The sequence below is a fragment of the Bubalus kerabau genome, chromosome 4 (genome assembly GCF_029407905.1).
Source record: "Bubalus kerabau isolate K-KA32 ecotype Philippines breed swamp buffalo chromosome 4, PCC_UOA_SB_1v2, whole genome shotgun sequence".
Lineage (NCBI taxonomy): Eukaryota > Metazoa > Chordata > Mammalia > Artiodactyla > Bovidae > Bubalus > Bubalus kerabau.
The window spans coordinates 113,796,342-113,868,430 of record NC_073627.1 but is presented as its reverse complement, the minus strand read 5'-3'; the positions used below and the strand labels follow the sequence as shown (position 1 = coordinate 113,868,430).

The window sequence follows — 72,089 nt, the reverse complement described above, 5'->3', positions numbered from 1 at the left end:
TTCCCTGCCTGCTGGAGATGATGGCAGAGGAGCAGCAGTGGAGAAGGTGCTCCTGGCTCCAGGCTTCGCAGAGAAGCTGGGAAGGTCCCCATAGGTGCCGGACCACCCCCCGGACAGGGTGGGTGGCTCCTGCACTCAGCTTTGCACAGGCCTCTGAGACCCAGGCAGGGAAGGGCTGACCGATACAAACGCAGGCACCAAGGTGACTGCATGATGAGGTGCTAGACAGGATGAGCTCTGGAGGAGGAGGCCCCCACAGTCCTGAACAGTCTCTGCATGGTGGCCCATCTGGTGCCAAACACCTGGCACCCACAGTGGGAAGCCTCGGCTGCTAGAGAGTTCAGGAGGGGTCATGTGCTGGGGCCCCGCCCCTTGCCCCGCCCCTTGCCACGTGTGGGCTTGCAGCCCAGTTTCTCTGTGATGCATATACCATGGACATGTCACAAGTGGCAGGCTGAGAAATCCTGCCTCCAGTGCGTATTTGACCACGAGAGGAGTCAGAAGCTGGGTAGAAGCTCTCCCAGTTTCGCACTCTATTCTCAGGGCGTTTGGCGCACAATCTGTCCTATATGGGCAATTTACTGTGTAAATTTTTTTCCGCGCTCCGCCGCCTCCGCCGCCGCCGGAACCCGCCGGTCCGTCGCTCGCTGGTTTTACCCTCTCGGGATGCCATCACATCTGGCCGAGGCCACCCCGCTGCTCCAGCTCCTGCTTTACACCCTGGTCACAGGCTGCTCAACCAGGATCGAGTACCTTTATCATCCAGCTTTTACATTGCGCCGAAAAGGTGGTACCCCATCCAGCAGGCGGGGAACTCCCGTGTGGGAGTCCTACCCGTGACGAACTTGAGGAACTCGCCGAAGAAGCAGCCCGTCTTGTCAACTCGTAATTCCATGATGTTCGGACCTTCGAGAACCGTCAGAATTCCTCCACCGGGGCGCAAAATTACTCTCCTACCTTCACTAACTGAGCTACCTGCCCAGGTAGTCAAGGTTGGGAACCCGGTACCAACCAGGCACCTCCCACTTCGTTGCAGAAAGGAGAGTGAGGCGATAGTCCAAGAAGAGCCCAGGGAAGGCATAACAAAGGAGGAAGGTCACACAGAGGCCAAAGGAGAGGACAATGGAAAGATACGTCTGTACTCCGACGGGGATATAACAATGACACCCAGGCCGCAGGAGCCCAGCGGGGTCCTCACGTCCGTCCAGTGCAGTCCTGAGCCTCCAAACCTCCTTCCGGTGCACCCAGAAAGCAACTTCAATGAGCAAGCTCAGGTGTCTTGGAAGAACACTTCCTCCGAGAGCCTCGCCCCCTGCTTAGATGACACTGTTGGAGACGACCAGCCTCCCTCGCAGCCCGGGCCCCTGGCCACGGTGCTCTCTGCCCCAAGTCCGGGCTGCAACCTGCTGCCCGAGAGGCCAATAGAAGAAGTGCTGGGTGAAGACCACCGACCCAATTCTCCAAAGTCACTGATGTCAGGGAAGGCGCTGCAGCGTGAACAACCTTCAGACACCCCAGGGAGCAGCTCTTCTGACATGGGACCTGCCTGCAGTAGGCACCCCCTCAAGCGGAAGGCACCCTTGCCGGTGTTTCTGCCCCTGCCGCCACTGCTGCCACCACCGCCACCACCGCTGCCTCTGCAGTGGGATCGCAGTGACCTTCCGCTGCCTCCGAAGCTTCCAGGCATGACTCTCGCCAAAACCCGGGGCACCCTGAAACAACGCATGGAGCGTCAGCGAAACAAAATCCTGAAGGATGCAAGGAAGGCCATGCGACGCTGCAGTGCCCCTCTGCCTGCCCTAGGGACCACAGGCTCCCTGGCTCCGGTCAGTTACATTTTGGAGGCCCCTCCTACCACCACCCACTTGGCCGACCTGTCCTCCGGATTCCCCAGTCTGGCTGGCCTTCCACCTTATACGGATCAGGAGGCAAGATACACAGCCCCTGCGTCCTCTCATTCTGCGATTCCGGCAGATTATCTTTTTCCTCCAGTTTTGAATCCCATTGTGGGAACTACACTTAAGGAGGATGAAGGCACTCGGTGTTCAGTCAGACCAATACCACCTTTTACTTCTGACCTCTCCACACCTCTGAGCACCCCAACCCTCTCCTTCCAGCCACCCTCCTACAAAAATGAATCCCCAACACCCATGTGGGTAGATTCTCCCCCTCCCTTATACTTACTCACCCCTCTTCCAGACTCTCCCGTCGCTCCCCCTATTCTAACTGAGCAGCCGATTACTTCTAATGCCGTCCCTTCTACCACCACAGTCATGGCATCTAGAAGTGTGCCCTCTATTTCAAATTCAGACATCCCTGATATGGACACTACTCCGCCTTCTCAAGCTGTGATTTTTCAGTCTCCCCCAGGTATTGGGGTGCAGCAGACACACACTGCAGAGAGACCAGGCACCACCAACCAAGTTGTGCCCATGGTCTCCAGCCACGCTTCAATTTTTAACTATCCCTTTGACTCGCGAAACAACCCTCAGCCCACATTTGCGACCACGGATGAGCAGAAGAGAGCCTCTGTCTTGCCCAGCCCCCCATCTGGGGCTCCCGCTGCCCTCTTCCCCAGGCCCCCGTTTGGGACTCCAGCTGCCGTCATGCCCGGGCCTCCATCTGGGAATCAGCCTGCCGTCTTCCCCGGGCGCCGACGTGGGACTCCGGCTGCCGTCTTGCCCGGGCCCCCATCTGGGAATCAGCCTGCCGTCTTCCCCGGGTTCCGACCTGGGACTCCGGCTGCCGTCTTCCCCGGGCCCCCATATGGGACTCCAGCTGCCGTCTTGCCCGGGCCCCGACCTGGGAATCAGCCTGCCGTCTTCCCCGGGCTCCGACGTGGGACTCCGGCTGCCGTCTTGCCCGGGCCCCCACCTGGGAATCAGCCTGCCGTCTTCCCCAGGCTCCGACGTGGGACTCCGGCTGCCGTCTTGCCCGGGCCCCCACCTGGGAATCAGCCTGCCGTCTTCCCCGGGCTCCGACGTGGGACTCTGGCTGCGGTCTTCCCCGGGCCCCCACCTGGGACTCCGGCTGCCGTCTTGCCTGGGCCCCCACCTGGGAATCAGCCTGCCGTCTTCCCCAGGCTCCGACCTGGGACTCCGGCTGCCGTCTTGCCCGGGCCCCAACCTGGGAATCAGCCTGCCGTCTTCCCCAGGCTCCGACCTGGGACTCCGGCTGCCGTCTTGCCCGGGCCCCCACCTGGGAATCAGCCTGCCGTCTTCCCCGGGCTCCGACCTGGGACTCCGGCTGCCGTCTTGCCCGGGCCCCCACCTGGTACTCCAGCTGCCGTCTTGCCCGGGCCCCCACCTGGGAACCAGCCTGCCCACTTACTCACCCCTCTTCCAAACTCTCCCCTCGCTCCCCCTATTCTAACTGAGCAGCCCATTACTTCTAATGCCGTCCCTTCTACCACCACAGTCATGGCATCTAGAAGTGTGCCCTCTACTTCAAATTCAGACATCCCTGATATGGACACTACTCCGCCTTCTCAAGCTGTGATTTTTCAGTCTCCCCCAGGTATTGGGGTGCAGCAGACACACACTGCAGAGAGACCAGGCACCACCAACCAAGTTGTGCCCATGGTCTCCAGCCACGCTTCAATTTTTAACTATCCCTTTGACTCGCGAAACAAACCTCAGCCCACATTTGCGACCACGGATGAGCAGAAGAGAGCCTCTGTCTTGCCCAGCCCCCCATCTGGGGCTCCCGCTGCCCTCTTCCCCAGGCCCCCGTTTGGGACTCCAGCTGCCGTCATGCCCGGGCCTCCATCTGGGACTCCGGCTGCCGTCTTGCCCGGGCCCCCACCTGGGAATCAGCCTGCCGTCTTCCCCGGGCTCCGACGTGGGACTCCGGCTGCCGTCTTCCCCGGGCGCCGACGTGGGACTCCGGCTGCCGTCTTGCCCGGGCCCCCATCTGGGAATCAGCCTGCCGTCTTCCCCGGGCTCCGACCTGGGACTCTGGCTGCCGTCTTCCGCGGGCCCCCATCTGGGACTCCAGCTGCCGTCTTGCCCGGGCCCCAACCTGGGAATCAGCCTGCCGTCTTCCCCGGGCTCCGACCTGGGACTCCGGCTGCCGTCTTGCCCGGGCCCCCACCTGGTACTCCAGCTGCCGTCTTGCCCGGGCCCCCACCTGGGAACCAGCCTGCCCACTTACTCACCCCTCTTCCAAACTCTCCCCTCGCTCCCCCTATTCTAACTGAGCAGCCCATTACTTCTAATGCCGTCCCTTCTACCACCACAGTCATGGCATCTAGAAGTGTGCCCTCTACTTCAAATTCAGACATCCCTGATATGGACACTACTCCGCCTTCTCAAGCTGTGATTTTTCAGTCTCCCCCAGGTATTGGGGTGCAGCAGACACACACTGCAGAGAGACCAGGCACCACCAACCAAGTTGTGCCCATGGTCTCCAGCCACGCTTCAATTTTTAACTATCCCTTTGACTCGCGAAACAAACCTCAGCCCACATTTGCGACCACGGATGAGCAGAAGAGAGCCTCTGTCTTGCCCAGCCCCCCATCTGGGGCTCCCGCTGCCCTCTTCCCCAGGCCCCCGTTTGGGACTCCAGCTGCCGTCATGCCCGGGCCTCCATCTGGGACTCCGGCTGCCGTCTTGCCCGGGCCCCCACCTGGGAATCAGCCTGCCGTCTTCCCCGGGCTCCGACGTGGGACTCCGGCTGCCGTCTTCCCCGGGCGCCGACGTGGGACTCCGGCTGCCGTCTTGCCCGGGCCCCCATCTGGGAATCAGCCTGCCGTCTTCCCCGGGCTCCGACCTGGGACTCTGGCTGCCGTCTTCCGCGGGCCCCCATCTGGGACTCCAGCTGCCGTCTTGCCCGGGCCCCAACCTGGGAATCAGCCTGCCGTCTTCCCCGGGCTCCGACCTGGGACTCCGGCTGCCGTCTTGCCCGGGCCCCCACCTGGTACTCCAGCTGCCGTCTTGCCCGGGCCCCCACCTGGGAACCAGCCTGCCCACTTACTCACCCCTCTTCCAAACTCTCCCCTCGCTCCCCCTATTCTAACTGAGCAGCCCATTACTTCTAATGCCGTCCCTTCTACCACCACAGTCATGGCATCTAGAAGTGTGCCCTCTACTTCAAATTCAGACATCCCTGATATGGACACTACTCCGCCTTCTCAAGCTGTGATTTTTCAGTCTCCCCCAGGTATTGGGGTGCAGCAGAAACACACTGCAGAGAGACCAGGCACCACCAACCAAGTTGTGCCCATGGTCTCCAGCCACGCTTCAATTTTTAACTATCCCTTTGACTCGCGAAACAACCCTCAGCCCACATTTGCGACCACGGATGAGCAGAAGAGAGCCTCTGTCTTGCCCAGCCCCCCATCTGGGGCTCCCGCTGCCCTCTTCCCCAGGCCCCCGTTTGGGACTCCAGCTGCCGTCATGCCCGGGCCCCCACCTGGGACTCCGGCTGCCGTCTTGCCCGGGCCCCCACCTGGGAATCAGCCTGCCGTCTTCCCCGGGCTCCGACGTGGGACTCCGGCTGCCGTCTTGCCCGGGCCCCCGTTTGGGACTCCAGCTGCCGTCATGCCCGGGCCCCCATCTGGGAATCAGCCTGCCGTCTTCCCCGGGCTCCGACCTGGGACTCTGGCTGCCGTCTTCCCCAGGCCCCCATCTGGGACTCCAGCTGCCGTCTTGCCCGGGCCCCAACCTGGGAATCAGCCTGCCGTCTTCCCCGGGCTCCGACCTGGGACTCCGGCTGCCGTCTTGCCCGGGCCCCCACCTGGTACTCCAGCTGCCGTCTTGCCCGGGCCCCCACCTGGGAACCAGCCTGCCCACTTACTCACCCCTCTTCCAAACTCTCCCCTCGCTCCCCCTATTCTAACTGAGCAGCCCATTACTTCTAATGCCGTCCCTTCTACCACCACAGTCATGGCATCTAGAAGTGTGCCCTCTACTTCAAATTCAGACATCCCTGATATGGACACTACTCCGCCTTCTCAAGCTGTGATTTTTCAGTCTCCCCCAGGTATTGGGGTGCAGCAGACACACACTGCAGAGAGACCAGGCACCACCAACCAAGTTGTGCCCATGGTCTCCAGCCACGCTTCAATTTTTAACTATCCCTTTGACTCGCGAAACAACCCTCAGCCCACATTTGCGACCACGGATGAGCAGAAGAGAGCCTCTGTCTTGCCCAGCCCCCCATCTGGGGCTCCCGCTGCCCTCTTCCCCAGGCCCCCGTTTGGGACTCCAGCTGCCGTCATGCCCGGGCCCCCATCTGGGAATCAGCCTGCCGTCTTCCCCCGGCTCCGACCTGGGACTCCGGCTGCCGTCTTGCCCGGGCCCCCACCTGGGAATCAGCCTGCCGTCTTCCCCGGGCGCCGACCTGGGACTCCGGCTGCCGTCTTCCCCGGGCCCCCGTTTGGGACTCCAGCTACCGTCATGCCCGGGCCCCCATCTGGGAATCAGCCTGCCGTCTTCCCCGGGCTCCGACCTGGGACTCCGGCTGCCGTCTTGCCCGGGCCCCCACCTGGGAATCAGCCTGCCGTCTTCCCCGGGCTCGGACCTGGGACTCCGGCTGCCGTCTTGCCCGGGCCCCCACCTGGGACTCCGGCTGCCGTCTTGCCCGGGCCCCCACCTGGGACTTCAGCTGCAGTCTTGCCCGGGCCCCAACCTGGGGATCAGGCTGCCGTCTTCCCCAGGCCCCCACCTGGGAATTAGGCTGCCGTCTTGCCTGGGCCCCCACCTGGGAATCAGCATGCTGTCTTCCCCGGGCTATTAAAGTTTAGTAGATTTTTTTAAAACCACTGAAACTTTGGAGTGTGTTTTGATATTGGATATGCACATTTCTCTCCTCATTCCAACTTTACCTTCCCTTTAAAAAATCTGTTTTATGGTGATAAATGCCTCTTGATCATTATAACTTTTTAAAAAAATGTGTTGCTGGAATCTATCCGCTAATATTCATTACAACCTAATATCGTAAAAGAAATGTACTTCTGATTAATTTTAGGGTAAATTGCTAAATCTGATTTTTGTCTTGGGACTCTTTGCTTTTTTAATAAATTGGAAAACAACTGATATCTTTCTAAAGTGTAGATCTTTGATTATATTTTCTAACCTTATAAAGCTACTTATATTTTCTACTCAAAATATGAGTCAATATTGGATGCATATAACTTATTCATTATCATCTAGTTTGTCCAGATTTTCAAGTGTATTGGTATAAAGTTAGTATAGTATTCTTTGGTAATTAAAAAAATACTGCTGTATAGCTAGTCCCATCTCTATTGTATTTACCAAATATTGCTTAATTTACTAGTCTTTCTAAAGAACAAGCTTTCGGTATTGTCAAATTTACCACTTTTCTTCTCTATTTTTGTCTTTGTTCTTTATTAATTTTGTCCTTCCACTCTTTTGAATTTACCTTATTCTTTTTCTGTGTCTACTGTCCAACTCCTGTAGCTTCAAGAGCCATTTTCAACAACTCAACCAGCTCTGCCAGCTGTGTCATGGCCACTTCATCATATGCCATTAAAACTTAATCTCATACACTGGGTGCAGACTCAGCAGCCTTATTTTGCTTTCAGAATTGTTCCTTAGCCTTGGATCCTTCTTCTCCTAAATTAGCACTATCGTCAGAGAAAATTCTAGCAGGCCACATCCACATGCTGCTTATAAGGCTTGCCTTTCCTCCAGTGCCATAGTAAAAGACAAAGTATTTCCATCCTTTTTATTTATTTATTCTTTTGATATTGATCAAAAATTTTGCAACACTTCTTTGCAGTGTATTCAAATTCAGAAAAAAAAGCAAGTCTTCATGCACACAGGCTCAGTGAAATGTCATGATTTTAAACTATGTATGACCTTGAAAATGACCTTTCCTCCAACATCTTTAACACATGGTCAACTTGTCATAAGCTCTTCCTCACTACCACTTCCAAAGGAAACACCATCATTATTTGAAGAGATATCTGCACTCCCATATTTGTTACAACATTATTCACAAGAGCCAAGATATGGAAACAGCCTAGGTGTCCATCAATACATTGATGAATAAAGAAAATATGATGTATATATAAAATGGAATATTACTCAACCTTAAAAAAGAAAATCCAACTGTTTAAGACAACATGGATAAAACTGGAAGACACTATGCCCAGTGAAATAACACAAAGACAAATAATGCATGATGTCACTTACATGTGGACTCTAAAAAGTAACTAAAAATACTCTACCGCCACAGCGTATTTTCCTCAGCAGAATCTAGCGGCCCCAACTATGAGCTGCATCCTTTTCTTATTGTCTGTACCAGATTAAAACCAAAGGGAAATATGTATCTACTGATGTATCTAGATTATATTTTACCATTTTTTTTCTTTTTAAATCATTCCTTCCACTTCTGGCATCAGAATCTCATTTTTTTCCTTCAGAGAAGTCCTAGCGATTCAGGTAGACTGTGTCTTCTCTCTAGGCTGTGTGACTTGGGCCTGGCTAGACACAGTACTGTTACTGTTAAGTCACTTCAGTCGTGTCCGACTCTGTGCAACCCCATAGACAGAAGCCCACCAGGCTCCCCTGTCCCTGGGATTCTCCAGGCAAGAACACTGGAGTGGGTTGCCATTTCCTTCTCCAATGCATGAAAGTGAAAAGTGAAAGGGAAGTTGCTCAGTAGTGTCCGGCTCCGAGCGACCCCATGGACTGCAGCCTACCAGGCTCCTCTGTCCATGGGATTTGCCAGGCAAGAGTACTGGAGTGGGTTGCCATTGCCTTCTCCAGACACAGTAGTTTATATATATATTCCATATGTCTTTTGTACTCATTTCTCTTTTTTTTTAAATAATATTTTATTGAAACACTTTCTCAATTAACAATGGAACAAAGTAAATTTGACTCAAACCTGTCCAATCAGCCTCAACTACTAGTGAAACACCTCAAATATATAGGACAGGATAGGACCCTTAGGTCATATTTCTGCCATTATGGCAAAAAAAAAAAAAAAAAGAGAGACAGACTCAACCAGGCTGTCTCTTGCCCTGGGAGATGGGGTGGTAGCCCTGGCTTCTGCTATTTAAGGCATCTTGGAGGGCAGGCTCCCTAACATTTTGCATGGTGGGTAAAAGGCCCCCCTCCCAGCAAATGAACTAAAGGCAGGCCAGCCTGTTCCCTCTTTGTCCCAAGAGAGCCAGGTGGCATTTTTACATTCATGCCATGGTCTTTCCTGCCCCCAGGGTCTTGGGATAGATTCTCTGTTTTCCATCATTTTCCCTCCAAATTTTAGTCATTATTTTTTAATTGACATTAGTAATCCTTTATTTTGTTTGACTATGACACCGTCAAACCGTGCTTCTGAGTGCTTAATTTCAGCTACTGCTTTTTTAAGTCTAGACTTTCTTTTTTTTTTAATATTATTTTATTTTTTACCTTTACAATATTGTATTGGTTTTGCCATATATCAAAATGAATCTGCCACAGGTATACATGTGTTCCCCATCCTGAACCCTCCTCCCTCCTCCCTCCCCATACCAACCCTCTGGGTTGTCCCAGTGCACCAGCCCCAAGCATCCAGTATCCTGCATCAAACCTGGACTGGCGACTCATTTCATATATGATATTATACATGTTTCAATGCCATTCTCCCAAATCATCCCACCGTCTCCCTCTCCCTCTCCCACAGAGTCCAAAAGACTGTTCTATACATCAGTGTCTCTTTTGCTGTCTTGTATACAGGGTTATTGTTACCATCTTTCTAAATTCCATATATATGCGTTAGTATACTGTATTGGTGTTTTGATTGCATTTCACAGTGTTTGCTTAAATTGTGTATGTTGCCCTTTATTTTTAATAATTAATCATAATTTTAAATAATACCTTCAATGAGATATAATTTACTTTCCATATAATTTCAAATGTACAATTTAATGTGCTGTGCATTTACCACCACAATTTTAAAGTTTTTGTCCACCTCTCTCCAAAAAAGAAAACAAATCTATTATAAGTCACTTACTCCCCATTTTTCCAAACCCTAGGCAGCCACTAATATATTTTGTCTTTATGCTGCTGCTGCTGCTGTTGCTATAGATTTGCCTATTCTGGACATTTCATAAAATTGAATCATAGTTACTTAGCATGGTTTGAAGGTCCATTCATGTTGTAGGTCCATTCAAGAAATCATGTATCAGTACATGATTTCTTTATATGGCTGAACCACATTTCATGGTATGGTTATTATTGTGATTTATTTATCCATTCATCAGTTAATGGACCTTTGGGTTATTTCCACTTTGGGATTACTTAAATAATGCTGCTGTGGCTGGATTTATCTGCAAGTTTTGTATGCAGGTCTAGATTTGTTTTTAAATTAATAGATTATTTTTGAGTAATTTCTGATTTAGATAACAATGAAGCAGAAAGTATAGAAGTTCCAGTAGTCATGGATGGATGTGAGAATTGGCCCATAAAGAAGGCTGAGCACCAAAGAATTGATGCATTTTGATTGTGGTACTAGAGAAGACTCTTAAGAGTACCTTGGACAGCAATGAGATCAAACCAGTCAATTTTAAAGTAAATCAATCTGAATATTCATTGGAAGGACTGTTGCTGAAGCTGAAGCTCCAACATGTGCCCACCTGATGCGAAGAGCCAACTCATGGGAAAAGACCCTGATGCTGGGAAAGAGTGAAGGCAAAATAAGAGGGTGGCAGAGGATGAGATGGTTAGACAGCATCACTGACTCACTAGACATAAATTCAAGCAAACTCCGGGAGATAGTGAAGGCCATGGGGTCGCAAAAAATTGGACATGACTTAGCGACTGAACAACACATAGAGAGTTCTCATACCTCCTGACCTTTATCCAGTTTCCCTTATTATTAACATCTTATGGTAGTATAACTTATTTGATATAGTTACTAAACTAATACTGACACATTATTACTAACTAAAGCCCATGGTTTACTTTGGACTTCACTCTTTGTTTTGTACATTATGTGATTTTTGACAATGTATAATAACCTGTATCCATCATCACAGAACCACACATGGAAGTTTCACTGCCTTTAAATTTCCATGGTTCACCTACCCTTTTCTCCCTCTTACAACCTCTAGTGACAACAGATCTTTTCATTGTGGCCACAGTTTTGCCTTTTTCTAAATTTCATATAGTTGGAATCATGCAATATGTACACAGCCTTTGCACACTGGCTTTTTTTCACTTAGCTATATGCATTTAAATTTCTTCCATGTCTGTTTATGGCTTCATAGACTTTCCTTCTTATTGCTGAATGCTACTGCTTTGTATGGAGCCAAGGAGTTCAAAAGACTATAAGCAGAGAAGCCAAATGGCTCATCTATTGGAAAACATCTTAGTTGATTCCAAGTTTTGGCAATTAAGAAAGAAACTGTTATAAAAACCCACATTCAGGCTTTTAATATAGATATAACTTTTCAGTTGCTATGGGCAGATACCAAGTAGCATGATGACAAGATCACTGTATCATAAAAGTATGTTTACTTTTATAAGAAACTGTCAAGTATCTCACTAGCAACAAATGAGAATTCCTATTGTTCTATATCCTCACCAGCTTTGGTGTTTCATTTTTTGGATTTTAGCCATTTGAATAGGTATGTATTGGTATCTCATCATTTTAATTTAAAATTCCCTAATGTTATGTAACATGTAGCACTTTTTCATAAACTTATTTGCCATGTGTATATTTTCTTTGTTAAATCATAGTTGTTTTAACTAATGACTGAAAACTCCAATATCTTGTCCTCCTGTGTTGACTTATATTGTCTTTTTCTTTTGGAGCTCTTGACCATTTAGTCTTTTTCCTGGTATGTCAAATTATGTTTTATATTAAAACCGGGCTTATTTTAATGGCAACCCACTCCAGTACTCTTGCCTGGAAACTCCCATGGACAGAGGAGCCTGGTAGGCTGCAATCCATGGCGTCGCTAAGAGTCGGACATGACTGAGCGACTTCACTTTCACTTTAGGAAACTATCAAGATACCTCTACTCTGGATGTTGTTATCTTTCTTTTTTCTTTTTTTTTTTTAAATTTTATTTTATTTTTAAACTTTACAAAATTGTATTAGTTTTGCCAAATTCTTTTTGCTCATAACAGACAGTTATGATGGGGACTGGTAACCTTAGTCCATTCTCAGTTTGAGCTCATTCAAAGGGGTTCTCAGTCTTTGTGAAGGTTGGTCTATTTCTGGCTTGTCCTTCCTCCATGGGTGCTGCCCTTTGAAATTACCATGTAAACATTCCCAAGTACTTGTACTGGTCAGACTTTATATGCAATGGTTCCCTTAGCCCTGTTGAGACTTAGCTTGTCATTCTCTTAGTTGTTGCTTTTTGCTTGAGCTTTCGCCACTTGGCTTCTCTGCTTGCAGTCTTTTTTTTTTTTTTTTAATTTTATTTTTAAACTTTACATAATTGTATTAGTTTTGCCAAATATCAAAATGAATCCGCCACAGGTATACATGTGTTCCCCATCCTGAACCCTCCTCCCTTCTCCCTCCCCATTCCATCCCTCTGGGTCGTCCCAGTGCACCAGCCCCAAGCATCCAGTATCATGCATCGAACCTGGACTGCTTGCAGTCTTTTGAACTCCTTGGCTTCTCAGCCCCTAGACTGTAAGATTTGAATCAGCAAATGCCCCAAGGAGAAAAGCTGGGCCAAATGTCATTCCTGTGTCTATTTCCCTTCTCTCTAGAACTTGGCCCACACGTCTTTGTGTCTCTAACATTCTGATGCCTTCAAACAGATGTTTTTCTACTTTATCCAGGTTTTCTAACATTTCTTCAGACTTCATCTGATCTTATTTTATTACTGAACTATCACCACAATTATCCCTAGAAAGAAAATTTTATGTTTTAAGTTACTTTATTTTCGATATTTACTCTGTTTCTACATATACCTTTTACCTGATCCTTCCACCTTGTTCCTGTATTACCAGTAAGATGGAGGTAAGGTGGAGGCTAAGAATATTGGGAGGAAATCACTGATGAATTATATGTCTTGTTCTTCTATTTCTCCTCTCCTTGTCTATTCTGGCAGCCTATATTGGCCTTTCTTGATTTGACCCAGTTGCCCAAATAAGGAACCCACTCTGGCAAAGAAAGATCTGATTTCACTCTCAGAAATGTTTGCATGTTAGGATTAGCTAGATGATGAACACCATGCCAGATTTCTTTGGGTGAGACATTTGCAGAATTGTGCAAGCTCTTTAATGTGCCTTCTGCCAACATTGCTCAGACTATTCAGATTTTCTAAGGTGCTAGAGGTCTAACCTTTCTACTTGCATATCAGATGAGCCCTTCTCTCTTTCCTGAGCTTATTTGTAGGAGGTCAGCCCTTGGTTTTTCTCTTTGCCCATCCAATCATATTTGTTCATGAATTTCAAAAAGTCTTCAAGATCTCTCTCTTCCCTCCCTTTCTGTCTTTTCTCTTTTTTTAACCAATGCGGTTAAATATTAACTATATGTTTGCATATCTATTAATTACAAAGGAATATTAGAAGGCTAAATCATTAAATATGAACCCTACCAACCTATGACTCGCACAGCACTCTCCCCTAGGCCTAAGGTTGTGATACCAATTGGCTTTCTTATAATATCTTATATGTTTCTAAATTTGTAATGATTTAGTTAATTCCTGAGTTATGTGACAATAAGAAATCAATCAAATTAGCATTATAGTACTGTGGCTTAGACCCAAGGACCAGAACCAAGGACTACAAAAACGTGTAAACCAGTAAGTTCCAAGTATCCTTTATGTTTAACAAGTGCTGAGGGTGAATGGGAAGTGGGGGAAACGGATGTTAACTTCACATCACAGATCCTTGTATGAAAATGAAAAAGAAAATGCCATAGCTCCTAGTTAAAGTCATTAAAATGTTTTTATATAAAGAAGAATAACACATAAGAAAAACAACATACCCTATATGATGGGGTCAATGGATAATTAATTACCAGGTCAGGGAGGACAAATTAGACTTGCTATGGGATTTCATTTAAAGAAGGGTTTCAAAAAGCGCTGCCTTCTTCTGTGAGGACCTCTTAGATGAGGTAGGATTGAGTCTTGAATAAGTATATAAGAAGGACAGCAAAGAGCCTTCAGGGAAGGGACAATACACAACATCAGGAGTGAGCACAGAGGGCTTATGGAATAGGGAACAAACCTGGCTGAACATATGAGTACCACATGTTGTGGGACCTGAGGGAAAGGCTGGATGAGGTTAAATGAAATAGAATTAGATTGAAGAGAAATAGAGGGAAAGACAGATGGGAGACTGTGAAAAGCTCCTGAAAATGTAGGTCCATCTAGTCAAAGCTATAGTTTTTTCAGTAGTCATGTATGGATGTGAGAGTTGGAACATAAAGAAAGCTAAGCACTGAAAAATTGATTCTTCTTAATTGTGGTGCTGGAAAAGACTCTTAAGAGTCCTTTGGACAGCAAGGAGATCAAACCAATCAATCCAAAAGGAAATCAGTCCTGAATATTCATTGGAAGGACTGATGCTGAAGCTCCAATACTTTGGCCACCTGATGCAAAGAAGCAACTTATTGGAAAAGACTCTGATGCTGGAAAAGATTGAGGGTAGGAGGAGAAGGGGGTGACAGAGGATGAGATGGTTGGATAGCATCATCAACTCAATGGACATGAGTTTAAGCAAACTCCAGGAGACAGTGAAGGACAGAGAAGCCTGGGTGCTACAGTCCATGAGGTCACAAAGAGTCAGACACAAACTGAGCGACTAGACAATAAGAACAACAAAAGGAAAAAATAAAAACAAACAAAAAAGAGGTTGATAATTCATTAAAAATAGAGAAGAAAGAGAAGAAAAATAAAAATAAAGGAAAGCAGAGAGATACACTGAAATTTGGGCTTCTGATTAATGCTAGCTGGAAGAATGTACCAGCATCATGGTTAAATCAGAGGTGCAGGACTCCTAATCCATATTCTCTCTTATACATGGCAAATTCAAATGTGGAAAGGTTCTGAGGGACAAAGTTTCTTGGGACTTAACCCTGCTTCATTCTGAATCTCCTTCCTCTTATCCCCAAGCAAAATTATGGTTCAGTTCAGTCAGTTCAGTCGCTCAGTCATGTCAGACTCTTTGTGAGTCCATAGACTGCAGCATGCCAGTCTTCCCTGTCCATCCCAACTCCCAGAGTTTGCTCAGACTCATGTCCATCGAGTTGGTGATGCCATCCAACCATTTCATCCTCTGTCGTCCTCTTGTTCTCCAGCCTTCAATCTTTCCCAGCATCAAGGTCTTTTCCAGTGAGTCAGTTCTTCACATCAGATGGCCAAAGTTTTGGAATTTCAGCTTCAGCCTCAGTCCTTCCAATGAATATTCAGAAATGAATATCCTATTCCTTTAGGATTGACTGGTTGGATCTCCTTGCAGTCCAAGGGACTCTCAAGAGTCTCCTCCAACACCACCAAGATTTGAACAGCTGAGAACTGATCCTTTGTTATCTGAGACCTCACTATCTCACAGAGGTGTCAATTCAATTGTTGATACGCTTTTAAGAATATATTCACTAAAGGATAAAGGATGGAGGGGCTTCCCTATTAGCTCAAGGGTAAAGAATCCACCTGCAATGCAGAAGACCTGGGTTCAGTACCTGAGTTGGGAAGATCTGGAGGAGGGCATAGTATAACCCACTCCAGTATTCTTGGCTGGAGAATCCCCATGGATAGAGAGGCCTGGTGGGCTACAGTCCATGGGGTCACAAAGAGTCAGACATGACTGAGTGACTAAGCACAAAGGATGGAGATAAAGTCGTTTGTAGTACTAAATGCTTATCATAGTCACTGTACACACAACACACCTCAGCTATACTGTGTATACTATTATGTATAAAATATTACATATATTGGAGCTAACTTTATTGACAAGGAAGCTAAAGCTTAGAGAAGTTTCACAATTTGCTCAAGATCACTCAGCTGATAAATGAGAGAGTAGCTCTAATTACCCAGAAACCCAAGGTGTCCAGTTGTTCAATACTTCAGAGTTCTGAGAGCTGAAGGTCCACCAATAAAATACATGAGTCACATTTTCAGAGAGCTATAACTCCAAGTTTAAATTACAATTATTTTGAAATGTTCCCAGTAAGAGAGGTTGATAGGGTCAAGGAGTTTTGGAATAAATGGAAACAATTGGAAAGTTTTGTAGGAGTTAGATCTTGACCTCTGGTTTAGAGGAAAGACCAGCAAATGTTTTGCCAAATGAAGTAAGAAAAGTTATCTCAGACAACTGACAGAAAAACCATAAATCATTAAAGAGTCATCCTCACTACTCAGAAACAAAAGGTCTTCTTAGGGCAACCATCCATCCAAATTTCCAAGGTTCTTTTGAAACACATGCATCTGGGATTCAGAAATTAAAGTTTCAAATCATAACTGACAACTGCAGTAGCTATTGCCCTTTGCCCTTAGAAACCACCACCCAAACTTTCAGGAGAATTGTCCTTACTGCTTACTCTGGAGAGTCTTAGCCCCTCGGTTTCAGAGATTTCACTTTGTTTGTTTTTTTTTTTGTAAATTTCATCGAGGTGTAAAATACACACAGAAAAGTTCATGAATCCCAATTGCTTTTGACATCCAGATCGCTCAAACTCAAGTCAGAGTACACTTCAAAGAGATAAAGAGTACTGTGATTTCTTTACTTTTTTTTGCTTATCATTACATGAACAACTTGCCATTCTGTTATTACACACTATTTCTGTTTGCTGGTTTAATGTGAGTCCTCCCGTGGGAAAAGAGATTGTATTTAGAATTCTAAAAATTTCATGTTTCCAAAACTTAGAACTGTGGGAATGCCTCTGGGCTTTGGCAAATTCATCCAGGTGAAAGATTTCAGCTTCAGACGTGAAAAACCTTTTTCTGTCCAGATGTTCCTACCCAATTCATCTTGCTTGACTTATCTTGAACTTCAAAAGACCAAGTATTAATCACAACTAATATAGGACAACTCTGTAATAAACATATATTTCATACATATTAAATATATTACACATATAATTCACAGAAAAGTATAACTATTAGAGCTGCATTTCTCTTCTATCTGAAAACTATCTTTTTTAAAAATTTTGAGAGTGATGGGTAGGTAGCAGGGAAGGTCAAGAGAGAGGAGATACATGTATCAGTTCAGTTCAGTTCAGTTCAGTCAGTCAGTCGTGTCCAACTCTTTGCGACCCCATGAACCGCAGCATGCCAGGACTCCCTGTCCATCACCAACTCCCAGAGTCCACCCAAACCCATGTCCATTGAGTCGGTGATACCATCGAACCATCTCATCCTCTGTCGTCTCCTTCTCCTCCTGCCCTCAATCTTTCCCATGTATACATATAGCTGATTCACTTTTGCTGTACAGAAATAACATAACATTGTAAAGCAATTGTACTCCAATAAAAATAATTTAAAATTAATATTGTAATTTTTTTTGAGAACATAAAACAGGTATCACTATTCATGAAAATTTTCATTCACATGAACAGTCAGTATCTTTCATATCCCACCTCCTTTATCCTCTGGTTCTTATAATATTCATTGATGGTTATTTTTACAGCTTTAACAAATGAGAGGGTAGCTTCATTATGGAAACTAAAAAAATAACTCCATGCTGTTTTTGTTTTTTTTTTTTTTTGATTCGTAGATTTTTTCCCCTCATTCATAGAAATCAGAGTTGATGCACTGGTAGTAATGAATTACATAAAGCAGAAATAAAAACAAAAAGCTGAATAAATATGGTATTTCTTAGATTGTAATGAGGGAGATAGTTTTTCAGAACCTTAAGATATTATACATCATAAGAGACACCTAAAGTGAGTTGAAGTCAAACCAGTCTTTCATCCATAGATAATTAAAATGACCCCATGTTTCAAGACATAAGTCAAGGATTTTCAGGAGTATAGTAATCTTTGATGGCTAACCTTCAGGAAATTTTCTTTGCAACCTGGGAAAGGTACTGAAAAGAAGCTTATGGACCAAGAAGAGAATTTAATGGGCTCTTAACCCCTTTCAATTGAGGTACAAGATGTGGGATTAGGAAACGGAGCAACTATTTAAGTCTCTTCATTCTATTTTTCACTCAGCTCAGAAAGAGTCCAGTTCGCAAAGCACAGTCTCTTGAAATTGTATGTGCATCTTCATTCCTTTGAGTACTGAACTCTCACATTTATGAGAGTCTTCTATAGATATCTCTAGAAACTAAAACCTCCATTTCTTACCCATAAATTACTGTATTATAGTGACATGAAAAAGAGAGATTTTTGATGTTGCAACAGTATCACAGAATATTACATTGAAATAAACGAACATTTCTGCTGGGCTGAGAGTACTATAAAATTAAAATGCCAACTGTAAATGGTAAAAGGGTTAATTTCCTGACCTTGGCTATATTTAATCGTTACTAATGGGTATTATATTAATTAAACATGCCTCCTCAATAATTATACGAAGAAGCTGCAAAGCTTTTAAGACTCCTGCTAATCCAGCACCCTCTGGTTACTTGTTTTCTAATTTGTTCATTTTAACTAATTATGCGAATTAGAGCAAATAAACATGTGAAAAATCTCTCTGAGACTCTGACCTCCAAATGTTTTGAATCAGATGGAACAATCCCTGTTCTAGCTCAATTATTCAATTTCTAGAGTAAAGGATTAAAAAGAATGATTTATTTACTTGTGAATAAGCAGATATATCTTGAGCTTTCATACTTTTCATGGTGACAGAATTCTCAAGCACCAAGTATTGTCATCCTGATCAAGCCCAAAGAGGATTAAAATAAGATAAATGCATAATGAATGACTATACCATTTTTTACCAAAAGTTCCATATAGGATCATATTATGATAATGCCAGAGAAGAAAGAATAAGACAGTTTTGCATGTACTGTTTTTGGCAAACATTAATGACTTCATAAATATTATAGTACACATGAGAGGAACATCCTGCATTTTATCTTTTTTAGAGTAATGAACTTAAAATATAGGTCTTATATTTTTTGTTGTTTATGTTGTGTACTTCTGTTTAACCCTTTCTTCTGTTTAACCCTTTTTCAGGGCCATATTTTACACTAAGGATATGAGGGCAGATTTCTTTTAATGCTTCCATGGTAGAATATAGAGAGAGTTACTGGATACCCACCCTCTCCAGGTCACCTAGCAGATAATGATCATTATCCCAACTTATAATGGTGCACCATCCTGCCCAGTGCACCAACATGCCCCAAAATGCTGGCATGTTTTTTTCTCCTGTGGAGTAATGCACAGTGGGAAAACGAAACCGTCCCAGGTAGTAAAACTTCCTTTAGCCCAACAACTGAATCAATATTTGTGGGAAGCTGATCCAATGCTTTTTATTGTTTTGCTTTTTTTCCCCCTTTGATTATAAAAACATAGTATGCCCACTGGCAAATTTGGAAATTTTAAAAAATAGTCACTCATAACTCCATCACTGAAAAGATCTACTATACATATTTTAATATAGTTTCTGCTCCTTTTATTTTCTAATATGTTTGAAATTATAATATTTACAATTTGGAGCCTAGTTACCTTGCTTCCATTAATATTACAATGAGCATTTTCTGATGTAATGAATAGCACCTGAATAATATAATAACATTAATGATTTTTAGGGCTATTCAACAGCGCACTATATTTAATGATGTATAAATCTGTTAGTTCCTCTAATGTTGTACCCTGATATTGCTTTCAGTTTTTTGTGGTTACATATAACATTGCTCTACATATAAACTTTGCTAGGGAACAGTGTATTTTGGTATTGTTGAATAGGGAATGTCTTTATATATATAGTGCAGATCCTGGCCATATGATAATTTTCAGTATTTGGCCACCCTGGACAATTTGAGCAATTAAATACATATAGAAACAAATTATAACCATTGAATAAAATAGAAAGTCATGAATACATGCCAATATAAACAAACAGATGAATAAAATAATGTGGAATAGGATACTCTTATAGTTACAAATTACCTCCCGATATAATACTTATTACAAAAATGGAAAAATAGTAAGTTTAGAATGGTCAGTAGCATTTTAGTCAACTTATCGAAGGTAAACACTACGAGTAATAGAACAAAGGAAAAACATGTGCATCTGATAGAATGAGCATATAATGAGAACACAACACTATTTCTGAAATACTTCAGCCAATGACGCATTAACTTGAAACGAACAGGAACACCCCAAATTAACAGATGTTCCATGAAATAACTGATTTATAGTTTCCTGTAACTGTCAAGGTATGAAATACAAAGAAAAAATGAGGAGCTGTTCCTAATTGAAGGAAAATGCAAAGATATAACAAATAAATGTTACATGTCAAGCTCACTGGAATCCCTTTGCCAACTGAAGAAGCTTGAATGAGGTCTACTATCAGATCTATTAATTTCCAGACTTTGTTTTCAGGAAATATAATCATAATATAATATGAAAATAATAATTTAATGTTTTCCTCTTTTCAAATCTTTAACGTCTTATGCACTAGTTGAAACTTTCATAAGTTTTTTTTCCTTAAATATTCATGAAAATAGAAGATATCCTTATACCATTTATGACTTTAAAAGACTATCTCTGACGTTTAACTGTGAGAAACATCAGAGTATGTATGCTGTTTGTGGCATACTAAGAATATACTTTTACGTTTCTAGATTAATATTTTTCTATCATAAAAAGAGACCAACTGTTTTTCTGTATCTATTAAGATTAATGTATGATTTCTCTGCTTTGGGCTATGTGATGTGATTAGGTATATTAGCATATTTACTTATAGTAAATAATTTATATACCCTGGAATAAATTTTCACTTGGCTGCAGGTAATTAATAGTTAATCATCCTGCTGAATTAGATTTAATATTATTTACTTTCAATACTTCACCTGTATGTGAGAAACGTATCTATATTTTTTTATTATGCTTTTCATTCAGTGTTTTAGTATGAGATGATGCTAACAAAATAGGATAACATTACATGGTTTTCTATGCATGTTAGAACATGCTAAAACAACGGACATATCTCAGATTAATTTTCAAATCACTCATTTGTAATTTTATTTTTAATAATCCTTTTCTTTACATGCCCTAGATTAAGGTTACAGTAAAGGGCTGTATGACTTTGTGGCCTAATAGTCCCTGTCACAATGAGTTAACACTACCCTTGTAGCACAAAAGCAGCCATTGACAATTTAAAAGTCAATGAGCATAGCTATGTTTCAATAAAATATTATTCACCAAAACAGGTGGTGGGCTAAAAGTGACCTATGGACTAGAGTTTGCCAATCTGTGCTTTACTTTAGCTATTCTTTTTTAAAAATCTTCAATGAAATTTTAAATTAAAAAAATTCCTCTTTTATTCTTTAGTATTTAAAGCATACAGAGACATTTATTTTCTTCTGAGTGCAACCTTAAAAATCTCTCATGTTGATATGTAATATTCTTACCATTGACCTTTTTATATATTATATAACTTACATTTATATTTCCTTTTGGTCTAAGAACCAGTTAGGAAGATTATCAGTTTAATTTTTACCTGTCAAAAAATGAAAAGGGCTTTGAAAATAGGGATATGTATAAGAATAAAGGAACAAAATTAAGTGGCATTTTAGTGCTGACAATGGCACACTGTATTCAATGCAAGTGTGAAAGGCTCAGATTTTAACCCATTGTCTTGTGTTACCAGAACTAGAGCTATTAGGAAAGAATTACAGTACATAGATTATTAACCACAAGACAAAAGTACTAAATGATGTCACTGTGATGGCCATAGAAAGTCTTTAGATTAAGAAATTCTCTGAAAACAATACCAAAAAAAAAAAAAAAATATATATATATATATATATATATATATACACACACACACACACACACTTCTACAGAAAGAAAGTCATAACACAGTCCTGCAAAACTTGGGAGATGGTCAAGTTATTGAGTATGATTCATTTTGTTTTATTATTTCCCTCTGTATTATGGTCAGACAATATTTTCTCTTAAATGGCTGCATTTTGTAGTATATTGATGCTTCCATTATAGCTCAAAATAAAACCAAATTTTTCTAGTGTTTTATAAGAGATGAGGGAAAGAATCCTACTCTGAAGGGTATTGGCTTACTTACTAGCTTATTTGTAGATTACTGATATCCCCAGGCCTGTAAAAATACTCATCTATTAGTATTGTGATCTTTTCACTTTTCTTGTGTGTGTGTGTGTGTGTGTGTGTGCGCGCGCGCTTAGTCACTCAATAGTATCTGACACTTTACAACCCCATGGCCTATAGCCCACTGGGCTTCCCTGTCCATGGGATTCTCCAGGCAAGAGTACTGGAGTTGGTAGCCATTCACTTCTCCAGGGGATCTTCCTGACCCAGGGATTGAAACTGGGTCTTCTGCAGACAGATTTCTTTACCATCTGAGCCACCAGGGAAGCTCTTTCAACTTCTTTTAGATTTACACAGATTGTGTATTTTGATTATTTTATGTATTTTTATGTTGGTTATTTTAATGCAAAGAATAATGGTATTTATATTTTCTTGGAAGATTGTGTCCTTCATCAATAATGCAGTAGTATTGGTACATTTAATATGTTGGGCATTTATTTCTACCTGTTTGGCATTAATATAATGACTCCTTTATTTAAATGAGTTTGTATCTCTTTGTTCATTCTTTGCTTTCAACTTCTGTGAATACTTTTTTGCAACAGTGTATACTTTTTCTTTTCTATGGTGTAGTCATATAATCTTTTCTGTTAGTAAGAAGCACGGATGTGAGTTTTTCCCTATTATTAAATGTATTTGGTTATTCTAATCAGGATCTGAGAGGGAGAGAGAGAGACACTAGCATTCATATAACCACGTTACTTTGAAGTTAATTGATAATCTCTTTTATGCCATAAAATCACTCAGGTTTTATGGACTTAATTTTTTAATGTCTGAACAGAATTTTTAGTCTGAATGGCTAATTGTTGAGTCAAATTTATATTTTGTGTTATTTTTAGCATCTTCTCTAGGTAGATAATCAGTAACAGGGCTGAAGGTGGCCTAAAAGCACTGGATATGACTAAGCCCAAAAGCTTCAATGTTCTGGACTCCTGTAGACTCCATCAAATATGCTTCTACTATCAAGAACATGCAAATGGCTGAGAGAGTTAATCAGATCTGTGACAGAAAGTGAATGCTTTCTTGATGACATACTTTAAAAACACAAATTGTCAAGACCCCAGGAGACACTAGGATTAAACAAACAAACAAAAAAAGAAATCTTTTTTTTACCCTCATTCGAATAAAACTAAAAGGAAGCTACTGGCTTCTTCTCATGCTACATATTTTTACTTACTCAATCACTTTCCATAACAATGATCCAGACTCAGCCACCCTTTGGAGACTGTCCTTCTGGTTGAAAATTCACAAAGTAGTCCTCAAGAAGGTTAGCTGTTACGAGTTTTATGGATAAGAACTTAGACAGTCTCTGGTTGTAAACGCTATGGCCATATCATCAATTTAGTGGCTCTATTCTCAAATTCTGTAGTAGCTGAATTATGGGGACTGAAGTTGTTCCGCATCTGTCAGACCATATACCTCTAATGTTTCTGAACATGAAGATGTCTAACTCCCATATTACAATCTCAAGAGACTGTGTTTTTTTCCCTAAGTGTGTACCTAATTCTTATAGGAGCTCAAAAGATAAGAAATATATATATACATATGTGCTTCCCTTGTGGCTTAGCTGGTAAAGAATCCGCCTGCAATGCAGGAGACCTGGGTTTGATCCCTGGGTTGGGAAGATCCCCTGGAGAAGAGAAAGGCTACCCACTCCAGTATTCTGGCCTGGAGAATTCCACGGACAGTCCATGGGGTCGCAAAGAGTCAGACACAATATGAACAGAAAGACAGTAATTCATACTTACAGCCACAACTCAAAATAGAGAAAATCGGAAGATTGTAGATTTACTATATTCTTTTATGACTTTCCGCTATCAGGCTATTTCTATCAAAAACAAAAACAAAAACCCAGATGCATAAGCTGAATGTCACTAAGGCACACTCTCACAAGGTACTGTAGCACTGAAGAGCTACGGAATTTTTGAAGAGAGAGGCTTTCAATAAAGGAATTACACTGAAGGAGGCAACAAGCTATACAGTCCTGTTTTCCCTTTTGGAAAGATCATTGCAGTGAACTCTTCCTCCTTTGTGTTAGGAAGAGGAAATCAAAAAGAAGATTCCTAGACACTAACACTACAATCCTACTGCCTTCATTAGCTTTCCCAGTCAGTCTGGGGGTGGGGGTGGGGGGTGATGATCCACAAGTCCAAGATATGTTATATATAATAAACAGTAATGCAACAGCAGTATCAAATCTTTCGTCAGGCAATTAAACTTTATGCCAAGCTAATTCAATTTTGTTGCTGTTTTACTAAGTCCTATGGAAAAAAATCTGTTCTCTCTGGTAAATCACAAGTTTCACAACACATTTCTTAATACAAGCTCCTTGTTCTGCTATTTTGATATATTAAATACCCACCAACGAATTTCTAGGGTCATAAATCTACAGTGATAAAATTAATCCTATTGCTGAAGACAAATAAATATTTTATTGCAGTTTTATGAGCTTTTGTTCCCTCTTCACTTGCAAGTAGATGTTGTTTAGTGGTCTGAAGATATTTTGCTCCTGTGAAATGTATTGGAAACAATACAGTAGTAGTAGAATTCTGATCTATAAAACTGTGTGAACCCTAAGACTGAGAACTCAAGCACATCTCAACCCCCAAAATTATAAAGACTAATTTGTCAACAGAAAATACCCAATCACTATATATTCAACTCAATTTATATCCCAAGGTCTTTTGCATTTCCAGTTGTAGACATCAATTCTATTTGTGACACTGTGTGTGTGTGAGCAAAAAAATTGATTTGCAGGAGGGAAGAAAGAGCAACAAACCAAATTCCTAAATGTAGTTCTTTGAATTCTCCAGAGGGCACAAACCTTGGAGGTTACCAGGAATTGCAAAAGTTTGGACAGGGGAAAGAAAGCTCAGGTATAAAGAGGCTCTGTGATGTATATAGAAAGTTTAATTTAGTCCACTTAAAACAGAAAACCTTTCATAAAAAATAGAAATTTAGTACGTAAAGATCAAGTAACAGGATGGATGTAAGTTTGAGCAAACTCCGGGAGATAGGGAAGGACAGGGAAGCCTGGCGTGCTGTAGTCCATGGGGTCACAAAGATTCAGACACAACTCAAGTGACTGGACAACAACAAAAAAGATCAAGTAGTATATTCCCTTCCCTACCATATGCAAGAAAAGGAAACTGAAGTTTAGAGATGGGAGATTACCTACCCTGAAAACAATCTATGCTAGAAAATGAAGTCATTTTCTAAAACCAGACCTGAATTATCTCTCAGTCCCTTAAATTCAGTGTCATCCCTATCATGACACATTAACTGCTAAACATTATACATACACACATACACACAAATTGCAAATTTGAATCAGGCTAAAGTCCACAGGAGTGTCATCGAATAAGTATTCCAACTTAAAATCTGTTCGTCATGCACCCTGGCCTTCAGTCATTTCTACAAAAGTCTGTTCAGGGTGTTGCTTACTGCTTTCTGGGTCCACACCATTTCACTCCAAACACATTCTCTTCTTGAACTAATTCCCATCCCCCCAGGCTCTTGGGGTGATGTTTCCCAGGCATGCTGGAGTCCTACTTTAGACATCGCTTATATTCAGATTGTCATCTGTGCTATTATCTGTGATATTATAGATACAGTAAAGTACATGGCTAGGTCTTGGCATTTTGGGCAAATGATCTTTTGTAAAAGAAATATGAAAGTTAACTTTTCCGATGTACATTTGTAAGAGTCAATTTACATTACATTTCAAATCCTTTCATGAGTACCCAATATATTGATATAACAGATACAAAGGTATATTTTCTGTAGCATAATAGACTGCAACTTGGTCAAGACATTCTGTTCACCACTGCATTCACTTATATATAGAACAGTGCCTGGCACATTGCTGGATGACTAGCAGTGAGTATTTAAATATTTATATGACATATAATAAATTCACATGCAGAACATGATGTTCAAATTCTATAACATAAAATATGTTTATGTTTCCTGTAAAATAAAATGGTATGTAATGTATATAAAATGCATATTATGAATATGTCTTATACAAATAATATTGAGTATGTATTATATGCCAGGAACAGTGTTGGTGGTTTGGCTTCATTTTATTTATTCTTTGTGACAAACAAGTTGGTTTTAGTATTTTTATTCCCATTTTAGATATGAAACTACTAATGTTTAACCTACGCCTTGCATTTTTAGAGGATATATGTTTTAGAGAATTTCCTGGACTTTACTCCAAAATTATACTTTCTGTATTGGATAAAGAGTGATAGGATATGCTATGAGAAGTCAGAGGATGAATGCCCCAACAATAATTAGATCACCAATTTTACTTGAAGAATGTTTATAAAAAATTTAAAAATATGGCATTTTATATTATAATAAAATATTTTGTATTATAAAGCATAAACTTTATCTTTAGCGTCTCTCCTAGTGACAGCACTAGGAGTCCAACTCCTTCCATCACTGAGCTCAAACATCCCATCGTGTGCTTGTGAACTTATAGTCACATGATACTTCTTATTCTGCATCATCATTCAATCTGTATTCGAAAAATAAAGGAGACTGGAAAAGTAAAAAAGCTTAGGGACATACCAGCCAAGTCTGTCCCATTTTAGGGGATTTCTTGGAAGCACTAACAGAAACTTTCAAATTCATTGGTTAGAACTGTTTCACACAGGCAACTTCAGCTGCAAAAAACATTAGAAAAAGATTTTTGGCTGGGCAACTAACACACCCAATACAATTGGGATTGTGATAGTAAGGGAGTAAATAAGAACTAGATATTGGGCGGGGAGCAGTTAGCCACCCGAACAATCTGAATATAAGTGATGGCCAGAGTAGGGCTCCGCCATGCCTTAGAAACATGTCCATCGGTCATCACAGAATGGCCACCCTAAGAACTGGGCCTCTTGGAAATGAAATGAGTTTTAGTTTAAAGGTTTAATAAGGACTGATTTACAATATATGCTATCTGGATGGCCCTTTCCTTGCAGAATCTACTGACAGTTGCTTGAACTTGCAAGCAGCTCACTGATTTAACCCTCCATAATGAGTCGAGGCTACATATGTCTGAAAATCACTACAGATATCCAAGTTTAAGAGTTCTCCATTTTTCTGCTGACCCTATGAATGTACTCTGCCTTTAGTTGGAGCATTTACAGTGAAGGTTGTTTCCTTAGTTTCTGAGAACTTGGACTAAAGAATTTAACAGTAGAGTGAATTTACCTGGGCCATGAAAACATCTACTGCAGTTTAGTTAAAAGAACTCTACTGTTGACTAATGGCTCAGAAGGCCAAACTGGCTCCCTGACAGTGCTCTGAGGTAAAAGCAGCACTGCCTTGGGGATGACTATAGTATTCATTCCCCTCAGAAAATTAAAATCTCTGAACCAAGATTGATAGGACTGTTCCGTCTTCAGGTGCTTTTTGATACTCTTATGATTTAATCACGTTATGGTGATAGGTGAAACAGGCCCTGCTGATGACAAGGAAAAGCGCATTCATTTTCAGAAATCTTTCAGGCTGACTTCAAAATACAAGGAATGCTTCTCAGTATACAACGCCTAAGATTTGGATGCTCAACAACAAACTCAGGGATGTGCTCAGGCCTGGCTATTTTAGGGGAAACAAAACTCACTTTTCCTAGCGGAGGCTGGATTCAGCTATTTCCTAGATCAACACCCCACTATAACCTAGGGTTTTTAGTTCAACCAAATCCCACCAGAAAACACAGAATTTGAAGGGTACAGGGAAAGTAGTTAGGTAAAAACCATAATAAAAACTCTGTAATTAACAATATAATACTTCAGCTTCCACAGAAACAGGTAACTAAAATGGACAAACCACGAAAAACTCAAAGCGACAAGACAAAAACGGCCCTGCAGTGCCCCCTAGCAAACACTGCAAAATTCCTCTTACTAACATGGCTTCCTTGTTAATGCAAACCTGGCGCAAGCTATTTTGAAGCCACAACCCAGACAAGTCTTGTTCCTAATCACCAATGAAACAATTTGCCAAACTATTGAAAAATATGCCAATATCCATTTAATATTAGGCAAGCAAACCAGAACAATATTCTTTGATTGCGATCTGTAACCAGACACTCATTGAGCTGACTTCTTTCCTACTTCCATCTTCTGTCCTTTTTAAAACATTGCGCTGAGCCTGTGATCTTGAACCTAAAGCACACTAAAAGTAAAACAAAGCTGCTAAGATTTCAAAACTGTCTTTTTCTCTTCTGGAAATTCACATGTGTTAGTTTAGCTTATCATTCAATCCTCCTAAGCTGACATTTTATATAGGACTAGCTGAATTTTACAGTCTATTTCTCTTATACCTCTTAATTAAATGGCCTCTACCTGGTTCCTAGTCCCTGTTCCACTGTTTTATGGAATGGATCTGTTCACATTTTCCTTCTGATTAAGAATAAGATGCGGCTACAGGGAATGAAGGGGAAACGTGAAAAATCACAAGGCACAGCAATTTCATTTTTCAACCTGGATGGATCCTGGGCTTTTCATTAAGGTCAGCTGAACTTCTAAATACTGTGAGTGATTACTAATCCCACTTGGTTTTCCCAGTGAAACTAAAGATGATGAAGGAGGGAGAACTTGGGGGGATAATTAAAAGATGGATAGAAACATAAAACAATAGTGTTCTATTTCAAGAAAGTCAACAGAAATGTTAAAAAATAGCTAATTCTTCTGGGTGTCATGGAAAATTGTAGAGTGGAAATAACAGGTAGATGACATTTGATTAAATATTTAATTAAGCTAAATACACACAAGCCTCTTAATTCTAAATCTGTTCTGTGCGATGGTATTCCACCAAAGCGAAGTAGGGAAACGTTCTTAAACAATTCTTTCTTACATTTAACACTTGACTTGGTCAGCCAAGCATGTCATCCAACATTACTCTCAAACAAAGTCATACTTCATAGCATTATTCCACCTATTAGACCCAGTTTTACCAATGGGATGATGCTCAGGAATCAAATTTCCCCTGCTTATTTACAGTACTGACTTATTAACATTTTGCCTTCTCAATTAATTTAAATGACTTTGGAAAGGTTTATCCTTTGACACTCAGGGATCAATGTAATCTCATGATAGGCAACTGTTACCACTGCTGATGTTCAACAAGAAAACAAAAAAATTATGATGATTATCTGGATAATGTTGAACAGGTGATCAGTAAGAACCAGGGAAGTATCCTGGATTAGATACTGAAGCTCAGTGCTTTTTGGTTAAAGGAAGCTCTGAAGTGGAGATCTAGCATCTTGTCCCACCAAATTCTACTCCAGAAAATATATTCACACAAATGAATTAATATTCTCATTTCCCTTTCCCATTCCCATTCCATATGAGATTAAAAAGAAGAATCCAAAATCACTAGAAAATGGTGAAAATAGATGCATGAGTACAAGGCATTTTTAAATGTTTTAATGTAAAAATTTAAACTTTTACATATATATTCTCATGTACGTTATCCTCAGGTATAAAAACTTGGCCATGTGATCAGTTCACTTCAGTTGCTCAGTAGTGTCTGACTCTGCAGCACACTAGGCTTCCCTGTCCATCATCATCTGCCGGAGCCTACTCAAACTAATGTCAATCACATCAGTGACAACATCCAACCATCTCATCCTCTGTCGTCCCGTTCTCCTCCTTCCCTCAATCATTTGCAGCATCAAGGTCTTTTCCAATGAGTCAGTTCTTCGCATTAGGTGGCCAAATGATTGGAGTTTTAACTTCAGCATCATTCCCTCCAATGAATATTAAGGACTGATTATCTTTAGGATGGACTGGTTGGATCTCCTTGAGTACAGTGCAGTTCAGTCCAGTTCAGTCATTCAGTCGTGTCCAACTCTTTGTGACCCCATGAATCGCAGCATGCCAGGCCTCCTTGTCCATCATCAACTCCTGGAGTTCACCCAGACTCACATCCATCCAGTCAGTGATGCCATCCAGCAATCTCATCCTCTGGCATCCCCTTCTCCTCCTGCCCCCAATCCCTCCCAGCATCAGAGTCTTTGCCAATGAGTCAACTCATCGCATGAGGTGGCCAAAGTACTGGAGTTTCAGCTTTAGCATCATTCCTTCCAAAGAAATCCCAGGGCTGATCTCCTTCAGAATGGACTGGTTGGATCTCCTTGCAGTCCAAGGGACTCTCACGAGTCTTCTCCAACACCACAGTTCAAAAGCATCAATTCTTCAGCGCTCAGCCTTCTTCACAGTCCAACTCTCACATCCATACATGACCACTGGAAAAACCATAGCCTTGACTAGACGAACCTTTGTTGGCAAAGTAATGTCTCTGCTTTTCAATATGCTATCTAGGTTGGTCATAACTTTCCTTCCAAGGAGTAAGCATCTTTTAATTTCATGGCTGCAATCACCATCTGCAGTGATTCTGGAACCCCAAAAAATAAAGTCTGACACTGTTTCCACTGTTTTCAGATCTATTGCCCATGAAGTGATGGGACCGGATGCCATGATCTTCGTTTTCTGAATGTTGAGCTTTAAGCCAACTTTTTCACTCTCCACTTTCATTTTCATCAAGAGGCTTTTTAGTTCCTCTTCACTTTCTGCCATAAGGCTGGTGTCATCTGCATATCTGAGGTTATTGATATTTCTCCCGGCAATCTTGATTCCAGCTTGTGCTTCTTCCAGCCCAGCATTTCTCATGATGTACTCTGCATATAAGTTAAATAAGCAGGGTGACAATATACAGCCTTGACGAACTCCTTTTCCTATTTGGAACCAGTCTGTTGTTCCATGTCCAGTTCTAACTGTTGCTTCCTGACCTGCAGACAAATTTCTCAAGAGGCAGATCAGGTGGTCTGGTATTCCCATCTCTTTCAGGGGACTCTCAAATGTCTTCTCCAACACCACAGTTCAAAAGCATCAATTCTTCAGTGCTCAGCTTTCTTTACAGTCCAACTCTCACATCCATGCATGACTACTGGAAAAACCATAGCTTGAATTGGACAGACCTTTGTTGGTAATGTCTCTGCTTTTTAATATGCTGTCTAGGTTGATCAAGGAAAAACAGACTGGTTCCAAATACAGAAAGGAGTACGTCAAGGCTGTATATTGTTACCCTGATTATTTAACTTATATGCACAGTACATCATGAGAAATGCTGGGCCAGAAATGAAGAAATGAAGCACAAGCTGGAATCAAGACTGCCAGCAGAAATATTAATAAGCTCAGATATGCAGATGACACCACACTTACTGCAGAAAACAAAGAATAACTAAAGAGCCTCTTGATGAAAGTGAAACAGGAGAGTGAAAATAATGGCTTAAAACTCAACATTCAGAAAACTAAAATCATGACATCTGGTCCCATCACTTAATGGCAAATAGATGGAGAAATAGTGGAAACGATGGCAGACTTTATTTTGTTGGGCTCCAAAATCACTGCAGATGGTGACTGCAGCCATGAAATTAAAAGATGCTTGCTCCTTGGAAGAAAAGTTATGACCATCCTAGAGAGCATATTAAAAGGCAGAGACATTACTTTGTCAACAAAGGTCCATCTGGTTGAAGCTATGGTTTTTCCTGTGGTCATGTATGGATGTGAGAGTTGGACTATAAAGAAAGCTGAGCACAGAAGAATTGATACTTTTGAACTGTGGTGTTGGACAAGACTCTTGAGAGTCCTGTTGAAAGCAAGGAGATCCAACCATTCCATCCTAAAGATAATCAGTCCTGAATATTCATTGGAAGGATTGATGCTGAAGCTGAAACTCCAATACTTTGGCCAATTGATGCGAAGAACTGACTCACTGGAAAAGACCCTGATGCTGGGAAACATTGAAGGTTGGAAAAGAAGGGGACAACAAAGGATGAGATGGTTGGAGGGCATCACCAACTCAATGGACATGAGTCTGAGTAAACTCCGGGAGTTGGTGATGGACAGGGAGGACTAGCATGCTGTAGTCCATGGGGTCACGATAAATCGGACATGATTGAGTGACTGAACTGAACTGATGTTGGTCATAGCTTTTCTTTCAAGGAGCAAGTGTCTTTAAATTCCATGGCTGCAGTCACCATCTACAGTGATTTTGGAGCCCCCAAAAATAAAGTCTCTCACTGTTTCCGCACCTATTTGCCATGAAGTGATGGGCCCAGATGCCATGATCTTCCTTTTCTGAATGTTGAGCTAAGCCAACTTTTTCACTCTCCTCTTTCACTTTCATCAATCTTTAGTTCTTCTTCACTTTCTGCCATAAGGGTGGTGTCACCTGTGTATCTGAAGTTATTGATATTTCTCCCCTAATTCTTGATTTCAGCTTGTGCTTCATCCAGCCCAGCATTTAGTATGATGTACTCTGCATTTAAGTTAAATAAGCAGGGTGACAATATACAGCTTTGATGTATTCCTTTCCCAATTTGGAACCAGTCTGTTGTTCCATGGCTGCTTCTAACTGTTGCTTCTTGACCTGCATACAGATTTCTCAGAAGGCAGGTCAGGTGGTCTGGATTTCCCATATCTTTCAGAATTTTCCACAGTTATGTTGTGATCCACACAGTCAAAGGCTTGAACATCTTGAAGTTCACGATTCATATACTGTTGAAGCCTGGGTGGAGAATCTTGAACATTACTTTGCTAGCATGTGAGATGAGTGCAACTGTGTGGTAGTTTGAGCATTCTTTGGCATTGCCTTTCTTTGGGATTGGAATGAAAACTGACCTTTTCCCCTACTGTGGCCACTGCTGAGATTTCCAGATTTGCTGGCATACTGAGTGCAGCACTTTCACAGCATCATCTTTTAGGATTTGAAATAGCTCCTCTGGAATTCCACCACCTCCACTAGCTTTGTTCGGAATGATGCTTCCTAAGGCCCACTTGACTTTGCATTCCAGGATGTCTGGCTCTAGGTGAGTGAGCACACCATCGTGATTAACTAGGTCATGAAGATCTTTTTTGTATTGTTCTTCTGTGTATTCTTGCCACCTCCTCTGAATATCTTCTGCTCCTGTTAGGTCCATACCATTTCTGTCCTTTATTGTGCCCATCTTTGCATGAAATGTTCCCTTGGTATCTCTAATTTTCTTGAAAAGATCTCTAGTCTTTCCCATTCTATTTTTTCCCTCTACTTCTTTGTACTGATCTCTGAGGAAGGCTTTATTATCTCTCCTTGCTATTCTTTGGAATTCTGCATTGAAATGGGTTTATCTTTTCTTTTCTCCTTTGCCTGTTGCTTCTTTTCTTTTCTCAGATATTTATAAGGTCTCCTCAGACATTTTGCCTTTTTGCATTTCTTTTTCTTGTGATGGTCTTGATCACTGCCTCTTGTACAATGTCACAAACCTTCATTCATAGTTGTTCAGGCACTGTCTATCAGATCTAATCCCTTAAATCTATTTGTCACTTCCACAGTATAATCTTAAGGGATTTGAATTAGGTCATACCTGAATGGTGTAGCGGTTTTCCCTACTTTCTTCAGTTTAAGTCTGCTTTTGGCAATAACGAGTTCAAGATCTGAGCCACAGCCAGCTCCCGATCTTCTTTTTGGTGACTGTATAGAGCTTCTCCATTTTTGGCTGCAAAGAATATAATCAAAATAATTTCAGTATTAACCATCTAGTGATGTCATTGTGTAGAGTTGTCTCCTGTGTTGCTAGAAGAGGTTTTTCTATGACCAGTGCTTTCTCGTCACAAAACTCTGTTAGCCTTTGACTGTTTCATTTTGTACTCCAAGGCCAAATTTGTCTGTTACTCCAGGGTAGCTCTTGGCTTCCTACTTTTGCATTCCAGTCCCCTATAATGAAAAGGACATCTTTTTGGAGTGTTAGTTCTAGAAAGTCTTGTAGGTCTTCATAGAACTGTTCAACTTTAACTTCTTCAGCATTACTGATTGGGGCATCGTCTTGGATTACTGTGATATTGAATGGTTTGCCTTGGAAATAAACAGAGATCATTCTGTCATTTTTGAGATTGCATCCAAGTACTGCTCTCTGGACTCTTTGTTGACTATTAAGGCTACTCCATTTCTTCTAAGGGATTCTTGCCCACAGTAGTAGATATAACGGTCATCTGAGTTAAATTCCCCCATTCCAGTCCATTTTAGTTCACTGATTCCTAAAATGTCAATGTTCACTCTTGCCATCTCCTGTTTGATCACCTCCAATTTGCCTTGATGCATGGATCTAACATTCCAGGTTCCTATGCAATATTTACAGCATCAGACTTTACTTCCATCACTTGTCACATCCACAACTGGGTATTGTTTTTGCTTTGGCTCCATCTTCATTCTTTCTGGAGTTATTTCTCCACTGAACTCCAGTAGCATATTGGGCACCTACCGACCTGGGGAGTTCATCTTTCAGTGTCCTATCTTTTTGCTTTTTCATACTGTTCATGGGGTTCTCAAGGCAAAAATACTGAAGTGGTTTGCCATTCCCTTCTCCAGTGGACCACAAATTGTCAGAACTCTCCACCATGACCCATCCATCTTGGGCGGCCCTACATGGCATGGCTCATAGTTTCATACAGCCAGACAAGGCTGTGGTCCATGTGATCAGATTGGTTAGTTTTCTGTGATTGTGGTTTTCATTCTGTTGGCCCTATGATGGATAGGAATAAGAGGCTTATGGAAGCTTCCTGATGGGAGAGACTGACTGAGGGTGAAACAGGGTCTTGTTTTGATGGGTGGTCCATATTCAGTAAATCTTAAATTTTCTGTTGCTGGGTGGGGCTGTGTTCCCTCCCTGTTGCTTGACCTGGGGCCAAACTCTCATGGAGGTAATGAAGATAATGATAGCCTAGTGTAAGTAGAAGACAGGTCAAAATGTCTCATGCACACACTGCTAGACTCAGTGCCTCCAACCCTGAAGCAGGCCACTGCCAACCCCCACCTCTGCCACAGACTCCTGGACACTCATGGGCATGTCTGCCCCTGTGACAGTCATAGTGTTTTCTTTTCCATATCAGTCATGACTGATATGCTTAAGTAGTCATATGTTTATTCCTACTAGACTATGAGTCCTTCAGGACAGGATCTGAGTTGTAGTCAAATTGTATGGCAAGTTGTGCACAATGCACAATGTAATTGGTACACGGCTATTGATTGAATTAGATTAAACTGAATTAAGTTAATACTGGTAAGTGTCACAGCAAGGAGATCCAACCAGCACATCCTAAAAGAAATCAGTCCTGAATATTCACTGGAAGGACTGATGCTGAAGCTGAAACTCCAATACTTTGGCCACCTGATGCAAAAAACTGACTCATTTGAAAAGCCCCTGATGCTGGAAAAGACTGAAGGTGGGAGGAGAAGGGGATGACAGAGGATGAGATGGTTGCAGGGCATCACTGACTCAATGGACATGAGTTTGAATAAACTCCAGGAATTGGTGATGGACAGGGAGACCTGGCGTGCTGCAGTCCATGGCGTCGCAAAGAGTCAGACACGACTAGCAACTGAGCCAAACTGAACCAGTCAGCAAGGACTGGAGGCTTGTATAAGGCAAAACATACTGGCTGGTCCTATGACTAGATATTCTGTTTAAAAAACAAAAAGAAGAAGAAGAAGAAGGTAGGTTATGTAGTTTTGATTAAAAACTGATACTTGATTTTCCTGAGCATATTAATGAACAGTTAATTGATTCCACAATTCCCCTCAACCTGAAAGGGAACTGGGTATCTATCATGTAGTCATCTTCAACATTCCAGTACTCTGTCCTACAGCATAGAATATCCTAGCCCTACAGAGACCATTTATGAATGTACTTTGTGGACAAAGCACATCTATCTTGCAAATCAATGTTACAGGTGCTGTAGTTAGAGAGTCATTGACCTCCAAGTATCCCCAGATTGCTTGACACTCAGCAACACTTTTCTTAGTGTCATAGCCTGTGGTGCACTAAAAGAAAATAAAAATCATAATTGCAAGTCTAAAGCACAATCAGACAAACAAGAAGGCTTAGCTAACAATCAACATAACTAAATAAAGACTCTTAAGAGAAGAATTAAGAAGAAATCTTGTGAGGCACATGAAGTGGTCTGTGTCATGATTAAGAGGTGTTCAACACTGGATCCCTGTATCAGGAAAGAGGGTTTAAATTAGGCTCTTTGTGTACTGATGTTGGGGGCCTCACCAATGTGGTTGGTGTTGTGAGCAATGTGCTAGAAATAGTCTGGAGGGGCCTGAGCATACTAGGTGCAATGTAGATGAGAATAAAGATAAAGAAACTAGAAATGATGCAGAAATGCTGTCAAATGTAATGGGTAAAACCTCAAAAGACAGGAGCCACTAGACCTATCTAAAGACACAAAGAGATACTTTCCTCTGGCATGTATTTCCCCAAAGAAAATAATGCTATGGAGTAGAACACAATTCATCCACAAGCCCTAGGGATCAGAAGCATCAATATACTAATCCTTGGGTCATAGGAAAGTTATGCGATTCTTGTCACTCTGCTTTTCCTTATTCCTCCAACACACACACAGACACACACAGTTTGTCTCAGGGTTAGTTTCATGTTACAAATTAAGATACATCAATATTTGAATCGTAATCCCCTTGGTTAAGATTATTCACCAATTCAACTAATATCTATAGCAAATTCTTCAAAATCTGAACAATCTACCATCCACTGGGTAGATGTCATACATTCAGATCTTATAAACTCTTTCCCAATTCCTTAGGATAGAACGAAGTTCTTCCTTTTGTAAAAATGTCACTTATAAGAAATAAAGGTATGACTCAGGATCATTTTCTTAAGCATATATAGCACAGTTTGTCTCAAAATCATGGGTAGTATTGACAGCATCAAATGATCTACATTTCTATTAGTAAATGAAAACATTATTTTCATAATGGGAGTGGCTATGTTTCTTTCTTTTTAAAATCATTTTTAAATTTTTAGATTCCAATAATGAATGCACATAATTTTAAATCACCTATTTCCTAACAGTTCATTACATATATAGTTGAGCCCTTCACTTTTTCTGTACTCAACTTCTTCCCCAGAGGTCCAAATTCTTTGGGCTGTTTCTTACATTTATCACAATATTATAAAATAATTGATTGGCATTACTACTTTTTCAGTTATCAATTTCAGATATCATCAGTTTAATTTTGTTACAGGAGTTAAGCTCACCCTGTCCCCAAATATACATATTAGCATGTAGATATATAGACATACACAGTTACACAAATACCCTTCTCAGTCTCCCAATGTCATTTAATATATTTCATGGCGGATCAGGGTTGCATTGTTTAATATGCCGTTGTAGTATATATTATGATTGAATTTTTTCTCCTATATTTTGCATGGAATTAATAATTGCCTCTTTCTTCATATTTTCTCAGCTTCATTTAGAGTCATTATTACAGTTTACAAATATTTCAACTGACCTTTCAAATGCCTATTAGTAAATTTTTAAGGTAACTAAGCCAGATTCTTTTTTATTTTAATTAAGCATGATTGTTTTTTTGGAAGGCCTTGGCTCTGCAGCAATCCAGCCCACTGCTCCAGTCCACACCGGGTGCTGACTGGTGCTCCTGTATAACAGTCAAGAGTGAAACTCCATAGCTCTATTGCTATGGATTCACCCTTTGCCAGATTTCAAGTCCTTCCTGTATTTGTTTACTTCCTTGTTTTGCAGAAACATATCCGATAGTAGCTTCCTAGGAGGAGAATCAAGAATGATTAATTTTAAGAACCTATATACTTTAACAAGAATTTATTTTCACTTCACATTCAACGGATAGTTTGCCTGAGTGTGAATCCTGGTTTGAAAATACTTTCCCTCAGAATTTAAAGACATCATTTCTTTATTTTATAACAGCCAACATTTCCATTAAGAAATCTACAGCCGCTGAATTCTATTTTATTCTATTTGATTATTTTTTGATAATTATTGTTTCTTCCCATCAGAAGCTTCTAGTATTTTTTTTTTCTGTCCTTAGATTTTCTGATAGACATAAGTATTTTTTAAAAACCTGATGCATTTGTCTGGCAAATGTATTTCTAACATAAGCTTTTCCAGTATGAAGATGTATGCTCTTAAACTCTGGAAATATTATTTCTTTGATAAATTTTTTCCCTTTTGTATTTTCTGTAGACCTTTTTCTATCTCCTTGTGGTATAACTCCTGGAATAATCTTTTATTTTCGCATGTATATTATTCTTTTTATCTTTTTATTTAATTTTCAAGGTTTTTATGCTTTATCTTTTAATCCTTCTATTGAAAATTTTACTTATCATATTTAAAAAATTCCCCAATCTCTTCCTGTGTTCTGAATATTCTTTCATTGTAGTTTGGTCTTGTATTATAGATGTAGCTTATCTCATGTTTTGGAAGAAACTAAATATACATGTTTTAGAAATTTAGTTCTATTGCCTGCACTGTGTCTGCTTATCATAGGTTTTAAAAATTCAGTTTGTTTCTTTTCTCCTTGATGTTGCTTTTCCTCTTAGAGGACCTGTACCACAGATCTCTCTTAGATATAAATTTAGTACTTATCTCACCTTCATGTTAGATGATATAAATGTCTTAGATGATGGAAGGAAGAAAAAAATATAAAGCATTAGGAAGGAGCAATTTAGAGAAAAGTTTGTGTTGTTGACTTGTGTGTTTGCAAGAGTTTTTAAACTTTCCTCTTTTGTTTAGCTATTATTTCTTCACATTCATAAACATGAAATTCACTTAGGGTTTAAAAGTCAAATATATATTTTTATCGAAATTCAGTTGAAATGAGAACAAATTTAAAAATCTAACTCTAAAACTAATTCCAAGACTAACCAATGCTAAAACAAATCAAAACAAAAAGAAATTCACAATGGCTGTGTGATCTTCCACTTTCTTTGGGGGGATTTTAATTTAAAACATTTTATACCCCTTGCCATTTTAGTTCAATTCCAAGTCATTATAGTATTCAGTCAACACACATAATTAGAATGAGAATGAGAAGGTATAACAAAGGAACATCATCAAACTTAAAATGAGAATTGAATTGATGGAGTGTGGTAGTATCTTTCCACATGTGTTGGTCTCAAGGTTAATAGGAAAAAGGTTGCCCAATGTGTTGACTCCACCTCATATTTGAGAAGCCACCTAGCAATAAATGGGAGGATTCTATCGTACCACAATTTTATTTGCTTCAAACTTAGACCCTTGCAGCAAATTCTGTTTGCAAAAGAGAAGTTGCCATGACACCAGGCAGTATAGAGCTGAGAACTCGACCATTTCTGACAGCCTGACACAGTGATCCTACTCAGAGTGGGGCCTCAGCAATGCTCCTGGTAAAGAGCAGTTAAAGAACTGTGCTCAGTAATTACTTTTCAAAACACAGAGATAGCAATTTAAACTACTCTAAAGTGCATAACCACATTGAAATTAAGGTGAGGACAGAAAAAAAAGTCCATTCCTCTAGTAATTCCCCTGTCTCTCATTTTTATGTGTACTCAATCTGTTTCTTTTCTTCTATTATTTTATAGCTCCATCTCTTCTTCCTCTCTTTTCCGCCTTCTTGTGAAGTGTTTCCTGTTTATATATCTCCTGTCATCTTTTTCCCTTTTATCTTAATTGATCTCCCTTTCACTTTCACTCTGTAACTGTCGTAACATTAGTACCTTGAGTGAAATGTATTTGTGGGTTGCATCTTTGCAAGCATTATACTCATTGAATACAGGCTAATACTTTACTAAAAATTTTGTAATTTAAATTTCTTCCCTCATCTCTTTAAAATAAAGTCTAACTCATTTAATTATTGATATTTTAAAACATCCACACGATACTTAATTGATTTGCTTAATATATTAGCAGTTAAACAGAATAACTACTTTTCACTTCTGATTTATAGTAATAAAGAGCGATAAGAAATAGAGAGTTCCCAAGATGGCAGAGTAGGAAGACTCTGAGCTCACCTCCTCTTACCGGCATGCCAAAATTAAAACTATTTACAGAAAATTATTTATGAAAAATACCAGGATCTACCAGAAAAGATCTTTACAACTAAAAGTATAAAGAAGGAATCACAATGAGGTAGGCAGGAAGAGAGGAGTAGTGGTATAGTCAAGACCCATACCCCCAGGTGGGTGACCCATAAACAGATTACAATTGCAGAGCTTCTCCCCACAAGGAGCGAGTTGTCTTGAGGCCCTCTGTGCTGAGCAAATTCTTATAAATGTACATTCTCCCAAGTCTGAGTCAGGAAGAAATACAAAATATGAACAGGCCAATTGCCAGTAATGAAACTGAATAGATAATTTTAAAACTCCCCCCAAAACAAAACTCCAGGACTAGATAGCTTTACAGGTGATTTGTACCAAACAGAGAAAAATTGCCATCTATCCTTTTCAAGTATACTCAAATACTGTTAGCCCACAGGCCATACTTTGAGAACAAGTGTGTAGGAACTACAGCAATAGGTATCTATAAACCAGTGTTAGTTCCCAAGGAATTTAGATAGCAATCAGCGGGAAATGATTGAGCAGGTCTGCAAATCATTTTGGATTTTTCCTACAGAGGTCTTGATCTTCATCTGGAAAATGTAGATGCCCCGAGTCTCTGTCCTGGTTTAAGTAAGATGGATGAGAGAAAACAGGCTTTATGTAGTATATCCTCAACCACCATAAATGTTGTTGATAAGATCAGCAAGAGTCAGAATCGGTTTTTTTGTTTGTTTTCTTTATTATTCATCTATATATGCACAGTCTCTGAAACAGAACCTTCCTTTAATAAGAGTTCAATAAGTGTTTGTTGAATTAGATTGAAAGTAAATGAAATCTTTCTGGTCTTATTTTCTAGTTCACCTTAAATTATTAAGAATTCTAGTGACATATGGGCTGATTCTCAAAGAGTGTATTTGCTGGAATCATGCTTTCAGATTCTTGCTGTTCATACAGATAAGAAATGTCTCAATATTTTTACTAACTTGAATTCAGCAGCTTACTCTTACTGGTTTTCTGACATCAGAAATACCTAACTTTACTACTTTTCCAAACCATAACATGGATAAATCTAAAGAGCTTTTCTATTTAGTATCTCATGATCATAAAATTCATGTTGGAAAGATTATTTATTAACAATCCAACAGCAGTCGGTAAACACATTAAAACTTCTTAATAAAAGGTATAATTAAATAATATTTTAATGATGCTAGTATCTCCTTAGAATTTTTAATGTGATAGAAAACTCAGTGCCCTGAGTTTATCGTGGAAGCCTAGATAAAAGCCTGTCTCATTCTTCAGCAGTGTAGACCCTCTGTAAAATACGAAACAAATATTATATATATGTATATATATTGGTCAGGCCCCCAGTGCCTGACACAGAACTCTTGAACTTGTAGATAGAGATACTATCATTACTCTTTGACCCAAGTTCCTGACACAAAGCTCTTGAGACTTTTGTTAATTTACTGAGTGATGGGACCATCTGACACAGAGCTCCTAAGTCCTTTGTGATTTCCTAGGTGATAGGAATATCTTTCTTTTCTAATGAGATTACTCTTGGTGGGCTTTTGGATGGAGGATGGTCACCAGAAAGATCAAGCTATGAGCAGAACCCTGAGACTTTTGGTCCCATCTCCTATTCTCCAGGAGGGGGAAAAGTTTGAAAGTGCAGTTTGTGATCATGCTAACATAATGAAGCCTCCATAAAAACCCTAAAAGTACTGGGTTCAGAGTATTTCCTCATTAGTGAACACATCTACATGCCTGGAGGAGAGTGCATTTCAATTATAAAAGGTAGACTCTTGCACTCAAGATCTTTCCAGACCTCATCCTATGTATCTCTTCATCCAGCTTTTCATTTGTATCCTTTATAAAATATAAAATAAGTGAACTGTTTTCCTGAGCTCTATGAGCTGCTCTATCAAATTACTGAAACCAGAGAGGGTACTATGGGAACCTCCAATTTGCAGCCAAGTTGGTCAGAAATTTTAGGTAACCTGAAGACCTACTACTAGTGATTAGCATCTGAAGTTAGGGGTTGGGGGCGGGCCAGTCTTGTAGGACCGAACCCTTAACCAGTAGGCGCTACACTACCTCTGGTTAGTGTCAGAATTGAATAAAGGATATCAAGTTGGTGTTGGAGAATTAGCGTGGGAAAAATCCCAGACATCTGGTGTCTGAAATGTCATGAACACTAATAAAGAAAAAACACAGCAAGTTGGCCTCTGTTGCTGTTGTTGCTATTTAGTCGCTAAGTCATGTTGAACTGTTTTGTGACCCCACCAGGTTCCTCTGTCCATGGGATTTTTCAGGCAAGAATACTGGATTGGGTTGTCATTTCCTTCTCCAGGAGATCTTCCCAACCCAGGGATTGAACCTTCAGCTCCTGCCATGTCTCCTGCATTACAGGTGGATTCTTCACCGCTGAGCCATCAAGGAAGCACTAAACACCCACATATCAAGTGGAAATCACAACTCACTTGAGACTTTCATGTCAAGCAAAAATAATCACAAAAGTCATTCTAAAAGTCAACAGATTCATAAATGTAAAGAGTATACGAAACTCAGGGGTTGGCACAAGAGTCAGAGTTTTTTTTCAGCTTGCAAAGCACTTTAACATTGGTTATCCTGTTTGAATTACCCCATGCATTGGAGAAGGAAATGGCAACCCACTCCAGTGTTCTTGCCTGGAGAATCCCAGGGATAGGGGAGCCTGGTGGGCTGCCATCTATGGGGTCGCACAGAGTCGGACACGACTAAAGCAACTTAGCAGCAGCAGGCCATAGAAATCATTTTCTCAGTAGCTTCACCAGTACCTTCCTTACCATCAATACATAGGCCAATCTGATTATATACCCCCAGCCTCTTCCCATCTTGCCACTTCTAAGATGACAATGGTGTAGAGATTGAGTCTCAGACCATCTTGCTTTCTGCTCCCACAGGCAGCCACAATTGTAAAGTGACTCATAGTTTTGTCGTTCATGTCCATAGGCAAACTCTGTGGTTCCCCAGTTTAAAAGAGAACTTAGGTTAGTTTATCAAAGTCTATACTGGTTTTTGTGAATAGACGAGGCATGGAGCAGAGGCACAGGGGCAAAATGATTGACTGGTTCTCATCTAGACTGCATAACTCCAGGGGAAGAGGAAGAGCTACACTGTGGACAGGGCTGGATGTAAATAGGGTGGGTCTTGGATTGCCTCTCCATTGTGGAGGTTGGCAGCTCACTTACAGCCTGGACGTTCTCTCCATACATTGAGTTTAGTGATCATTGACATGGTCATACTTAAAAATCAGTTTTTAGATGTTGCATTTGTTGCAGTTAGAGTTCTCGCAGCCTAAGAGAATCCATGCTGTTTAAGGCCAGTGTTTCATCAGCCTGGAATTTTCTAGGTGCTGATGCTCTGGAACCATTTGTGAAGGGTATGTTCCGCAAATTTGTTCTTCCTAAAAAAGATGGAGAATATGTCCTAGACTTTAAGATTTAACCATGGAAGGTATAAGTAAAGAGAGAAAAGAGTCTAGAACTAAGAACTTAGAACCATTTGTCCCACACATCACTGACTTTCCATTGAGTTGCTTATCATTTAGATGTTCAGTTGATTTTAAAACTTGCCAGGACAATGAGTGCATAAAAGCATCATAAGGTGTATTTGCATGGGTTGAATAACATTAGCCTGGTGGGCTACAGTCCATGGGGTCGCAAGAGTCAGATACAACTGAAGCAACTTAGCGCACTGAAAGATTATAAATTATGTAACCTGTAGCCTGCTTTGTAGCTAGTTATGTACTATGTGTTTGATAAAGGTATTGAATTAATGTTACCTGACATGAAAATTACTGAGCTGGACTTGTTGAGGAGAGAAAAAAAGAACAGACACCTTTCCACAGGTTCTAATGAGTCCAGTGGTCAGGCAACCATACCAAGACAACATTTAGACTGTTTCAGTTTGGAACTGTACTTATTTTTTGGTGACAGGAGTCATTTACAAGTTAACTAAAACATTTGAAGTAAAATGAAATGATTAGCTCAGGAGATCGAACTTGTAATGTATTTTAATTTAATTGAGGTATAATTTGCATACAGGGACATGCGGAGATCTTAAGTGAAAAGTTTTTAAGTTTTAACAAATACCTTGACTACATAGTTCCTCTTTCCACAACTATTCTGGTTTCTGTTACCATGAATTCGTTTTATCTGGGGAACAGGTAATCAAGTTGAAAAAAGGGAAAACATCAAAGATGAAGTTGAAAGCTTGCTGCAGAAACTAAGGCTTCAGGAAGCTTTTTTTTTCTGTTCATGTCATAATTAATCAAAAATGTTGGTTGACAACTGTGCTGTGTCTCAGAACTGCATAGTCTTTAAGGTTTTGTAATGAATTGTAATGAATATGAAGTTGGGTTCTTGCAGGGGACACTGGGTACCGTGGCAGCAGCCCTCATTGTAGGATGTCCTTGCTTTTCATCGCTGTTAGGTCTCTCTTAATGTATTCTTTGGAAAGCCTGGTCCCTGGTTTGAAGACTGTGAGCTAGATGGTGATAAGAACTCCATATTCCACGACATTGATGGCTCTGTGACGGGATACAAGGATGCTTATGTGGGAAGAATGGACAACTACCTGATCTGCCATCCAAGCTGTATAAACGTGACCAAATGGAATGCAGTGGTGTGCAGTGGGAGCTATGCCCAGGTAGGCCGGAATGCATTGTGATACCTGATCCCCGCCCCCCAGCTCCTGACAGCACTGTTTCTGTGAGGAGTACACTTCAGGTCTTCTGGCTGATGGATACTTCTCAAAGCATGATTTTCTTTTTTTTTTTTAAAGCGGTTAAAAAAAAGAAAAATTTCATTAGAAATCATAGACTCGTAGAATTTTATTTAAAGGTCCCCCACTACAAACCAATTTAAAAGTGGAAAAGTGAGCCCAAGAGAAGTAGGATTAATTTGCACTTGGTTAAATATGGTTAGGAGATATTCGGGGTGAGAAACCGTATTTCCTGAGTCTTAGGCCAGGTTTTCTGGCTGTGCTACAGCTGTGCCCCCTGAGAAGGCATTTTATTCTTTGCTTTTAGGTGCTAAGTTGCTTCAGTTGTGTCCAACTCTTTGTGACCCTATGGACTGTAGCCCATCAGGCTCCTCTGTCCATGGGATTCTCCAGGCAAGAATATTGGAGTGGGTTGCCATTCTCTCCTTCAGGGGATCTTCCCAACCCAGGGATTGAACCCGTGTCTCTTACAGCTCCTGTATTGGCAGGTGGGTTCTTTACCATGAGTGCTACCTGGGAAGCCCTTCAGGGTTATTATCTCTATTTATCTCTAAATTAGGGAATCTAACTTGTGAGGCAGAATATCAGTAGGTCACATGGAAAGCAATATATTCTCAGAAACAGAGTTGGGAATTGGAAATGAGTGGACAAGGAAGGAATTCAAGGAAATTCTGCAAATCATAATATATCTGTGAAAATATGAAGGAGATGCTATAGATTGGGAAACACTTCTTTGAAAACATTAAGCTAGTGTGCATTTATTAACTGGATGCCAAGTATAAGAGGATGGAATACTTCGGGAGGTATAATGTTCAGAAAATAGATGCTGGAACTAGACCACATGGCTTTGAATCCTGGCTCTGTTATTTTCTTAAATACGAGATGTGTAAGTTAATTAGCTGCTCTGTGCCTCTGCACAGTGAGGATAATATTAGTTTCTTTCATATGTGGCTGTTGTGAAGATAGAATGCATGAGTACTGATAATACATTTCACCCATGGCCTGGCACATAGTGAAGTGCTTGCTGCAATTAGTATTATTTGAAGAGCAGGGCTCTTAAGTTGCAAAGATGATTTTAATAGTGATATTTTGGATGGATAGAAGATTGCAGAATGAAGGTACCAGTTGCCCAGAATTTTGAAGAGAGCAGAATTTTGTTTCCATATTTTAGACAATTACGTGATCATATTTAATAATAAATGTTGAGGGAGATAAAAGAATAAAGGAAAAGGATAATTGGAGCATGAAGAGGAGAATTAGAGGAAAAGCAAGGTATTCTCCAAGGCAGACTTGGCTCTGATAGTCTCAAAGGCAAGAAAGAAACCTCACTTGCTGATATGCTGCTGAATTCTCTAATTTGTAGGATGGGTTTTTCCAGGGGAAGGACCAGTTTGGTGATGGAGTACCTTTGCAGAACTCTGACTACTTTACCCATCAAGTGTGTGTTTGTGGCTCCTGCTTTTCAATTTCTTGAGCCCTTGGAGTCTTCTGGTTTCTGCCATTTAATAAGCCTTCTGTAGTGGGAGTTTCTTGTAGCAGATTTCTTTATTACTCTTCAGACTTTGAATCATCATTGTTAAAGAATGCTATGATTCTTAAATTAAAAAAAAAAAAAAACCAGCTTCAAAAAGATTCTCATCAATAGACAAGACAAAGGGCTTAAGAGGGATAAAGATTAGAGAGATTTTTCTGGCTTATTTTAATGGAATACTGGCTTCTTTGCTGTGGGATTTCTCATTCCCATGGGAGCAAGAAGAATCATATTTGCCTGAGTTCCAGGAAGGACCAGGAAAGGATGGAGAATTAATTATAGTAAAAAATAAAGAAGAAAAGAATGTGGTTAAAAATGTGATTTATTTTTTCATTCATTTTATTCTTAACCAGAATTGCCCTCTAAAATTAAGTAGTCATTAATGCCTAAGAAGATGTAGAAATTCGAGAATTAAAACAAAAATAAGAAGCTTTTAAATTCTTCAATAGCTACAGTTGTAGTTAAATTGCTAGCCATGTGTATTCAAAGGTACATGTATCTGTTTGTCTTTCTTAACGTGGTATGTACTCACTAATGAAGACTTTATATTTTATTTTAAATGTCTCCGTAATTTGGATTTGATATACTTGAGAATGTGAACCTGATACTTCTGTCTTACAAAGCAAAGTAGTAATTCTTTTTTTTTTTATTGTTTTTGTTTGTTTAATCCTGCCCACGAGGCTCTGGGAATGGTAAGATAGAAATTTTCTCCTGGGGATTTGAAATTTGGGCTGGGAGCCCAGATCTACAGCCATTTGTTGTTCCTTGGATGATATATAATACTGTACGTTTTCAGCAAAAATTAGAAACAACTGGATCTCAAGATAGAATAATCATTATTTAGCTATTTGTAAATATTTTTAATGGAATGTCTGCTTTTTGCTGACCCAAGGATAAAGGTACTCAAGAAGAAAGGTGGTATCATAAGGAGCATGCTGTGCTGTGCTGTGCTTAGCCTCTCAGCTGACTCTTTGCAACCCCATGGACTGTAGCCCACCAGGCACCTCTGTCCATGGGGATTCTCCAGACAAGAAGACTGGAGTGGGTTGCCATGCCCTTCTCCAGGGGATCTTCCCAACGCGGGGATCGAACCCAAGTCTCCCACATTGCAGGCAGATTCTTTACCAGCTGAGCCACCAGGGAAGCCCAAGAATACTGGAGTGGGTAGTCTACCCTTTCTCCAGGGGATCTTCCTGATCCAGAAATTGAACCAGGGTCTCCTGCATTGCAGGCGAATTCTTTACCAGCTGAGCTACTAGGGAAGCCCTTATAAGGAGCATGTGCTACCTCAGATCCTTGGATGTGGAAGAAAGAAGGTTATAGATATGTGTTTGGGGTGGGGTGTGTATTTTATTATATTTTATATATAACCTTTATATAACCTATTATTGGGTTGGCCAAAAAGTTCATTTGGGTTTTTCTGTTGCAACGTAATGAAAAAACCCTGAAAGAACTTTTTGGTCAACCCAATGTAATGAAGTACAGGTCACATATAAACATTTAAATAAACAATGAGTGAATATAATATATTAAACATATATATTTAAATGAAGACAATCAGTCTCAAACTATATATTTCCTATCTGTATTTTAATCTTTACATGGTGTCAGTAGAGAAGAGTTATATCAAAATAGTCAAACACAAATGAAAGTTAAGACTTCCTGGCTCAAAGAATTTATAATTAAGGAATCACTATGGACAAAACTGTGGAAAAGAGAAACAGAAAACAGAGAAGTTGTGTGGGTTAAATGCAGCATTCTGCAGATGTTTCGATACTTCTGGGGAATTCTATTACAGATGCAGATTTGTTTTAGGAGATTGTTCTGAGGTTTGTTCCTTGGAGGATGCATTTGGGGAAGATTTTGTTTTGGTGTAGCATGGGGCCCAAATGCCACTGGAATAAACTCAGGGCTTTCAAATTTGCCTCAGTTTAATAGGTTTTTCCAGTTTTTGCAGAACACTTTATAACTTTTTTTTTTAATGGGTGAAAAATGACTTCTTGGGCTGATGCAGGTCATGGAAAATCGAAAGCCAAAGCTCTAAGATATTTTAAATTTCCACCTCTTATTTCAGAGGAAAGCCTTTCAGATTTAACTAGAGGGTATCAGTTTTCACATTAATTTACTAATTTTTTATATGTGTGTACTTCAGATTGAAGGATTTCTTTGACAAGCTATGTAAACCACAAAGGTTTTATATTCTGATGAATAAGCTGGCCTGTTGTGGAAGAGATGATGAAGATCTTGGCTAGCAGAACACATGGTCTGTTTTTACCATTTCAGTTTAAGTAGGCTTCATTGTAAGTGGAGCTTAGGATGAAGTTGGCTACTACTCATTTTTGTCTGGCACAGATCATAGAATCTCTCCTTTGAAAGTAGAGACACTTGACTTTTGCTGGAAATTTTTTTTTTTAGCTATTTAAATTTTCATTCTCTTTTCTTTAATTCTTAATTATTTTTTGAAGGTCTATGTGCAGGCATGGAGCACTCCGAATCTGACTATGACCATCACACGAGATGAGTATCCAGACTACCCTGTGGTGCTCCGAGGAATTAACCAGAAGGCAGCTTTCTCACAGTACCAGCCTGTGATCATGCTGGAGAAGGGCTACACCATCCACTGGAATGGGCCAGCACCCAAGATTGCTTTTCTATACCTCATAAACTTCAACAAGTATGCTTCTGTTACTGTGATTTCAAATAGTTGAGCAAGTAGTAATTTAGTGGAGAAAAATAATAGCCTATCTCCTTTGTAGCAAGTAAAGAATCCTGGCTTTACGTGCTTTGTTCCTCCTGTGGAAAGGCTATATATGTTATATTGATGGACTTAAGGGATTATATAGGTTAAATCCTCTCCTTTAAAAAGCATGTATTTTTCTCTATGGCCAAGGTATTTTGTGCAGAATTTAACAGTAGGATTTTTTTTTTTTTTTTTTTTTGCTGTGCCACGTGGCTTGTCTGTGGAAATGTGGGATCTTAGTTCCCCCCCAGGGACCGAACCTGGGCCCTCAGCACTGGTGAGAGCACCAGTCTTAACCACTGGCCTGGCGGAGAATTCCCCAACAGTAGATTTTAATACTGTATGCTGAATACTGTAATTCTCCATAGCTGGGATAGGAAGACATTTTTATCTGGTGTTCCAACTGAGCACTTGGTTACCTAGAAAGTAAAAAGGTTTTTGAGGCCAAGTTTAGACTTGACAGAAGAGAGTGGTATGATTGATTATTCATGTCATCAGTGGGCACAGAGTGGAAAATTGTGGCCTGAATGCCAGATATTTTGCACCTCTGCCTGTATGTGAAAGCATCTTTCTATTCCCTCTTGACTTCTCAATTGTCTGCTCTCATAGTATTACTTTTTTTTTTATAGTATTACTTTTAATCAAGACCTCTGTTTATTTAATTAATTATTTAATTTATTTAAATGTTTACTGTGTGCCAGTTGATATAAGGATGACCAAGAGAAATACTTGTCCTTTAGAAACTCACAGTGTACAGGTAGAATAAAATTTAAGTAAATAAGCCAGTACTATTTTTTTAATGGACAAAGGATAAGAGCAATTATTCTGCATAAGGGAGTTGGGCCAGGCTACACTGAGGAAGTGACAGTAAGTGATCATTTTGTTACAAAAGCAGCAGAGTCTGTAAAGGGCTAGTTCTGCTCAAAGACTGATGTATTTATTGATTGTCGTGGGAGCCTAGGTTAGGGGAGTGACAGAGATAAGACTAGAAACCAGAGCTGGGACTATCTAGATATGTATGGTGGTTAAATGAAACTGCTCAGATATATCCCTGAAAAATTGAAATGGTTTGTTCACCTGATTGGTCATAAACCTTAACTCGTCAGAACTCTCTCAAAGTACTAACTGAAATGAACAGAAATGGACATAGATCATATAGGAATTCGCCTCTAAGTAGGGCACTTTAAAGAGTGGCTGAACATACGGTAGATGCTCTTATTCTGAGATGTTAGGCCTCTGGCATATGCTCTAAACTGAACCACAACTATTTTCCTGTAATACTTGTTGCTGCCAAAGAACTGCACCTTCACTTACTGAGTCAACCAAGTCAAAAAAAGAAAACAAACTCTCAGGACTCATCTTTGGCTCTCTCTTTTCTCTCATTTCTCCATCCTATTAGTGGCCAAGCCCGGTTGGTCCTGTCTCCTTAATATTGTTCAAATCTCTTCACTCTTGCCACCCTCACTGCTTATGACTGAGTCATTATCATCTCACCTAGATCCCTGCAGCAGCCTCCTACTCGGTCTCCCCGTCTCCCCCCACTTCCAATCCTTGGCCCACATTGTGTCCAGGGTGTAGTTCTTTTTAAAAGCCAGTCTGATCATATCACTCCCATCTGTGAGCTACCTAGAAGTCAATGAAAGAACAAATGATTGTCAGAGAGGGTGGGGGAGACATGCCAAAGAGTGATCAGCAGTCCAGAAAGTTATAGCTGGCAGGTTGTGAACCTGAGGGTGAGATATTACAGTCAAAAGGTAAACAGGGTTCTGTACATACCAAGCATAATTTTTTGAATAAATACTGAGCAAGTAAAAAACATTTTAAAGTGAGAAAAGGGCTGAGCCAGAAGTTTCAAAACTCCATATGGGCTTGAAATTCAGTCAGACTTTCCTTGTTTAATCATCTAAAAGTTTGTAAAAATTATATCATGGGCAGAGGCAAGAGGAGATGTAAGTTTTTTTTTTCCCCATGTTTAAGATAATTACAGAGAGATCATGGATTTTGTCCTAGTGGCACTTTTGAAAATAACAGTTTAAAAGTTATAAATCTATACTTATTGCACAAACTAAGAAAATGCAGAAGAACATAAAGAAAATTGCAATAACCTATAATTCTTCTAATCAAAGTAAGGCATTATAAATGTGTATAGGGTTCTCGTCTCTTTCCACCCTCAAAGGTTCTCTGAGTATATCTCATACCAAAATGTGTTTAACTATTCCATTCCCCCATGAACATTTAGATTGTTTTTCTCCTGTCCCTCCTCCCCTTTTAGTATTACAAATAATACTGGATAGAACATTTTTCTTATTATTTTTGGTCTGTGTTTCTAATTCTTTAGTGGGATTACTGAATGAAATTTGTGTGAACAGTTTTAAACCCTCATTACATATTGTGGTAAAATTCTTTAGAATGATTAAAAAGTTCTGGAAATGAATAGTGGTGATGGTTGTACAACCTTGTGAATGTACGTAATGCCATTAAACTGTAAAGTTAAAAATGTCTAACATGGCAAATTTTGTATTTTACCACAATTAAAAGAACATCAGAAAAAAGCAAATGATAAAAAAGGAGAAATATTTTTAATGGTTTTTGAAGAGTATTAATTTTATATCCAAGAACATTAGGTAAGAAAAAACACTATTGCAATTTGTTAATATTATCAAAGACTTAAAAAATGCATATACCTTTGTCTCTAACAATTCTAGGGCTTCCCTGGTGGCTCAGTGGGAAAGAATCTGCCCACCAAGCAGGAAATGTGGGTTTGATCCCTGGGTTGGGAAGATCCTCTGGAGAAGGAAATGGCAACCCACTCCAGTATTCTTGCCTGGAAAATCCCACGAACAGAGGAGCCTGGTGGGTTACGGATACAACTTAGTGACTGAACAACAACAACAACAGCAACTGGCAATTTTGCCACTGGGAATTTAGCCTGCTGCTGCTGCTGCTGCTGCTAAGTTGCTTCAGTCGTGTCCGACTCTGTGTCACCCCATAGACGGCAGCCCATCAGGCTCCCCCGTCCCTGGGATTCTCCAGGCAGGAACACTGGAGTGGGTTGCCATTTCCTTCTCCAGTGCATGAAAGTGAGAAGTGGAAGTGAAGTTGTTCAGTCGTGTCCGACTCTTAGTGACCCCACGGACAGCAGCCCACTGGGCTCCTCCGTCCATGGGATTTTCCAGGCAAGAGTACTAGAGTGGGGTGCCATTGCCTTCTCCGGGAATTTATCCTAGTGTTATTATAAAAGATACAAATATATTTATGAATAAAAAAATCCTATGGAAAACTTGTAGCAGCATACATTTCCACAATCCGGCTATTACTGCTTATTCCATCTTAGTGTACCCATTCCCAACTTCTCATTTAATTTTATTATCTGCTTACAGTATCTGAGTACATTTTATCCAACGTCTATTCACATTCTCTGAAATCTTATTGCAAACAAGATTTTTCTAAGCCATATCAGTGTAAATATACGATGAGAGAAATCTGGGTAACATGGAAAGGTGGATAACTTATGTGTGTTAGGGTTCAGGACTTTCATTGTTAGTGGCTCCATACACAGTAGAAATTTAAGAAGGAGAAGATCATGGCTAAAATTTACATATGCTGTAATACCCAAAAGATATTGGCTCAAATGTGGACTTGTGTTTTTATTGTCTCTCCTTTATAGGAATGACTGGATTCGAGTTGGTCTCTGCTATCCATCAAACACAAGTTTTCAGGTTACCTTTGGCTTTTTACAGCAGCATAATGGCTCATTATCCAAAATGGAAGAGTATGAGCCTGTGCATTCACTGGAGGAATTGCAGAAGAAGCAGTCTGAGAGGAAATTCTATTTTGACTCCAGCACGGGGTAATTCAGGGCAACCCATGAACGAAAATTTTTGCTGTTTTTCTTTAATGGTGAAATTACTAGTTCTTCAGTGTAACTAAGAATAGGCTGTGATGTGACGGCTAGTTAGAAAAGCAGCTGATGTGGGTAATTCTCTGCTCATCACCATTAGAGGTTTAAGAAGAACTAGAATGACTCATAATTACAGTTGGCAATAGGAATCGAGTGAGATGTTTGCCGTATACCTATTAAGGCAATTTAGAGAGAAAAATTATCCTTGTCAATAAAGAACCAGTAGGCCCAGTTGAAAATTAAAATAATGTTTTCCATAACAACTCTAAAGATGATTATTTCCATATGATATAGTTCATATTTTAGCAAAAGCTCATTTTTCTCTTCCTTTAAGGCTATCTCTCAAGTTGACCTTGGGTTTAAAAAAAAAAAAACAAAAAACACTGTGTAACCATGGCATATTTGCTTTCAACTTTCTCTAGGCTGCATCTTTCCACTTTTTAATTCTAATCCTGTTCACCTGGGGTCCTGTTGGCTTTGTCTGCTTTTATCCAGTTACAGTCTCTCAGCCTTTGGGTTATGGTAGGCTTGATCTCCTGTACTCTTCCAGAAAGTAGCATGCTCCTCCAATATCCATTCCTTAAGCTGACATTTCTACTCCATGCCATTGTCTAGGTACTATAAAGATACTCATGTAAATAAGATGCATTTCTTCTGCAAATTCACTGTCCACTGAAGGATGTGGGCATGTAAAGCAAGTAGTTAGAGGGTGAAAGGTTTAAATGCCGTAAGTCCTATAGCATGCCTTTTGAGATAATCCACACGTTCAGCCTTGGGTGGTCAATGACAACCCACGAGGGTGACACTGGGGCTAACTCTTAAGGAGTGAGTAGGAGGAGACGAGTAAGTGTTCCAAGAACAGTATGGATAAATGCATGGAGGCATGAAAAACATGGCATGGCATGTTTGGGGGAAGAAAATTTTGGACTAAAGAGAAGGGTGGCAGGACTGACTGGGGAATGAGGTTGGAGTTCACTCAATTGTCTTGTTAGCCTTTGGGTAAGAAGCAACTCATTTGCCCTCCAGGGCTGGTGCAGCAGCCAGTGTGATTAGCTTAAATCCTTTCATATCATTTTCTCTTACGTTTAACTTCTAATTAATCTTTAAAAACCTAGTTAGAGTTTTATTCTATAGATGACAGAACAGCCACATTCCCAGTTGATTTTCTGCAAAAATAAATATAAGGCCCAAATTTGTAAGGACAGTCTGGTGATCACAAATTAATGATTTATATGTACAATGATAGGAAATATTGCTTCATCTGGGTATTTCTAGAACCTTCCAGCCTTTGAGGTTCAAATTCTTTTTCATTCTGTTCATTTTGATGGTTTTAATTATATATCAAAAGGCACAGGCCTAATTAGATCCCTGTCATTCCTTATGTATATGTTAAAATTACTAGATGTTGGAACAGTGGCTGACTTTCACCTCATAATCTCAACTTTGTATTGTTTGTTGACTTCATTTTAAAATGTGAACTTGTGAACTCCAGTAATCAATCACAGTTGATCAAGTCATTTTTAGAATCTTGACTTCCTTTGGTTTAGAAGGCCTAGGTTTGCTGACAAGACATTGGACTGTTGCCTAGAAGTTGCTTTTCCATTCATATTGGAGGAGAATTCAGACTGGGTAGGACTGATCATTTCACTTGGTTTTGGCCAAAGTATAGACAGAAGGACTCCAGGCCCATCTGCTCTTAGTATACATCACAGGAATTGATTTGAGACCATATCTTGGCCTTAAACAAATAAGTCTCAAAGTTGCTGTTTTTATTATTCCAGTTTTGTGCCTTAAAACAGAATAATGTATAAACTAAAAGAAAAAGAAAGAAAGAATAAACCACCCTAATTTACCAAATTCTAAACTCAACATAAGTATTAGTTTTCCAAGGAATTTTTGAGCCAAGCCAAATTCCATCTTCCCAAATTACGTATTGAGGTTATTCAAACCAGAAATTTACTTTGATACTGTCCATAATGACGGATTCAGATTTTCATGATATTTTCTGAAGTGGAATTGTGTTTGACTTAGAACCCTATGAGGACAGAAAGGAAAAAGAAGCAACTTTATTAGTTTTATAAGTTATTTTCCTTTTGAGAAAAAAATTACTTTATTGGAGGAATATCCCCACTGGCCATGAGTTAATTTGAAAGTTTTTGAAAGTCAAAATCTAATACCCTTTGGACTGGTCTGTTTTGTGCAGGTTGCTGTTTCTGTATCTTAAAGCCAAAAGCCACAGGGATGGTCACAGTTACTGTTCATCTCAGGGATGCGAAAGAGTCAAGATCCAGGCAGCAACAGACTCAAAAGACATCAGTAACTGCATGGCCAAAGCGTATCCCCGCTATTACAGAAAGCCATCAGCCCTCAAGTCGATGCCGTCCATGCTCAAAGGACTTTGTCAAGGCTGTGGAACCCGTCAGGTAAAACAAGGAATAAAAGTGGGCTTTGGTCCAAGAGAAAAAGTCAAAAGGTTCTGTGCAGTCAGCATATTTTTTTCCCCCCTGAAACATCTGTCCTGCCCATTTATTTTATTTTTTAAATTTATTTTTAATTGGAGGATAATTGTTTTACAATATTGTGTTGGTTTCTGCCATACATCAGTGTGAATCAGCCATAGGTATACACATGTCCCCTTCCTCCTGAACCTCCCTCCCACCTTTCACCCCATCTCACCCCCTAGGTTGTCACAGAGCACCTGATTTGAGCTACCTACATCATATAGCAAATTCCCACTGGCTATCTATTTTACGTATGGTAATTTATGTTGCCATCCTACTGTCGATTTGTCCTCCTTCCCCCACAGTGTCCACAAATCTGTTTTCTATGTCTGCATCTCCGTTGTTGCTCTGCAGATGGATTCATCAATACCATCTTTCCAGGTTCCATATATATGCATTAATATACAACATTTGTTTTTCTCTTTCTGACTTCATTCTGTATAATAGGCTGTAGGTTCATCCACCTCATTAGAACTGACTCAAATGCATTCCTTTTTATGACTAAAATTCCATTGTATATATGTACCACAGCTTCTTTATCCATTCATGTCGATGGACATCTAGGTTGCTTCCATGTCCTAGTTACTGTAAATAGTGCTGCAATGAACATTGTGAAAAAGAACGTGTGTCTTTTTCAGTTATGGTTTCCTCAGGGTATATGCCCAGTAGTGGAATTGTTGGGTCATGTGGTAGTTTTATTTCTAGTTTTTTAAGGAACCTGCATACTGTTCTCCATAGGGGCTGTATCAGTTTACATTCTCACCAGCAGTGAAAGTGCCAGGGCTTCCTTTGTGGCTCAGATGTTAAAGCATCCGCCTGCAATGCAGGAGACCTTGGTTCGATCTCTAGATTGGGAAGATCCCCTGGAGAAGGGCATGGCAACCCACTCCAGAATTCTTGCCTGGGGAATCCCCATGGACAGAGAAGCCTAGAGGACTACAGTCCATGGGGTTGCAAAGGGTAGGACACAACTGAGTAGCTAAGCACAGCACAACAATTCAAGACTATTCCCTTTTCTCCACACCCTCTCCAGCATTTATTGTTTGTAAAATCATAAATTTTTTGATGATGTTTGCTGCCAGTTTATAAATATTGAATGGTTTCTCCTGAATTTTGGCTCACTCTAGAATTTAATGATCATAAGAAGCAAACCAGTCCAAATTTATAATAAAATCAGTCAAAATGTATTTACACATCAGTTTGCCCTGGGTCATTGTGGATTTATTGGTTGTCATCTTTTCTTTCTCAGCTGTGATTCCAGTACATTATCACTATTATGTATACATGTCAGTGATGTGGAAGTATCTGTTTTCTTGGCAGTGTGAAATTTATCTTCAGAAAAGGCCCTCATGGAAATTGTTTCCTTTAAGATGAAAAACTATTAATTTGAAGCATATGCTATTATGTTTACCTATAATTAAAAGTACAAACTGACTTTGGCTAGAAGTGAAGTGCTTCCTGTGACATAGTCTTAATGAGACAGTCTTCTAGATCTTGAGAAAACTTAGCAGTGAAAGTAAATCCAAAGTATGAGCTAAAATCAGGCATGGGAAACCCCATAGGAAGTCACATTGATTCCAGGAGAAAAAGAAGTACAGAATCAATATTGCCCTAATTAATATTTAACCTATATATAAACAAATATGGGTCAAGAGGAATGGTTCTCAACTTGTGGTCCCCAGACCAGCAGCATCAGCATCACCTGGGAACTTGTGAAAAATTCGAACTCTTGGGTCCCACCCAGTTCTACCCAGTCAGAAACTTCAGGAGTGGGGCTTATGGTCTTTGCTTTAACAGGCCGTGCAGGTGATTCTGATAAATGTTCACATTTTAGTTTCCTGGGCCTGGAGGAGTTTTAAAAAAAGTTCTTACTGCCACAGAAATACATACTGTAATCAGTTCAGTTCAGTTCAGTCGTGTCTGACTCTTTGCGACCCCATGAATTGCAGCACGCCAGGCCTCCCTGTCCATCACCAACTCCCGGAGTTCACCCAGACTCATGTCCATCGAGTCGGTGATGCCATCCAGCCATCTCATCTTCTGTCGTCCCCTTCTCCTCCTGCCCCCAATCCCTCCCAGCATCAGAGTCTTTTCCAATGAGTCAACTCTTTGCATGAGGTGGCCAAAGTATTGGAGTTTCAGCTTTAGCATCAGTCCTTCCAAAGAACATCCAGGACTGATCTCTTTTAATAAGAGGGAGAAAACCTCTAAATATTTCTTTTATTTCTTATTTCTAATTTTTCTTGTTTCTGTCTGTTGGTGGCAGTAAGAACAGGGAAAGGAAGGGGGATTTATGCTTCCTGTTGTGATATAGGATGATTATTTTTCTGATGATAACTCACTATCACGGTCTTGGTCTCTAATACTCTTGAGCCACCTCTATACTCCAGTTCAACTAAACTAACCAACAGACCAAAAAATAAACCGGGTACATAAATAAGCTTATATGAATCCTTGCCTGTCCTGTGTAATGTTTTGACTGTTAAAGTGAAATTGTCAGATAATCTTTGTGGAGAAGTAAATTTTCCAGCCTAATTCTCAAATTGAATTTGTTAAGAAAGTCCTTCATTACTGAGAAGACTTCAAATAATTTATACTTCTTATAAGAAATACTAGAATTTGTAAAGATAATTTAATCATCTTCGAAACTATTCTAGGCCTATCTTGTTAAATGGTTCCATGCATTGATGTTTAGCATTCTTTATTTCGGGGCTTAAAACATTGATCAGAATTCATTTCTTAAAAATGTATTGACTACTGACCTGGCAGTTGAGAAGTATTTGAAGTGTCTATGGACACCACTTTTACTTGGAAATTTGAGGAGAATTTTTGTTTTAATGTCAAAAACACATGTAAATTAGAGATAAGTAGGAAAATTCACAAGAATTTTTGACTTCAGACCTGAGACTTCAAACAAATGTTCAGCTTCTGGATGTTTAACATAATGATTATCTGCTCTTGCCATGATTATTTATTCTTGTTGGCATTGATTTATAAGAATATACATATATGTATTTTTTTTTTTTTTTTGACCATACCACATGGCTTGTGGGATCTTAGTTCCCTGACCAGGAATTGAACTCAGTCTGAGGTAGTAAAAGTGCTAAGTCCTAACCACTAGACTACCAGGAAATTCCTTGGTACATATACTTTCAAGTGTTAAATTGTGTGAAGAGTTGAGTGCTTTTAATTGAGAAGATAGCCTTTAGGGAGGAGGTAGATGGTGGGATTTGGAGGCTGGAAGTGGTTTGAAGTAGAAGGGAAAATGGAAGGGCGTTCTTGGGGAAGGAACAGCATCTGAAAAGGCAAGTGGCAGAAGAGTGGAAAACTGAGGGAACTGCCCTGCATGTTGAATGTGGATAGACTAGAGGGAAATAGAATAGAATAGTGGCTCTATTTGTGGAACATTTTGCAGGTCAGGTAGAGGAATTTAAATAAAATTGGTGATGTACAAGGCCCCTAAAAGTTTTTAAACAGAGTAATCCTTGTCATCTATACTTCTTTCCTCAATCCTGGAATGACTGAATCACAGTTGAGGATAACTGGTCTGAAAAGAGCCTTCAAAAAGATTTGTAACTTTTTTGCATGAAATGTTTACAAAGATTTAGATATAGAGCATATTTATATAGTCATTTAGAGAGCTGATCTTATTAACAAGATTGCAATGACTTGAAACTGGGATTGCTCTAGAAAATGAGTAACATACCATTCATGTATGGATGTGAGAGTTGGACTGTGAAGAAAGCTGAGCACCAAAGAATTGATGCTTTTGAACTGTGGTGTTGGAGAAGACTCTTGAGAGTCCCTTGGCCTGCAAGGAGATCCAACCAGTCCATTCTGAAGGAGATCAGCCCTGGGATTTTTTTGGAAGGAATGATGCTAAAGCTGAAACTCCAGTACTTTGGCCACCTCATGTGAAGAGTTAACTCTTTGGAAAAGACTCGGATGCTGGGAGGGATTGAGAAGGGGACGACAGAGGATGAGAGGGCTGGATGGCATCACTGACTCGATGGACGTGAGTCTGAGTGAACTCCGGGAGTTGGTGATGGACAGGGAGGCCTGGTGTGCTGCGATTCATGGGGTCGCAAAAAGTTGGACACGACTGAGTGACTGAACTGAATTGAACCATTCTCCTATTAAAGCTTATATCAAAAAATAAAATTCCAGGTCATGAAATACATACAGAAAGTTCAGAGGAAAAAAAAACAAAAAAACCGTTCACTGGCTTTGATATAGTTGAGTTTATTCTGAAGGATCTTTTTGGAAGGTTAACATAGATATGGAACCTCTTCCCCATGTAGGCGGTGTTTACAAGTGATCCTCATATAAGCTACCTCCCTGTGCAATTCCGGTCACCCAGTCAAGCCGAGATTCAGCGTGGAGATGCGTCTGTTATTTCTGTGAGTACCATCTGCTGTGTGCACTGCCTCAGCTTCTCACTTTTTCATTCTATCCTGGTAACATGAATTATCTCTGACAACATTCACGTGTTTCTAATCACATTTTTATTGTTGGTAGTGAGCTATACAACAGAGGTATAAATGCTCCTAAACATATGTATTTTTAAAGAAATGAAATTTATTAAATTTTTTTTCTCAGTTAAGTTTATTGATTACTTTTAGGCAAATGTTAAAATTATTCAGGTGACCCAGATTCCTTTTCTATAGGAGAAAAGGTATTTTTGGTTTAAAAAATTGTCATTGGTAATCAATATGTAGAAAATTGTTTTTAACCTCAGTTTTTGAAACTTAAAGAAGCTTCCCAGTTATTTGTTTAAAATATGGAAGGTGAAGATTTTAAAATCTCCTCAGCCTCTTATTTTGAGATTGCTTGGCTCCCAGTTTTTCAGATAAGGAAGGTGACAATGCAAAGTGTTAACTGTCTTTAAGTAGGTTAATGGAAGTATAAGTGTTAGCCTGAGTGTCAATATTGGAATTTGGCCTAAAAGCCAAGTTTGCCAGCAAGGTTAATCAGCTGTAGGAGTGAAAGTGAAAGTCATTTAGTCGTGTCCGACTCTTCGCGACCCCATGGACTATACAGTCCATGGAATTCTCCAGGCCAGAATGCTGGAGTGGGTAGCCATTCCCTTCTCCAGGGCATCTTCTGAACCTAGGGATCAAACCCAGGTCTCTCGCATTGCAGGTGGATTCTTCAGCAGCTGAGCCACCAGGGAAGGCCAAGAATACTGGACTGGGTAGCCTATCCCTTCTCCAGCAGATCTTTGGAACCCAGGAATTGAAACGGGGTCTCCTTCATTGCAGGCGGATTCTTTACCAACTTAGCTCTCAGGGAAGCCCGCTTTAGGCATGTAGCCTGTCCCAAACTGAGTTGACCAGAGTGCATCTGTATAAAGGGCTCTTTGGGTAGGAGGTATCTAGCCAACTGATACCCAGCCAGTGCCTGGGCTTAGTCTCATGTGGTCTCTTTGGGAGCTTTTTTTTTTTTTTTTTTTTTAAGTGGTGGACAACACATTTACAAATTCACATATATGTGAAAACTTAAATCTTTTTTTTTTCCTCTCTCAATCTCTTTTATTATGTTAAAGTACACATAACATAAAATTCACCATCCTAACTATTTTTAAGTATATAGTTCAGTGGTATGAAATACATTCATAATATTGTGTGGCCATCACCATTATCCACTGCCAGAACTTAACTCTAAATTAAGAACTTTTTAATAATTTTGAATTAAAAATACCCCTACTTAAGATGAGGAGGGTGAAACGCAGAGTTATTAATCATCAGGCATAAAAGTTTCACTTGAGTAAAATACTACATAAACTCTCAAAATCTGTTTTACAGCATTTTCCCTGTAATCAGTAATAATATATTGTCTACTTAAAATATTTAAGAGGATGGATTTCATGTTAGTATTCTTACCACAATTAGAAAGAAAGGAGGGAAGGAAGGAAAAGAAAGAAAGATCCCTACTTAAATATAACTCCAAAGTTTCTCACATATATATACCTATTGCTCTATGTTAGCATGTCTTCATTTTGTAGTATGTTCATGATGGAGGAGCCTAGTGGGCTGCAGTCCATGGGGTCGCTAAGAGTCGGGCACGACTGAGCGACTTCACTTTCATTTTTCACTTTCATGCATTGGAGAAGGAAATGGCAACCCACTCCAGTGTTCTTGCCTGGAGAATCCCAGGGACGGCAGAGCCTGGTGGGCTACCCTCTATGGGGTCGCACAGAGTTGGACACGACTGAAGTGACTTAGCGGCAGCAGCATGATGTAGGAAGTTTGTTAGCTCAACATCTCAATAAAGTCAGCAGTGTGAGGAACCCATCCCAGCCTCCTTATGTGGAATCTGGTGGGTGTCAGTTGCAAAGGGATGGAGCTGGGTGCTGAGTCTCTGCTCTACTAGCTTACTAGGTAATTAAACAAGATAAGGTATTGCCCAGACAATCTCAGGTAGGGCATTCCTCTGGGTGTGCAGACATTGTTTGACTCCATTGCTGGAGGGACCGTAAAAGAGGTCACAGAGGACTGTGTTTTGTCATGTTTACCTCCACTACTTTTCACATGTATTACCTGAAAAGTCTTTGCTGGACGTGGCCTTGCTTTAGTTTTTATGGAAAATTTTGTGTTTCTTTTAAGCAGCAGGTTTTTGGAGGTAATTTTCAATCGGACAGTTTGAGTGTGTTAAAGATCATGATTTTTTTTTTTTTAATCAAATGTGTCTCAGTTCTAAGTATTCAGATTTTAAAAAATGGGTCACTTTCAGTCTTTCTAAATATAGAATGGCACTATATATTAAGCACTTCTAGAATTATTCTCTGGACTAGAGCAGTTTAAATACAGGCAAATAGCCATTTTGAATTCCTGTGAGATCATTAGTGATTAGAAATACAATTTAAGTATAACTTCTCCAAGTGAGGACAGGTGTAATGAAGAGAGCATCTCTTCTTTGTTAACTTTTAACATAGTTTATAATTTTACACATTTTAAAGAGAATCAGTGCCTATGGCTTAGTGTTAAATCATTTTTCAGTCAAGATTTTTTTCTTTCCTTTTTTGGTTGAGGAATTTATGAGATTTGGGTATATCTGGAATTCCTTTTTCTTGAAAATGTCTCGAGCCATTAATTTAAAGAGAACGACTGGAACTTTCAGTTCACAGTAATTGTTTGAACAAGATATCACTACCCGTGGCTTAAATCCTGGTAAAATTTCCTGTTTTCCATTTTGATTTTAAAGGAGACCTATGTATGGAACAATGCAGATGAAACTATCTGCCTCCTCTGATGTTTCAAACCTAAACTCTGATGGGGCAGGAGTTTATGTGGGTTAAGGAAGTCTATCTCTCTACTTACCTACCTATATGACTAGATACCTATTGTATACAGTTATATATTTTTTTCCTGAACCAATGTGACAACATCTGAGCTTCAGTTATAGAGGCCGTCACCTGATCACTGAGTTGGAAACTGACCCCAGTGAGAGAGTATGTATATAAGAATGAAAGCCCTGAACCTGCAGAGTCACCCTACTCAGCTGAGTGTAGGCTGCCATGTCTTGCTTAGAGCATCTTATCCAATCAGTAAAGACCAGTCAAGGTAAAAGCCTATGAAAACACAGACTCAATTTCAAATGTTGGCAGAGGAAGAGTGATGGAACATGCAGTTTGAATTTTGGAATTATTATTTTTGATTCTTGGGTTTAGAAGACAGAGGGAAAGGGGCTGGAAAGATACTGAAATGGTGATGACAGCAGAGGACGATCTTGTGTTCTCAGATCAACGGCACCGACTATCCCTTCTGAAGTGCGGGCGTCCTCCTCCTGATTGTGGATGCCTGCAGTGTTCCCTTCCGGTTGACAGAAAAAAAGATTTTCTCTTTCACTGATGTCAGTCGCATGGAAGAATACTTAAAAACAAGCATCCCTCCAAGGTAGGTGAAGCTTGCCCTGTATAAGGGATAAGATACCTTAAGGATGACACCTGGCTAACTCTGAGTTTTGGCTTGTCTACTTCTTCTTTACTCTGGGTATTTAGGATTTTTGAAGGATGAATACTCATTCCTTTCCCAGTTTCAGGTTGATGCCTGTGTGATCTAAGTTGCTTATCATTGATAAGTGAGGACTTGGATGTTAGAAGAGTTTGCAAATGATGGGAAGGTTCTTGGAAGGAGGAAAAGCTCAACATTTTGGATCGTTCCTATCCCACTTCTTAGTATTAAGCTGATCTACATTGTACCCAACTCTCTCAGAAGGCTCAGTATCATTTTAAAACAATTTTATTGAGTTTTGCCTTTGTAACAGTCTATCCTGCTGATGAACCCTTGGACAGCATTGTGCTATGACTCTGGTATAGGAAGTTGCCACCTGGGTCACTTAGAATTGACTGGAAAGGACTAAATTGATTTTTTAAGTAGATGAGTGTGTGATCTCTTTTTTAAGAGCCCTAAGAGTCGGGCACGACTGAACGACTTCACTTTCCCTTTTCACTTTCATGCACTGGAGAAGGAAATGACAACCCGCTCCAGTATTCTTAGTGTCTGAACAAAGGTGCACCTTGCTGTATTTGTGTTAGGCAGACCCTGACTGGAGGCAAGAAGATAAATTCAGTCCCCTTTCTGCCCCCTTTGCTTTGCTGCGGACATTGATTTACACACAGGCTTTCATTTAATGAAGGCCCAAAGGGAGGAACATAGGCTTCCCAGGGAGCAGAGTCCTATGTAGCTTTTGAATCATCATCAACTGATCTGGTCACTTACACTCCTTAAACTTTAAAGAACCAGATCTCAACAAGTCCCATAAAGTCATTATATTCTTTGAGTGTAACATTCTTTGTGTACATATAGCTCTATCTTCTGGTTTAATACATTTGTAGGTATTTACTTTGCAAGGCCTCAATTTTCTTTATGTATCTAAAGATTTTGTTCCCTAATGTTGGAAAATTAACACAGTCAGTCACTTCACCTAAAACAATCTGGAACATAAAGCTCACCACAGATGTTTAGAGCAACACAATAGTCATGCAAGGCACCCAATATATTAAGAAAAGAAATGCTTTATTAAAGGATATACAATAAGAGTAAAAGGAGAGGCTCTCCCTGCTTCTGGATGGAAAAGTTAATACTGTAAAGATGTTCAGTTCAGTTAAGTCACTCAGTTGTGTCAGACTCTTTGTGACCCCATGAATTGCAGCACGTCAGGCCTTCCTGTCCACCACCAACTCCCGAATTTCACTCAAACTCATGTCCATCAAGTCGGTGATGCCATCCAGCCATCTCATCCTCTGTCGTCCCCTTCTCCTGCCCCCAATCCCTCCCAGCATCAGAGTCTTTTCCAATGAGTCAACTCTTTGCGTGAGGTGGCCAAAGTATTGGAGTTTCAGCCTCAGCATCAGTCCTTCCAATGAACACCCAGACCTGATCTCCTTTAGAATGGACTGGTTGGATCTCCTTGCAGTCCAAGGGACTCTCAAGAGTCTTCTCCAACACCACAGTTCAAAAGCATCAATTCTTCGGTGCTCAGCTTTCTTCACAGTCCAACTCTCACTAGTTTTCCCTATATTTAGAGACCTCCTTGTAATAGAAACGTTAAGTTCTAGGCGTGGAATTGAAGTAGACCCTTGTAACAGCAAGGATGAAAAGGCATGTGGAGTGCTTTTTGTTTTTTGAGTTCTGCTTTTATCTAGTATATACTTCAGAAAGGTACTCAGTGAACACATGCTGAATTATTGAAACTTGCTCTGATTTTCTAACTTTTACAGGTCAGTTGTCCTGTTGAGCACAAGAGGACAGATAAAGCAGTTCAATATTTCGGATTCATTAGTACCTCTGGGATTAGCCAAGCCAGCCAATCTTTATAACAAAGGTTTGTATCTGTATTCTTCCATAAGAAGTTTTTAGGAGAGCAGCAAAATATACATTTTGATGGTGGAGTGTAGGTATCGGCCTGCTTTCATGAGCTTGTTAGGCTGGGGTGGGTATTATGAAGATAATTTCTAAATCAGGAGACAGTGTTAGAGGAAGTGTGTTGGGATGTAGTTTGTTATTTGGGGCAGGAGGTGGGTGGTAAGAGTTCATTCTCTGACGTAAGGAAGTATAGTTTTTTTGTTGTTTTTTGTTTTGCTCACCTCCACCTCACCTTTCACATTATCTTGCCTGAAACTAGTAGAGATACAAATTGAACTTTGTTTTTTTTCTTTTAAAGGGAGTACCATATTTTTGGGATTCAATGGAAACTTTAAACCATCCTGGACTAAGCTGTATACCAGCCCTGCTAGACAGGGCCTCGGGCTGCTTGAACAATTCATACCTTTGCAGCTGGATGAATATGGTTGTCACAGAGCTGACACTATCCGCCGAAGAGACCTGGAGCTGTTGAAGCAAACTTCAAAGGCACATTAGAGATTTAACTGTAACTTAAGTGCTGGGGGATAAAACGTGAACTAACTTATTTAATTTATGGCATTTTAAAATGACACTGTTAACCCAATGGAACCATTTTCCTGTTTGAGGCAGAAAGGGGAGAAAAGTAAGAGTTTAAAGTGATTGCTTGAATACCAGCTCATGCACCTTCTAGTTGTACAAAATGTTAAAGAATTTATATGTATTTGTTAGGCTGGTATATTTCAGAGATCAGTTCTCTTATCCCTCACGTCCCACTCCTGTGTTTTGTAGTGACCATAAGCAGTGCTTCACCTTTTGTACAAAATGGGATGTTGTGAGGGAAGGGGAGCTTCTGAGAGTCAGCCTGAGTCCTTGAGAGGACCAGCTCTTGTAGCACCTTGGATACTTGAAGTCTAATGTTCACTTGTGTCGTTGACTTTGGGTCAGCAGTTGACCTGGGTGGCTGGCATGTTCAGGAATGCCTTGGTCCCTGATTCCAGGCAGCCTTTGAGGATTTTGTATGATACTGAATGATGGAGTTTTAAGTGGCAACTCAGGCCCAGCTCATGCCCTTTTTTGCTTGGACATGTGCTATTTTTATTCATTTGTATATTGATTCCTTCTAAGGATTCAACTTTCAAACAGCAAGTATTATTGGGGAAAAAAAGGGCTTTTATGGGTTGGACATCCCTTTAATCTGTGACCATTGGGCAAAAATTGGACCCGCACCTTGGTCTGATGTTGGTGGGACCATTTTTGCAGCTTTAATCCTTAGCCTGTTTGACTGTATATTTGTATTTAAAATGCAAGAGCTGAGCTAAATATTTACATTTTTTAAAAAAAGAAGCAGGCCATTTTCCTGAACTATTAACTTGTGTCATTTCAACTTGCACAAAGGAAGTCTGTTCTTGGAGTACTCCTGCACCCGTGTGGATTTTTTTAAAAAAGCTTCTCTGCTCACCAACCTGGCAGGACAATTGCAGAAAACTTAATGATACCCCAAAATATTGTACTCAGGGAGAGGAAAAACAGGAGAACCTTTTAAGGGCCAGAATCAAGGAGAGAATATTCAGAAACAAACCTCTTTTTAGCCTTAGAGGAGTCCATCACTCTTAAGTAAATCGTTAGAGCCCAATGAAAAAAAGGCACTGTGATGCCCTATTTTTCTTCCTACTGGGTGTGTGCATCTCCTGCCAGTGAGGACTGCATGTGGCCAAAGGAGATTGGTGCCAAAGCCAGGATGTCACTACACCAAGAGGAAAGAGGTGTTGAAACGCTTTTATCTTTTCCTAAACCCACAATGTATGAAGTGTAACGTGGGGATAGCCACAGCAAGGGATATGGTCAGGCTGACTTTGGCAATGAGTACAGACAAATTCACTCTTCTCTATCAAGAGCAACAGCTAACACCCTGTCCTTTTGTGCCCAAAAGAAACTGCAGAGCAGCTCTGTGACTATTTCCATTACTTTACAAAATATGCTACCTCAAAGCGCTACCGATAAACCTTTCTAACTGTAAGTACTCTTGTTAAAAGAGTACGTGTCTTAATCAAAGTTTAGGTTTTGGGGTGTTTTTTTTGTACATTGATGAATGAAATCTTACCTATTAAATATATTATTGGATCATGGTTCCTCAAGGTGATTAAAGTTTGTGTGTGTGTGTGTGTGTGTTTTTTAATGACAAATATCTTTTATGTGTGATTTTTAGAGTTTGGCTCTTTAAAGATTTGAAGAGGATATGTAAGTTCTAAAGCACTCAGTTTTTCTGATTTATATGCTAATGGTCAGGGCCCAATTTAAATAAAATAAAAATATGTGTGCATGTATTTTTTCATGTATTTGTGTGACTATCTAGCAAGCAATTTTTTTTTTTCATTCCATATCCCATCTGTAAAGAAGCTATGGGCAGAAATAATGAAGAAATTTTCATCCACTAGGTAGATTTTGTAAGACTAAGTAACTTCAGAAGGCCAGTGCAGAGGTTCTTAACTTTGGCTGCGCATTGGAGAAAGCTTGGGAGCTTTAAAACCTATGATGGCCTGGTCTGTTCCCTCCGCTCCAGCTCCTGCTTCACATTTAATTGGTGTGGGGTGCAGCCTGGCCATTGGAATTTTTTTAAAAGCTCTCTGGGTGATGCAAATAACATGTAGCCTGGATTAGGTATCACTGCACTAATATAATAGGCCCACTGTTTAACTTCAGTCTATAATTTTTTGTGTGATAAAAACAAAATTATAATTATCTATTTTTGTGATTCCTATATTGCTTATGGAACTCCCAGCCCTAAACAAAACATTTTGCTATTGTCTGAACTTTCAGATAGCATTTTTAGTCCTTAGTTGTCTCAAATTGTTAAATTGGTTATCAAAGCTGATATACACATTTCAGGCCATTGGGAGCTTGCAGTCTGTTTTATTTCTACTGGGAAAATGTGTTCAAAGGTGATTTATAAGTTCATAAGCATTTTCCATCAGGTGAGGCAGTTGGTTGAGTTCCAGAAATGTGGCCGTCCACGAATTGGCCAGCTGATGAGAAGCACAGGGCCTTCTCATATATCGACAGACTTGGGTTTTAAGTCTTTCCTGTGAGATTTCTCCCTCTCCATCTGAATCAGCATGTTGTATATTATCTTCAGAGGCTGGAAGAGAGTGCTTGTGAGAAGATGAAAGGCAGGCTCATGGTCTTACAGAATAGGACTCCAAAGCAGCCACTAAACTGATGTTTAGACCTGAGTGTGGGGAGGAGGTTTATGACTCCTCTGTTCTCCAGCTCCATCAGAAGAGAACATATCCCTGTACCATTAGATGGAATATTTGGTTTGGAGGAGGGGTGGGCAATGCAGTGATGGATAGAGGCTTGAATGCTTCAGATAACTTAAGTTTTCATTCCTTAAGGGATGAAGTAATGTTTGGATAAGTCCAGTTGAAAGGCATTTCGGTAAGCAGGTATGCACTTAATTTAAGTGTGTGTGTGTTTTTTTAAGTTGGTTGTAGTAGGTAAGTACTTAAATTCCATTGTGACAGTGTTTGTTGATTTCATGATGTGTGGTTGGAGTTTACCCTCCAGAATTCTTGTTTGGCTTTCAGATACTTGTGAAATCAAGTTTAATAACCTGAGAAATTCCCCTAGAAGTGAACACCATGAATAGGAGTAATTGGGTAACAGATTTGTATATTTATGGTTAGTCTTAACTTAGTAATAATCCAGACTTTTAGAAATATGAGTGCACACTCTGGACTGGAGCTCATTTTCAACAAAAGGGAGGGAAAAAAGTTAAGAAAAGGCATCGCCAGCCCCTTGCTCACAAATAACAAAATGCTGTTTATTTCTTGCTGGATTCTTGGCATCATTTGTAAGATTGAAGGTTTTAGTCACATTTATCTTCGATAAGAGAGAGAAGCTGAAAAAAAGGATGCTAGTTAGGCCTTGGTGTTGTAGGGAAGGGCACACAACACTTTGCTTTTATATGATAAAATTAAAGAATGACTGATTGAACTATGAAGATTTCTGAATGAGGAACTGTGCCCCACAGGGCATCCAAAAATATCAGCCATAGCAATATCTGAAAATCCAGCAAATAGTGGGTCAGAAAACAACTTCATAGATTCATTTAAAATTTTTTTCTAAGATGAACATTGTAATTAGTCTGGTTATGAAAGTAATAACAGATTTAAGATTTGTCCTCAGAAAAGCTTAGACTTTTTCATCAAAATTGGTAAGTCAAGAACTGGAAAACTAACCTGTTGAACAAACCTGTCCCCTTGACTGGTTTTGTACTAATTTTGAGCTAAGAATGGTTTCATATCTTCAAATATAACACGTTAGAAAAAGTCAAAAGAAGAGTAATATTTTATGATGTGAAATTATGTATAATTTATATTTTGGTATCCATTAATAACATCTTATTGGAGGACAGTCATGCTCATTTTGTTACATATTGACTATAGCTTGCATATGGCAATGGCATGTTTGAGTAGTTGCCCAGAGACCATGGCCTGCAAAGCTGAAAATATTTACAGGCATGCCTTGTTTTATTGTGCTCCACTTTATTGCATTTCCCATGTATGGTTTTTTTGTTTTGTTTTGTTTTGTTTACAAATTGAAGGTGTGTGGCAGTACTGCATGGAGCAAGTCTATTGGTACCATTTTTCTAGTAGCATTTACTCACTTGGGTTTCACATTTTGGTAATTCTTGCAACATTTCTAACTTTGTCTAACAAATTATATTTGTTATGATCTGTGATCCGTGATCTTTGATGTTACCACTGGAAAAGGATTACAGTACTCACTGAAGCCTCAGATGTTGATTAGCATTTTTTAGCAATAAAGTTTTTAAATTAATAAATGAACATAGTTTTAGACAATGCTGTTACCCACTTAATATATAGCAGTATAGTGTAAACTTTTATATGCACTAGTAAAAAATTTGTGTGACTTGCTTTATGGTGATATTGTTTTATCACAGTGATCTGGAACCAGACTGGAAGTATCTCTGAGGTATGTCTGAACTGTATTCCTTTACTGAAAGAGTTTGCCGACCCTTGATCTTGGTGTAGAGTATACTGGTGTTCATTGTACTGTTCTTGGAAACTTCCTAAGGCTTGAGAATTTTTAAAACAAAATTAAGGGAAAAAATCTTCATCAGAGTCACCTGAGGTACTCGATGAACCTGCAAAATCCCAGGCTCCAGCTCAGACTGGAGAATTGGCATTCTTGGGAATTGCAGCTGGAAATATAATTGTATAACAAGCTTCTGAGGGGACTTCTCTGGCGGTCTAGTGATTGAGACTCTGAGCTTCCAGTACAGGGGGCACTGGTTCAATCCCTAGTTGAGGAACTGGAACCCCACATGCCGCACAGCACAGCCAAAAAATTAAATATAATAGTAACAATAAAAACAAGCTCCCCAGGTGTTTCTTATGAGCACTAACATTCGAGAACCCCATAACAAGTAGTAAGCCCCTGTTATCGCTCTCTCCCTTTTCCTTTAATAGAGGATACAGCTGAACAAATGTTTTTTTTTTTTTTAAACTCTGACAGCTCCATCTACACTGTCTTCCCCACAATGTTTGGTGACTAATACAGGGCAGAACTGGTGCCCAGCACAGTATGTGGTTGTTTCTGGGGCAAAGGTTTGGAGCCTGTGATAAAGTCTCTTCACTGCCTGAAATTCTCACTGTTAGAATTATTCCTTTGACTAAAATTACTTCTAGAAAGAAATCCCAGCCACCCTCGAAAGTTCTTTTTATTATTTTAAGGAGTCTAAAGGGAAATGTACAATAAGCTACAATCAGGCTGCATGACTAACAAAAACATAAGTTTCTTTGCTTTTGGATGGAACTGTATTCATCCTAGTTATCCCACATTTATCAAAGTGCTGATTGGCAATTGCAGGTCTATTTTTTTTAAAGGTAGAATGAATTATTTCATATAAGCAAGTTGTTTTGTACACAAAAACCTCTTAATACATGAGCTTCATGGAGAGGTTTTGGAGAAGGTTGGATGGATTTGAGGGGTCCTTACCAGGAAGGAGAGTAATATACTCTCTGGGAGGGCATAGAAGGTTTATCTTGTTCCACCTTCTTCCACCAGCTTTCATTGATCATAACACCCAGTTCCTGAGGGAGGAAGGCTTTGGTCAGATAGGTTTCTGATGTGGGAGAATTTAAGATCTTCAAACTTGGGAGACAAGGGGCATCATTAGTTCCAATATGTGTGAGAGAAGAAGGGAGTTCTGAGGGGGGAAAGACCATGCCAGAACTTGTTGCCTCTTTCAAAATTATGCATGTGAGCAGTCTTCTCAGGAAAATAGCTCAGTGAATAATGGATTCCAGACAGTGAAGTGTCTGATAGGGTTCATTGTTGAAGGTATGGTGGGTGTTTTATCTGATGCCACTAAGGCTCTTACCAACAGTGTTTCTTCAAACTGTTTCCTAATCCTGATCCTCAGCCTTTTCATCTATTAAGTGGAATTACTAATAGTTTTGTAAAATTACAGAGGGGATCAACTAAGAATAGTCAGCAAACCTACGTGTTTTATTTACAAAGAAAATCAGATTTCCAGACGATTTGTTATTGGAAAACTAGGTTTGGCTCTTGTTGGGTATTAAGCTGAAGGACACAACCAAGCTACAGATTGGGAGAATGAAAATTTATTACATGTGGTGAGTAAGAAGAACACCAGGGGTCTTTTCCAAAGCAGTGTCTCCTGGAACAGCAAAACTGGAGTTTTAAGCTAAGGGTACAAGCACAGTCATGAAG

At 40.1% G+C, this 72,089-nt stretch overlaps 1 protein-coding gene across 1 annotated transcript; it reads left to right on the top strand.

Annotated features, from left to right (window-relative positions):
• The first annotated feature begins 12,924 nt into the window (after nucleotides 1-12,924).
• Nucleotides 12,925-67,662, top strand: LOC129650945 (cell surface hyaluronidase-like). The gene is given in 9 exon segments (XM_055579709.1): nucleotides 12,925-12,930; nucleotides 44,549-44,737; nucleotides 48,809-49,017; nucleotides 52,751-52,933; nucleotides 55,188-55,407; nucleotides 59,787-59,885; nucleotides 63,226-63,380; nucleotides 65,207-65,310; nucleotides 65,650-67,662. Coding segments are annotated over 9 exon segments (1,362 nt in total). The 3' UTR covers nucleotides 65,847-67,662.
• Nucleotides 67,663-72,089: the final 4,427 nt, after the last annotated feature.